Source organism: Sinohyriopsis cumingii, chromosome 1 (assembly GCF_028554795.1).
Source record: "Sinohyriopsis cumingii isolate HCF-2022 chromosome 1, ASM2855479v2, whole genome shotgun sequence".
NCBI classification, from domain to species: domain Eukaryota; kingdom Metazoa; phylum Mollusca; class Bivalvia; order Unionida; family Unionidae; genus Sinohyriopsis; species Sinohyriopsis cumingii.
This window is the reverse complement of record NC_142961.1, coordinates 101325594-101392522: the sequence shown is the minus strand read 5'-3', so window position 1 is coordinate 101392522 and position 66929 is coordinate 101325594. Positions and strand designations below refer to the sequence as shown.

Sequence of the window (66929 nt, the reverse complement as noted above, 5' to 3'; positions counted from 1 at the left end):
ATCTATATCTAAAGTTTTCAGGCGAAGGTCCAGCTCAGATTGATAGTTTTTCAAGATATCAGCGTTTAATTTATTCCAGGCTATGTTGTTTCTCTTCATAGACTGTCTGAAGTCTCTCCCACAGGTCACTGTACGAAGGGAAGTAAGGATAGGGAGGTGGTCAGATATCGCGTGCTCTTCGTGATCTGAAACAATGTGCACACTTCGTAATCTACCTATGCATTGATCCGACAGTACAAAATGATCAATCATCGTTCTTGCTGGGGTGAACGTATAGCGGGAACCAGTGCATATTATTAAATGTCCAGCACTCACTAGATTATTATATAGCAAGAACTCATGAAATACTCTATCTTTGTAATCTCTGAAAGTGGCTGGTTCAGCTACTGCATTGAAATCACCAGTAAAATACACGTCCCCCAGCTGTGAGTACTGATCATAGAGATTTTGAATCAACTCAATTTGCGCTTTGTAACAATCTATGCCATATAATAGGGTCGGCATATATACACAAAAAATATATACATTTTGCATATCAGGAAATTTGAATTCTATGCCAACAACTCTGTCACTATTAACTTCATCTATAAAGTTAGCATATCTCATGAGAGAAGTTTTGCAGAAGATTGCAACTCCTCCTTTACCACATTTTATTAACATACAATTAGAGGAAATATCCTCTGCCTTAGCAGTGCATTTATAATCAGAACGAATAGTATCGCAAAATGGAAGTATGTGCTGTAATAGTTTATGTTCAGTTACGCAAGCTACGTCAACATTATATTTATCCAGCATTGCACTAAAGCTAAGAGCAGAGGACATAATTCCTCTAACATTCCAGGTCAGTATATTAAGATTCATATTAACTTGCAATATAGGCATATTAATACTTATGCATCGTGAAAGCAGGACTAAAATGACAAAGATGACAAAACACATTAACTTACGACAGAACATAATGGCAAATTTATGAACAATTAACTGTCACCCTAGTCACAGAATATCGCATCCTGCACCTTCATTTGCCTCCTGATCGCGATTGCTAAACCTGTCTCGCCAAGATTGATTCCCATACCACCTTCTTACATAAACACCTTTTGGCCATGTTACATCATTTTCAACAGTGTCGCAGTCTGAATTATATACAGTCAGCTTGGCCGATAGACAATTACGTCTACTGTGGATAAACTTTATGGATAACGGATCTATATCGTATTCTTTCAAGAATTTACCGAGGCCTTCAGCAGTAGATTTGACGCCAATGCCACCCACATAAAAGCGCCTTGTTCTACGTCTAACTACACCTTCAAATACAACATTCTCATTTTTGTCATCAACATCCTCATGTCCAAATTTTATGCTTGAAATCAGTAGTATTAGCATCGAAGTATGTTGTAACCCCTCCCCTTAGTACGCTACTGCAAGCAGACTTTGTCAAATGCTAAGAGACACTAACTTGCTGGAAAATTATAATTTTAATAATTTTGTGGACTCGTATATTATAACCTTATAATGCGCCTTCATTTTCCATCAGGTAGGTCTCCAGGTCGAGTTGTCATGAAAAACAGGAACCAGTATCGTACATTCTTTTCTAAGCGACTTCTCCGATGGTGCAATGTGTCTATAGAGCGTCCGCCTCGGATGCGAGTGGTCGCGTATTCAAACCCCGGCCGAATCATACTAAAGACATAAAAAATGGTACTAGCAGCTGCCACTTTTGGTGCCGATCATTAAGAGGTTAGTGTTCGGATTAGCCGGCCTGTTGTCAGGATAGTGTGACTGGGTGGGACAAGTTTGTCTTGTGTCCGCTAAAATGCAAAAGCCTACTGAACCAAGTCGAACAGGATACGTATTATACAACTTATTTTCGACGTTTCAGCGCCCCCCCCCCTTAAATGCGTACATTTATTATCAGCATACCTCCATACGCAAGCCTATGCATTTGGGTTACCCCCCTCCCCCCTCTATGCGTACATACTAAATGGACGGCCCCTAACCATTCATGAGATGGTATTGATTCAAATTTATGAGTGCGATTGTGATGTACGCATTGTCCTACACAAACACGGGATGGTATTATTCAACCATACATGTCCACAAAACTATATATATTTATAGATATATGTATACAACCATGGTACAACAATTAGGTATCTAATTACATAATGACAGTGTAGTGGTTAGCAAATTTGAGAAATATACTTTTTTATTCAGACACCATGCCAAAAGGAAAGAACTAACTTACAGTTTACTCTAAACTAAATTAAATTTACTATTTTTGTTTCCAGCATGGTCGGAATATGTTTAAATGTTTCATATTATGAAACAATTTGCATTATGGCTAAGTATATCTTAGAAGGAAATAAGATGTTCTTACGAACTCTTATTTTGTTGGTGTATTGGTTACCTCTCAACATATGAACCATTCTTTGCCATCTCACGATTATAATCCGTATGTACTTATGTGTTGTCTCATTTGTAGTATTAATTTTTAAATGTATACTTTGCTTGTAAAATGATCCCACTTTATATAAATGTACAAACACCGCAATCGTGATGTGCTTACAGGAATACATTCTTCTGAGTTCTACTGAAGTCAATTATTCAGTATAATTTGTAAAACGATATGGACTGATTGATAAAAGTGACTGTTTTCTTTACTTTGGTTTGTCGCAATATTTTTCTAACACAATACTAATATACACTGGTCACACATGACGCCCCAAAGAAGCAGTTGTAGTTAATTCTTTTTTCCCTGTAGTAATGGGATTTTTACAATATATGGCAGTGGCAGATGTACGTCGATTATCAGACAATGGTCGGCTTTTGCATTATTCACTTATTTTCCTACTGCGAGTGCGGACTGATTGACCGTTAAGCAAAATCTCAGTTAATCTCTGCGATTTATGTGTTATCATTTTGATGCAACGTACGATATTGTCCCCAGTGTTTATTTAATTCCATCATCGTTTAACAAGACTTCTTTTCTTATCCACTCTAAATCAACTTTTGTTGACCAAAGACAATACATTTTATAAGCAAGGCAGAACGCAAAATCACATTGCCCATTCACGAGTACAATGAAAATATATAAACAAAAATAGTTAATAAAATTCCAAAGTATGTATAATATTGTAATATATTTTGGAGTATGCGCATTTGTTTACAGCTCTCCATTTTAAGGATTCATTATATACTTGCTTGAATATGAGAAGTCGGTGCTGGGATTATAGTCTTTAGACCGAAATAATTAGCCAGTTACTAGGGGCAAACGTTACGGAGTGAAGTGTAAGTGAGTTTCAAGATGACATGGTTTACTTTTGGTGAATTCAGGTCAGAGCCGCATGAGTGTCCCTGTCACTCAGTAGTCCCTATTCAAATCTAGTTGCGTGAATTGATCGTGTGACTCCAGGTGCAGTATTTATGACTGGAGATTGCTAAATTATACAATGGAATCAACAGGAAAGGACTGTTCCGCCGTCGGCAGGCGCCATTTATTGTTGCTATGGTGGTAAATATATTACAAAGTTACAGGCGTAATTAAGCAAAAAAATCATGATTTAAATGGCCTAAGGTGGCGTAGTAAAAACGGTTCCCTGTATTAGGTTGTTGAGTTGTATAGTTTCACGGCGTGAAATACTGGTGGTAAGTTACGGAAAGTTAACGAAGAGAAGCTTTGCAGTTGTGACCTTGACATTCAATTGGGAAATTGGGATTTGTGGTCATGTATTAATTAGAGTAACATTATTGATAGAATGGACGCGTTGGACTTTCCAGTTTGCAGAAGTAGTTGTACAGGATTCCTTTGAATCAGGGGAAACTTATGACTCGTAGCGGGATTCGCGCAAGGGCTTGACATCGCTCGGTCAAGAAACCCCTTTGGTTGATACAATATTTCTTGCGTGAGCATAATGCAAATATGTATACTGGCTTGCACTGTTTTCAGCTATGATGTACGATGTTGAGATCTCAGTCGGTCAGAACATTCTTTAACAATGGTATCTTTTATCCTAACACGTCTTTCAATACGGTTCCATTTCAATAGGGTACCATTTACCCCTTGCAATAAAGTATATCAGTTGGAGGTTGAGGATGAACTAATCGATATTGAGTTTCTCTAAGTACTGTTTGGTCAATGTTCGGATCTCATTATCTTGTTATTGCAAAAAATATATATTGGTTATAATCAATTACACCTTTAGTTTTATGATCATTTAGACATTCTATTTAAATCCAGCATGGTATTAGTTAATATTTCGACGATATTATTATATGTGACCAGTACATTTGAACAGGTATGATTATAAACAGTAAATATAGGCATTTAAACTGTAGGATAAAAAATTCTACTGAAAAATGTTTCATCAGCATAAAAAAATAAGGATTGTCAAATCCGAGACTAGACAACATTTTATAGTACCTATATTTGCTCTTTTCAGGCCAAGTTCTCACATAATGGCTTGTTTTAGTAGATGTTTGCATTCACTTGCTTGTTTTTGTGTGGGGTTTTTTGTGCTCCCACACAAAATGCGCATGCGCGGAATTTAATTTCCGTTGCCATGACGAATAAAAGTTACCGGCCATGCACCAACATTTTTCTTTTTGCATCAGATTTGCATAACATGATTAAAAGTAGTTATACTTGAACAAAAAGAACCAAAAAAAAAACTATCAAGTGTACAGAAAAAATAATTTAATTTCTCGAAATAAAAGTATACATCACTGTTACTTAGCTACGATTTTCCACCTATAGAGGACGCCAGCAGGAAATGACGTACATTTATCCCCACAAGACGAAGTACTGGGGTGGGTGGGGGGTGAGGGGCACCAGACAGATCCCCCCCCACTTTTCCAAAAAATTATGGTGTTTTATGTGTATTTATTCCCCCCCCCATGTGTTGTATGTTTTATATTATGCAAAAGAATTTAGGTAAAAAACATTTAATTCTAATTTTTAACGGGGTATTTTTTTTTAAACTTAGTTTTATCTATAGGGTTGTTTTTCCGAGTAGGTTTCCATCTTTCCATCACCTGACTTGAAATCCCTTCCCTATACTCTTGGTTGACCTTGGCTAGAGGTCGCCTATATCCCGTGTGTGCTATATGTATATATGCTATAGTTTGTGTATGCTATATTTTGCTTCCATGTTGGGATATCCTATATTTTTTTTTCCCAAATCTCCCCAGTAATCTTAGGACCTTATAATCGGATCAAGAAAAGGTTTATTTTTATTTATTTAATATATTTTGGAATTTTGGCGAAGTAACGGTGTATTATAATTTAATTAAGAAAAAAAAACCTTAATGTGTTCTGTGTGCAAATATATTGTGTCATTATTCACATATTGAATTTGTAAATTGAAATCCGCTGTACTCGAGTTGGAGTCCATACACGTTTTTATTTGCTTGTATTTCTCCCACCTAGAGTTAGGCCGTCTCAAATTATTCATTGGATTTCTGCCAAAATCTCTAAAAATGGTTGTTCTTCCCCCCCCCCCGCACACACACACAGTGGGGATTTACCGTGCAGTGCGAGAGCTGCACATTTAGAGCGAATAGAATTAGAAGAGAGACTTATTAGATCCTTTGTTTTCGTGTTTGTATGTAAAGTTTCCTATATGGGGTGTTTTCCCCGACTCTTTCATAGCCCATGACGTCATTATCTCGTACTTTTCCCATATAGTTTCTCTGTCCCGATAATTAAGATTTGTGATAGGTTGCGTAATATAATTAAAGTCTATTTAATTATTTAATTTTAATTTTAATGGATAATAAAAAGAAACTGAAGCTTTTTAGGAAAATTTATAAGAAATTAAAAGGGTGGCGGCTACAGCAGATTCCAATCCGGGGTGGGGGTATGGGGGCAAGGGTTCACTTTGTGGTGGTCCCCTTTAAGGGGAGACTATCCATTGCCCCATCTCCCTCCCCTTCTTTTCACCCTTTGCAGCCCCGTCCCTCCCATTCACAAATCTTCCTAGAAGGTCTTTTTTCTAATTAATTTGAAAGGATTACAAAAAAATTGGCCTATTCATTTTTTTATGTTTATGACTTGGTCACATGCCATCATGGTTTTAGTTATGTAATCTGTTATTTTTCCTATTAAATTTTTGTTAAAGTTGCCATCTTGATATAAAATTTGGTTTCTTCTGTATTCTTATTTCTTGGATATCTCCATAATAATTGTATCCTGTCTTGTTTCCTAAACTCGCACTGTGCTATCGCATGATATTTTGTGGAGTTCGCACATTTGCACATGAGATATTTTACATGTATGCGTATCATTCTCCTTCGGAGTGCCACTTTACCAGTCAGCCATATGTCGTGTAGATATTTGAATATCAAGCTTTGTATTTTTGGAGAGCCGATGTTGGTCCAGTACCTCCAAGGTCTGTCCCAATTAACCGAGATATTTCCTCCTCTACTTTATTTTTAATTTTAGAGGTTAAGTTTTCCCTTATCCAATTATATGTTTCCTTAGTTTCAATTCCCCAAAGTTCCTCATTTTCCCTATATTTACATAAAAGTTCCTTTATACTTCTAAAGGTCCTTGGTTTTTCTAGTCTTTTTACCAGTTTATTATTTTTGTAGATGTCACTTACGTTTTTCATGCTAAAACCAAACCCGTAAATGTATAAAGCTTCCTAAGGGGTTTTGGGTTGGATATTTACTTCTTTTACATTATAAATGAAATACTAGAGAGGAGGCCTAACTCGAATTGGGAGAAACACAAATAATTAAAGAAAGTGCGGACCCTGACTCGAATACAACCTGCCTCATTTTGAAAATAGACTTTAATGTGAGAAACGCCACACCATAGTCACTCACATAAAACAATTGGTTTTATTTTAATTTCAACTGGTAGTATACCGTTCATCTCGCCGGAATTCTAAATTGAAATTAATTCAAAAGCAACTAAATTTATACCAGGACAAACAAATAAATTTGAAAAGTCCATAGAAAAATATATATTAAGACAACAGGGACAAATATGACATAGTATTGCTGTCCCTATACACAGACTATGTAGCATACACACACCATAGCATTGATACACATAGCATACACGGAACATAGGAAATCCTTGGCAAAGATCACTAAAAATCAAGGATATGAAATCTGAAAATGGGAATAAGACCCATGTTTCAGACTACTACCCTTTAGAAAACACTGGGACTAATTATAAACTAAACGTTTGATCAAAATTCCTTTTTTAAAACTTTAAACAAGCACACACATCTTGGGGTATACAAGAGTACATGAAAACACTTTATTTTTTGTGGTGGGGGGTGCATCTGTCTGGTGCGTCCCCCCCCCAAAAAAAAAAAATAAATAAATAATAATACTTTCGTAACCCATACTAGCGAAAGATTATCATTTGCAGTCACATTGTATGTTCTTTAAAATAATGATTTTTTTTTTATTTGCGAGATATCGTCGTATAGTTAACCTGGATACAATACAATCTTGGTCCGTTTGCACCTTGTAACTTATCATGCGTGAATGGCAGGCGCCTTCAAGCAATCTGGTGATATTTTCGTTTCTTTTGCGATATTTTTTTTTTTATTTGACATTAGCGATACACACACAGTAAGGATGCATACGCATGCCGGCATCCGCTACATTTACGGAGTTCGTTGATATATTTTGTTCTCTAAATTTCGCATGATGAAAAAAGAAGGAATACATTATAACAATGCAAGGTTAGTTTCTTTTATTTTATTTTCAATCAAGTGTTTGTTTATTGTACCGTGCCGGGGTGGGGTGGGGGTTGGGGGCACAAATTCAACACAAAATTAGTTCCTTTCTTATCTGCATGGAATAATGGAGCAAATATGATTGACGATATTGACTAGTAATAACAAGCTTTCAATTTACACACACGAAGACAACTTGAAAAATAGAAACAAACAATAAAATTAACTGGTAACTTCGCACTTGTTCAAGGTTTTGTAGTTACAATGGGGGGGGGGGATTTTCTTTGCTATTCTTTGGTTAGGCATGACTATTTCGCAGAAATACAAACAAATCTTTTGAGATGAGCATAAAAGACAATTTCTTTTCCTCCATACATTTACGATGCTCTCAAAGGACCCACATATTTAGGTAAAATTATGACCGTTACCAGGCGTTACTGAGTTGAAAAGATGCCGAGTAAACTTACGAATTACGCCACGTACAATGTATAAACAACACTTGGCAACTTTTAATGATAAAAGTTGGTGTTTTTATTTATCTACTTTTTTATTTAGTTATCAGAACTCTTTCAGAATAACAATGTAATTGCCGATTATACAGCTCGCCTCTAAGAAGATTTTCGTAGTTTCCAACTGCCATGCATAAAATAAGTTTATGCCAAAGTGATCGTGACCTGCATAATGTTGGCCATTGTCACAGGGCATAACATTCATAAAACAATAAAGAGCATTCCTTTTTGTTCTATCAAAGCAGCGGAACCATAATGAGTTGATAAAACACAAGGATATTTGTTGTTGTTTTGCAAACCATTGCTAATAAAATCAGCTTCAGAAACTATTATTATTGTCCGCCCTAGAGGAAAGATTTTACAAGGTGGAAATCACTGACTGTCAGTATCCCTGGAATGACAACAAGTATGACAACTCTAACTAGTTTGTGCATCAGTAAATAATCTTGAGTAGCCACTGCACCTGAAATGCATGCAGTCCATTCATCGAATACCTCCTATTCATTTATTGTATAATACACATTTTACTTACTAAGAATACCCTATCACAGTATAAATGTTTAGTCATAAATCGGGAAAGTTTACAACTGGATATGCATATTTATTTCTATTTTAACCGTACTGTCATAAAAGTACTTCTGTGGAGGCTAGTGTGTATATGTCATGATGAAAGGTTATGTCATCAATAGTTTTCTTTCTTTGCTCTTTACAAAAAATCAAAATAATAAGACTTTCGTTCATCTTTTGTTAGATTTCATATTTTCTTGAGAAATTTTTTTAAAATGTATCTGGAAAGTAAACATAAAAAAATACGATAATTTAAAAAATGAAATTTGGGTCTCCATCTAAAGAATTTATATATTCTTAGTTACTACTCAGTAATTTTTAATTATTCATAAATGATTGTAAGAGAAATTAGTTTTACAATGTAAAAGTGCGAGTTTGCTCCGTTTACAGAAGGGTTTACTTGCTTTTCTCTTTGTATAATTCTCCCAGCTTTAAACTGCAGAGACAGAACATTACATAAGACAACGAATTTCAGTCTTAACCTAAAGCTCGATGCTGGAGAAGAGGTCACTAAATTACCGTTTCCATAGTTACACACTGATCAGATAGAGCAGTCTCCCGCAGGTATCATTCCCTATAGATGAATTAGAGGCCAAGTAAACTGCCTTCATTTCATGAGCTATACTAGTGTAGTATAGATGAAATAAGTTTTAAATTGCAAAAGTTGTCTCTTTTGTAACAAAGTTGTCTCTTTTGTATAACCAAAGTGCAAATCAATAAAGGAATATAATGACATGTAAAATTACATGAACAACAATGAAGGATCTTTTACGAGAGTCGCAAAAGATTGAAACTATTTAATGAATTTCATAAATTTCATTTTAAATAATCTTAAATGTAAGATTATGTTATGTGTATCACATGACAGAAATGATATTCAATAAAAAGCATAAAAATAGGTTACATAATTGACTTTAAATTACATTCGTCATTACACCTTCAATTCATATGTCGTCATGCCGGCATTTGCTGAGTTATTGGGTGTTATTAAACGTATCATATAGTTACGTATGATACTGGAAAATATCATATGGGTATATTAATCTTAAGAGGAGCCACATTGGCTCAGTGGTTAGCGTCTCAGACCTGCGACCGAAAGGATGCAGGTTCAACCCCTGCCATCGGATCAAATCCTCGACCTTATTGGAAAATAATGAGATAACAAGTACATTCTACAAAGACATGGAACCTATTACTTCCACTGAAACGTACGAAATGATCATCTAAATTTGCAAAAAGTGATCAGGAGAAGTGCGATCTGTTGAACTCGCAAGTTTGATATGTTACACGTTTAAAAAATTATGATAAACAGTTACCGCATTTTGAAGTTAGAAATCAAACTTTTATTTCTGCCATCATTATATATAAACAAGAAATTATTGATGTAATAACTAGTCTTGACCTAAACAAAACCGCTGGAACCAATCCAATAAGTAATAAACTTGTACAAGTATAGTTGAAGAAATGTATGTTCCATTGCAAATACTTTTAAATAAATCACTCCCAGCCAGCGTGTTCCTAACATAGTGCAAGCTAGCGTATGACATACCGATGTATAAGAAAGGAGATAAAACACTACCGTCTAAATACAGACTAATTGTTGACTTCGGCTAAATTATATACACTATTCATAAGTCCAACCTTAGAATATACTTCTGGAGTCTGGGATAATTGCTCTATTGAAGATTCGGAAAGATCAGAATAAAGGGGGGAAAATCAGATGGAAGATGCACGGATCGTTCCAGATCTATAACCATTAATTCTTCTAGATAGTCTCTTTATGCGGAAACTCTTTGGTTTGTACAACGAAGGAAAAGGAAGAGATTATGCATTATGTATTCGATTATAAATACTCAAGTACCTAACTATTTAAGCGAACTTCTTCCACAAAGGAGATATGAGGCATCTAATTATCGTCTACGTTACTCTCAAAGTATCACACCAATCTCTACCAAACTTTATATTTTCACACGACCTTTTACCATATACGATTCGTCTTTAGAACTCTCTCCCTGATGCTATCCGAAATCCTCCAAATCTTTCTATTTTTAAGAAACGTTTCTCTAATTTAACTAACGGATCATCACACAAGCAGAAAGACATCTTATTGTAGCTGGGTAGTCACGTCACTTTTCAATGATAAATCTAGACTTAACCAAGAAGTGTGTTGAAAGGTAGAGCGAAAGAGCTGGGATCTTTGGCATTAGGTAAGGGGCAATAGACAAAGTGCTCAACTTCTTCATTATCATAAGCACATGCACACGTGAAAGAGTTAACTAAATTCACCATGTAAAGGTCGGAATTCAGGAGACTACCTGCTTATCTAAGTTTAGTATGTAGGATATTAAGATGACATTTGTCAGTAGCATAATTTTAGCGTGATGACCCGTTAGTTGAATTAGAAAAACGTTTCTTAAAAACAGAAAGATTTGGAGGATGAGAAACCTATAAATTGATATCAAATGTGTTAACATCGGTGGTTCTTTACAATTGGCATGACTTATTTGATTATATACAAACCATCAAAAAACGGCAAGGGTAGAAGCGAGTGGCAAAGATATGAAGATCGGTAAGTCTCAAGCAATACCGAGACAAAAAAGGCAACTTTCAAGGTAGCATTTTCACACATTTATATTGACACGGGTCGTTTTAGACTAATGAGAAACCAATAAATGGATATCAAATATGTCCAAATCTTTGGGGGTTTTTTACGATTAACATGACATATTTAGCCTTATAGAAAACGATCATGTTGCAAGGATATAGGCGCACGGACAGAGAAATGAAGATGTACTTAAGATACATACACATAACTTTTACTGTTTTATTGCTTAAGTATATGCTTCATATCATTAGTATCAGCATCGAGATATGTGATACCATCGCAAAACATCAATGGTAGAGGCACGTAACAAGAATATAAGATTGGTAATAGTAAAGTCGCAAAGGATAATGGGTAAAATATATTAACTTTTCTAGGTTGCATTTTCACACATTTCTGTAGGCATATATCAATTTAGACTGATGAGAAACCTATCAAATAATACCAGATTTGTCAAAATCTTTGTGTGCTTACGATTGGTATGACTTATTCGACTCTAAGATAAACGTTCGTGTTGTAAAGATCTAGGAGCACTAACATTCAAATGATTATCATCGAATTATATGGTACCATCTCAAAGCGGCAAGGGTAGAGGCACGTAGGTAGAATATGATGATCCGTTGATGATCCGTAATATCGCAAGCGACACCGAGTAAAAAATATCAACTTTTTTACTTGCATTTTCACACATTTATATATTTCACAGATCAATTTAGATTGATGAGAAACTTATCAATTGATATCAAATTCGTCTAAATCGCGTTTTTAAAAAAATTACTAATGTTGTAACTTATTTGCTTATATGGACAACGCACATTGAGAAAGACATTGAGCTGACATACAGACACATAAAGATGTACTTTATAAGATGCATACACATATTATATACTGTTGTATAGCTTTCCCTATATGCTTCAAATCTATACTATTAACATTGAAGTAGGTGGTACCGTGGCAAACGGCAATGGTTGATGGACGTATCAAGGATATGAAGATGGTTGAAGTCGCAACCGATACCGAGCCAAAAATATAAACTTTTTTATTTTGCATTTTCGCACATTTATGTTGGCACAAATCGATTTAGACTGATGAGAAAATATCAACTGATATCAGATTTGTCTAAATCCGGGTTTATTTACTATTGTTATGACTTATTCACCTATATGGAAAACGATCATATAGGAAGAGAGGGCGAAAGGACAGACAAATGAAGACGTACTTAATAAGATACATGCACATATTATTTACTGTTGTACAGCTGTAATTACATGCTTCAAATATATAGTATTAGCAACGAAATATGTGGTACGATCGCAAAACGGCAATGGTAGATTCACGTACCAAGGATATGAAGATCGGTAATGTCGCATCCAATATTCAGTAAAAAGAACAAAACGATTGATTTTGCATTTTCACACATGTCTATTGGCAGATCGACTTAGTCTCATGAGAAACCTATCAATTGATATCAAACTTGTCAACATCGTTGGTTGTTTGCGATTGGTATGACTTATTCACCTATATGGAAAATATTTGGTTAGGAAGGCACTAAACGCAAGGACGTACAAATCAAGACGTACTTCATAAGATGCATACACACATATTATTTACCGTTGTGCAGCTTTTATTATATGTTTCAGATTTATAGAATTAGCATCGTAAAAATGTGATACGATCGCAAAACGGGAATGGCAGATGGACGTAGCAAGGAATCGATGATCGGTAACGTTGCAAGCGATACTGAGTGAAAAATATTAGCTTTTCTATTTTGCATTTTCACCCATTTATATTGGCACAGATCTATTTAGACTCATGAAAAACTTGTCAACTGATATCAAACGTATTAAAATCGTTCTTTCTTTGCGATTGGTATGACTTATTCGCCCATATGGAAAACGTTCGTATAGGTCAGATGTAGGCACACGGAAAGGCAGATAAAGACGTGCTTAATAAGATACATACACATATTTTATAATTATGTACAGCTTTAATTCTATGCTTCAGATCTATAGTATTAGCATGGAAGTATGTGCGACCATCGCAGAACGGGAACGCTGTATGAACGTAGCAAGGATATGAAGATCAGTAAAGTCGAACCCAATATTCAGTAAAAAGTACACTTTTTTGTATTTTGCATGTTAACACATGTCTATTGGCACAGATAGAGTTAGACTGATGAGAAACCTATATAATAATATGAAAATTGTCAAAATTGGTGTTTGTTTACTATTGGTATAACTTATTCGTTTATATCGAAACCGTTCGTATAGGAAGGCATTGGGCGCACGAACATATATATGAAGACTTACTTAATAAGATACATACACATATTATTTACTGTTATACAGCTTTAATTATATGCTTCAAATCTATAGTATTAGCATCCAATTATGTGCTACCATCCTAAACGGCAAGGATGGAAGCATCAAGGATACGAAGATCGGTAAAGTCGCAAGCGACAATGAGTCACAAATAGCAACTTTTTATTATTCATTTTCGCCATATTTTTTTATTGTGTGTGTGTGTGTGTGTGTGTGTGTGTGGCATAGATCGATTTAAACTGATGAGAAACCTATAAATTGATATCAAATATGTCGAAATCGGTGGTCGTTTACGATTGGTACAACTTATTTACCTATGTGGAACATGTTCGTGTAGGAAGGCATTTGGCGCACGGTAAGACAAATGAAGACGTACTTAATAAAATATATTAACATGTTATGCTGTTGTTTAGCTTTAATTTTATGCTTGAAATCAGTAGTGTCAGCATCGAAGTATGTTGTAAACTCCCCCTCCCCTTAGTACGCTACTGCAAGCACACTTTGTCAAATTCTAACAGGCACTAACTTTCTTGAAAATTATAATTATCAAAAAAATTCTGGATTCGTATATTATAACCTTATAATGCGCCTTCATTTTCCCTCAGGTAGGTCTCCAGGTCGAGTTGTCAAGAACAACAGGAACCAATATCGTACATTCTTTGTTAAGCGATCGTTTCGGTGGTGCAGTGTCTCTACAGAGCGTCCGCCTTGGATGCGAGAGGTCGCGGATTTAAACCCCGGCCGAATCATACTAAAGACTTGTAAAAATGGCACTAGCAGCTGCCTCTTTTGGCGCCCATCATTAAGAGGTTAGTGTTCGGATTGGTCGGACAGGTGTCAGGATAATGGGATTGGGTGGGACAAAATGCTGTATGTTTGTGGCATGATGCCACATTGCTACACATCATTATAAACTGTCACAATGCAGACATGGTAGCGATATGATTGCATTTTTTTAAAGCTACGTAAAAAATTACACACACACACACTTTACTAGGGTATTTGCTATTTAAAGAGATGGAATCTTGTTCATATTTCAACCGCTTTTTATTAATGATCATAGCTGTGACCAACATATACGATAATAATAATCCCGATGATGATGATGATGGTTGCTGTTCATGATTTGTTTTATTACTACTGCTCCATGGTTTTATTATATATCGAACTTGAAAACAGAAGCACTACCAGCAATAAAGTAACTTTGAAAACAAATCGCACTTAGTCGATATAAATAATATTGACATCAAAATGAACGTCAAATGCTCTTGTGCAAATGTATCGAAATGAACTATCACAAGCCGGGTTTTTATTTTATTTTTATAATTTTTTTTTTTTTTTTTTTTTTTTTTTTAATTTACATTTCTAAACCGAAATAAGTAGTACTTCAAGGCTCTGTCTATGGTATAAATATGTTCATGTACACTTTTCCATTGTAACTTTAAGTGTATAGACTGCAAATACGATGAAGCACAAATCGAGGACGTCGAGTGGTAACATTGGAACAATATTACTACTTCGGTCCAGAAGGATAGCGACCTATATATATATTCCTGCCCACTACCATGTAGGATGTATCAAACTGTATATTACTCAAGCGCTCTTTGTCGAGCGTGCTGGTGTGTGTGTAAATATAATAACTTTAACTGAAATATATACAATTAAATTATATTTAAAAGTGATGCGGCACCTGGGAGTAAAGCAAAAATGGAAGAAACAAACTTCCGGATCGCTACTATCAACAGCAAGGGGATATACAAAGCGAAAGCAGACAAAATAGCCAAAGAAACAAACTTTGAGATAATAATGATACAAGAAACACACTATGGAATTAAGCCAGAATTCAAAATTTTAGTAGAAGACAAACTTAACGCAATAAAGATATGCAACAATTTTACAAACAATGATATTAGAGTGGGTTGCAACAATAATATTTTTTAATAAAACAGGCAGTAAGCTAGTAAAGGTTTGAGGTGGGGGAATTTTTTTAAGGGACGGTTGCTACATGTTAAAATGTTGAATTGCCATATTATAAATGTGTACATGCCAGCTAATAAAAATAAGAAACTAATTTTAAAGAAAACTTACATACCTACCTACAACAATATTCGATGGAAAATCTAATCATAGGGGAAGATTTCAACTGGGTAGGGGACGAAATTGACAGAACGGCTGATCTAACAAGTAACAAAATATACCGAACTGAAATGGTAAATTTATTAAATAAACACAATTTACATGACATTCATAGAAAACTGAACATTTTAAGAAGAGAATTTACCTTTAACTATACATAAAACCAGTCTAGCAGGTTTTATAAATTTTACGGGAATTTTTATGATCCATTAATATATATTAATGCTGCAATAACCAACCAAAAACTATCAGACCATTTCATGTTCACTATTGACCTAAAAATGAAAAAAAAAATAATAGAAAAATATGGGCCAAATAATAAAATAAAAAAAGAAATTGAAACCTTCAAAAATGAAGAAAATATTAATATAATAATTGATTGGGATGTTTTTGAAAAACATAATGAAAAGAATATATATTCAGTACTCAAATAGAGGGCGGAAAAACAGAAAAAAGACAAACACGAACTCAAATTTGAACTAAGCAAAACAACAAACGACGATGGAGAAAAAAAACGATTGACAGACAAAATTATTATCGTTGAAGAAGACGAAAATCAGGGGGGAATAATAAGGGCGGGAAAATTTATAGAGATCTATAACAAGGCAAAAAACGTATATAAACGAGAAGAATTTAGAAAAGGGGGTGATACAATTTTAAACAAAATCAAAATAAACAATGTAACCCATACTGTAAAAGAAGATATCCTAAATAATATTTCCCAATATTATAAAGAACTATACACCACACAGAACATATGCTTCAGCACAATCGACAGCTACTTAAAAAATGTCGACTGTGAGATGACATCAACAGAACATAGAGACCAATGTGATGACGTCATCTCAGATCAAGAAATCACAAAAAGTATATCTACACTCACAACAATCGCCAGGGAACGATGGACTCACCGTGGAATTCTATCAAAAGTTCCACGGTGAACTGACCCCGATCTTAAACGCTTTGTATAACAATATATTTTTAAGTAAAAATAAAATGACTAAATCTATGAGGGAGGGAGTTATCACACTTATTTACAAAGGGAAAGGGGATAGAGACGAGATTAAAAACTGGAGGCCCATATCACTTTTAAACACGGACTATAAGATTTTAAGTAGTATTTTAACAAATAGAGTAACGGGTAGGATAAACAAAATAATTATTGTAAATCAAACTTGTGGGGGAGGGATATACAAAACAAAATTTTAAACATTAAAACTATAATTAACTACATAAATGAAACATGTATGATGAGTGTTATGGTACTCTTCGACCAGGAGAAAGCTTTCGACCGATTTGAACAAAACTATATAAAGAATGTTTTTAAAAAATTTGGTTTCAGACCCAGTTTCTGAAATGGACCAAAATCCTACAAACTGGGATAATTTCATGTGTACAATTAAACGGGAAATGCACGAAATAATTTGAAATAAAACGATCAGTGAGACAAGGATGTCCACTATCAATGCTACAATACGTAATGGCAATAGAAATCCTAAGTCACACGATAAGAAACAACCCAGAAATACAAGCAGGGGCGTATTAACCATTAGGCAGACTAAGCACTTGCTTAGGGCACCAGGGCCAAAGGAGGCACCACAAAGTTGAGAAAAGGGTGAAAAGAAAAAAAAAAGCGAATGAAGATTTGTAAAAACAAATTGATAAAACTAGTGCCAATTGATCATAATGTTCTGTTTCTTGATCATGGTACACCCTAGGGTTATCTTCCCAGGTGTACGTTGAAAGGAGGGGGTCACCAAGATTTGTCAGTGCTTAGGGCACCAGTGAGCCTTAATCCGCCCCTGAATGCAAGGCATACAAATACCAAACCTAAAAAAGAATAAAAAATGCTCTAACATGCATATGATTGCACCAACTTTATAAGAGAGGGGAAATGCTATATGCATCTAGTAGAAGAATTTGAAAAATTTGGTAAAGCGTCGGGTTCCAAAATAAACCACAACAAGCACGAAATCTTAAAAATAGTTAACTGGAGGGGCAACCACCCTGGATTGCCCCCCCCCCCCCCAACACACACACACACACCTACTGAGAGACACGGTAAAGGCTCTAAGGGTTTACTTTGGTAAAAAAGAAAAGAAGCTGTAGAAAACTATGAACATATTATCAACAAAATAAGAGAAAATATGAAAATCTGGCCATGGCGCCATTACGTATCATGGAGCGGGCCCAAGTGGCCAAGACTTATTTATACTCAAATATTAACTACATAATTAAATCCATATATACGGATAATACTATTTTAAACAAAACAGACAAGGAAATAATAGATTATATATGGAATCATAAAATGCATTATGTAAAAAAAGAGACATTATATAGGGCCAAAAGTAAAGGGGGCTTGGGGTTGCCGAGCCCCCTACTACTATAATTAACTAACATAATCAATAGATTAAAAAATTGCAATCAGACCCGGCTACAGCGTGGGAAGCACTGTACATCTACTGGTTCGGCTTCACCTTGAGAAACCGACCAGAGATATACAAAAATAACAAATTAATATAAAAAATTGAAGTGCCACGCAAATTTAAATATATAAGAGAACTAATTTTAAAATATAGAGACAAAACAGATTTATGGAAAATAGAAATAAGTAAAAGTGACGCTTGGATTAGAGAGGAGGTAACCAAAAATATAAAATGTAGATTAGAGCAGGACAACTGGGGGGTAAATTGGACAAACACTTGGAAAAATTGGTGAAAATAAGATCTGTCAAACACAAAGTATAATTTTTTAAATACCTGCACAACACCTGGCTAACAGACGAAGAAGCAATCAAACGTCGTATGCTCAGGATAATGCCGAAATGCCCTTTATGTAAAACAGCGAACTTCACCAAACTACATACGATTGCCCAATGTAAAAAAACTAAACATAATAGGATAAAGTTAATAATGGAAATTTGCCAAAAAAATATAAGTATAACAAAAATAACATTTTATTCATAGATGTAGACTACGAAAACAAAATCGTTCTAAAAATGTATAGACTATATAGTAACTACGATGATATCCTGTGAACAGGTGATAAAGATTTTTAAATAGGATACGCCGTAAAAATAAGAATATTAACCACAATACGAACTCAGTACGTCTTACGACGAACAGATACTTACCGTCAGGCTGATATAACGCAATTTATGTTGGAATTGGGGGAGAGAGGAATAGGTATGACAGACCGAAGGGTCGCGTAGCGCAATTGCGAGCTGATGCCATACCCATACCCCCTCCTCGCACCCCACAACAGCCATATTTTAAAGAAAATTTCAAATTATATTTCAAATATTTCAAAGAAACCCATATAACTTTTTTTTTAAAAGAGAAAAGGGAAGAAAGGAAGAAAGAAAACAATAAAAGAATTTTGTAATTTATTTTTTTTTTTCTTTCTATGAAAAAAAAATTCTAAAGACATATATAGTAAGGGATACAGGGAAAATATAAGGGGGAAGTAAATAGCGATGACATCATGGGGCTAAGTCACATGGCGCTAAGCGAAGTGGACAGGCCCATCAAAAGTCTTTGAAAACACGCCATGTAGAACATAAACAGACAAAACAGAGACACAAATACATACTGTATAACACTTAGTTTAAAACCCTACTAACTTCTATATCTTAAAATCCATACAGCTCCCGCACTGCATGGTTGACCACTGCACAATAATGTGGTCTCATACATACGTTTGGATCTTTCAATAAAGCATAATCAGATAAACTAAATGAAGGAAGCCTAATGCGACCCAGGAGAAACACATAAAGAATAAAGAAGCGTGAACCTTGGATCGAGCGTAACCTACCTATCAACATCTTTAAAACCTATTATGAGGAACGATCATATTATCACTCGAATAATAAAATGAGAAATTATTTTTTTTTTAAACAAAATCTAAATAGTACACCATTCCATCGTCAAAATTAGAAAACCATAAAACAAATTAAAAGATACAATATAACATCATAAAGGAAGAAATACAACTGGGAAAGATAGTTGATCTATACTTGCTGTCTCAAACATAAAGAAAATATAGCATACATACAATATAGCACCATTACATATAGCAAACACTGAGACCTAGGCGACATATAGCAAAGGTCACAAAATATTTCAAGGGAAGGAACTTCGAGCAAGGTGAGGGAAACCAGACTCGGACGAACAACCCTTTAGATAACACTATGGAAACATAAATACCCCATCAAAATATCTACAAACTAAATTTTTTTATATAAAATTTTGTTTTAAATAAAACATACAACACATCTGAGGGGGAAAGACACAAACATAAAATACTTTTTAATTTTTTGGAAATGGGGGGGGGGCATATTTCCGGCGCCCCCCCCAAAAAAAAAGTGTGTTTGTGTGTGCGTGTGTGTGTTACTATACCCATTACATTACTTGCAAAATATATATGGTGCTGACATTTTCGGCAAGAGGGAGACATACCGATATTCTGCATATAATTATTTTAATGTTTGTCAGAGCGAGAGTATTGGGGCCTGATCAGTTCAATATATTTCTCAACTGATATAGCGGGTATAATAGAGCCCCCCCCCCCCCCCCCCCCGCCGAGTTCGCCACAGAGCGCTCGTGTAATATACGGTTTAATACAAAATACATGATCGTGGGCAGGAATATACAAATTTTGGTCGATATACATGATCGTTGTTATCTATTCAAACGAGGGCCATGAAATACATTAGCAAATCCCTACAGTATTTAAGGCAGGCGATTACGAATTATTTAAACCACATTCTTCATCTGTCACAGATTTTATAATCATTTTGAATTTACTGCTTTATCTCGAGGAAAACGAGCGGTAAGTGTTATATAAAACAAAATCTTAATAGCAATTTGATCACTTTTGCGTCATTTTACAGTAAGAATAGTAACAAATAGAGGATAATTTCTTTTCCTACGTTAGGCCTAATACCTGGTATGTTTCTTAGTGTGATACACACACACAAAAACCAAAACAACACCAACAACATTTTAAAAAACCCACAAAAACGAGTGGCGCGCCGAAGCCACGGGCTAAAATGTTTTTTTTAAATATTTATTTATAGTATCAATCACAAATTGAAATATATCCAGTATTAGCGTTGGAAAAGAAAGTTTTATTTTTGATATATTTTTTTTAAAATTATCTCATCCTAGCGAAACACTTTCTGCAAATGACCTTAATAAAGGAAAATAATAAATTAACCTAAACCACTTTGAATGTCGACCGTAACTTGTATTTACACGGCATCATGCGCGGAAGAAAATACCAACTGAACCGGGATTTCAGACAGCAGATGAACTTGATTCATTGAACTTCATGAGCACAATCAAACAAATGCAACAGTGAAAAAGTGGAACTATGAAAAATCGAGAATGTTAGATTTGCGGAGGATTTATTCCGAATTATTGTCTGCTAATAAAGGATTCATGTCAGTTGCTGTGTCAGGGATGCCCACACAGCACGCCGTCCAAATGTGAAGTTGCGTCGTGCTGAAAGACATAACACTGTGCCATAATTTATCTTATGTCATGTAAAGAAGCTGCTTAAATTATAGTATTTAAAATTTTCTTCATTTTGTAAGAGCTCAAGAAATTAATTCTGGTTTGAAAGACAAGATGACGGTAAAACTCAGAAGACGTAGCTGTACAGTACCGTTGGTGTTTGAGACATCATAAAAAAGGTAACTGCGTTAACTTCGCTTTTTGTTTGGTAATATGTTGGAGATCATCTTTTGCAGATCTTCTTTGAGCCTGGAGTAACTTTTACATTCTAAACATTTTTATTTGCACTTATCTGCTTAACATGTATTGCTGGGATATCATATAGAATATGAAGTCAGTATAATGGTACTATATTTTAAATATTTGAATGATAAATTACTGATAAATGATATAATGATAAACTACAAAATAAATAATTTGCCCATTATCCAAAATATGTTAATTAAAACAAACATTGAATGTAAATTCAGATATAATGAGCAGTTGTAAGAAGTCAGAAATAACATTTTATCAATTGAACCAGTTATGTGTTATCATCATCAATTGTAAAATAAACACATGGAGACAAGTATGCTTAAATTCTAAAATGAACACACACACACACACACACACACACACACACACACACATATGGTATTTTAATTTAATACAGAAAAGGTGACATTGATATATGCAGACCAATAATTTTTTTCTTTTTCAGATACAAATTAAAAAGCCTAATTCTGAGAGTTTCACCTACAACATTCATGATGGAAAAGGGCCACTAATTAAGAGCTGACATATGTGGAAGAAAAATACCATCCATGTTGAAAAGGGCTAGAGGTAATGTGAGAAAACATAATTTATCAATCTGAATTAACATTATTGTTGCTATTTTATCTCAACTGGTCAAAAGGCTAAGTGGGTTTATGTAATGGTCCAGAGTGTGTTATTTATTTCACATCCCTTCTGTCTTTCAACAGTAAGACATTAGCTACTTTGGAGTCCATAGTTCTGATCAATTTGTTTATATAAAACTTGGTTTTGGGCTTAAATCAACATCTTGGATAAATCTAATAATGAGCAAAATCCAAGTTTTTTTTTTTTTTTTTTTTTTTTTTTTTTATTAACCCCGTAATAGGTTGACCACTGGGTCGGGGAACCATCCCAGGATCACCTTACAATCAAACATTTCTGGTTATCAGATAATCTAGGGATAATAAATATAATCTACAGAGAAAGTAAAAAAGAAAAACACACACACACACACACGCATATACACATGCATATGGCCAAAATCTAGGTGACATGGCTTTTGTGATATTACAGTATTTTGTTCCTGTTTACCCTCAAGTCAGAGACAAGTTAAATGTTCATTGTTGAGGTCCATTTTTGAAGAAATTGGTCCTCTTTTTTATTTACCTTGGCAGTGTAATTTTCAATGTTCTTATGCATTGCAACTATTTGCTTAAAAGCAAAAATAGAAGGATTTTTCATATTGAATCTGCAAGTATAAATATAATATTTTGCCAAAATAAGCAGAAAATTATCCAAACTGTCCAGTTGTTCACTTCCTAAAAATGTTTCTTTTTTGGACAGATGTACAATATTTGGGCAAAAAGGTGCAAAAACTTCATTAAAACGGTACCAAAACTGTGAAGTAATACTGCAGTCATAAAAGAGATGCTCAATACTTTCAGTTTCACTCTTACAGAAAGTACATTTGTTGTCATCAAATATGTTAATTCTTTTAAGAATATCATTAGTAGCGATTATTCTATGGATTAATTTAAAGTTAAAAGAGATCAACTTGGTATCCTTGGTACAGCATTTTGCCCGGCTATATATATCATACCACTCCTCACTACTTATATTTTTATTTAATACTTGCATCCAAGTTTCTTGCTTCGCAGTGTGTTGCCTTTTAGCTTCCTGTCAAAGATCTTTGTAAATAAACTTGAGTGAATCTTGTTTTCGCAAGTTCGTTATTTTATCATCCTGCTTATCAAAATTATTATGTACTAGGTGGTTTTTTATGGCATCTTTCCATGCTTTAGGAATTCAGCAAAATCCAAGTATATACACGAGGTGATCATGTATAAGATTAGTTGAGTTCTTTTAACCAACCTAAAAGCCATACTTCCACAATATAGACTAAAATCATTAAGTTGTCCTCGAAGTTTGATGAGTGTTAACCATTAATAATAATAAAGTGATCTTTCACCTGACTGAGCATGTTACCACCGCATGCAGTATTTATGCATATAGTGCAGTTTTTACTAAATTTAGAATACATGCTTATATAAATGAGATCTAGATTGAAGAAGTGAAGATGCATACAAATACACGAGGTTATAACCACTACTGCTGATTCAAGTTTGATCATACTTGGCCATTGGGCTTCTATAGTCAAGCTTCACAATGATGCTTATTATGAGTGTGATAAAGGTATGTTAATGAAGTGACCTTGCATCTGATTGGCAGAGTTTCTTACGACTTGCACAACAGTGTTTATGGTCAAATTTAGATCTGACTTGTTTAATTATTTGCTTGTATGTCTGAGGCTGTAAGCAAATTCTATGCAAATAATGTGGTGGTTCTACATCTCACTCGCCATTCTTGCTACTGCTCTTAAAACTATTTCTCATTAATTTTATCAGACTAGGTAAATAGATTTATCTCATCAAGATATAGCAAAGGAGCAATTTTGTAAAAAAAATATTCATTCATATTAAACTCAAATTCTGCATCTGATTGGTTGACCTTGCAAATACTATAAGGGCTCTATTTCTGACAAAAAGATTATTTTGATCTAATGTAGCAGAAATGCTTATATGATCAAAACATCTAACATATTTGATAACAAATAAGAAATAGTTTTTCATGTAAATTTGATAAACATTGATAAATCGGTTCATATCATTAAAAGCTTGGAAGAGTTTGATTACATGCGAGACCTTCACATATTAATCATGCTTTATTTAGAGAATTATTTTTGTCAGGATTTAGTAAAATAGGTAAAATCAATATGGACTGGTTTTGTTATGTACATCAACACTAGTTGTTTACTGAGTACTGAGGGAATTGGAATAAGGCAAGGGTACATTGTAGTAGGTAACCTGGTTGACTTGATAACAGGATTGTAACACAAACATTTTTATCAGGAGTCTATCATACATACCATTGATTCACTGCAGATCCTGCCCCCATTAGTTACCTTTTAATACATAAAGCATTTGGGTTTTTTATGTCACAAATCCCATAGGGATTAAAATTAACATCATAGGTCTCACTGGATAATTTTGTATTTTGACATACACCTAATTTTTAAGGTAGAAGGCATGAACCTAATTATCACAAGCCTAGCATTTCTAAATTCACACATAAGCTAAATCTATAATGTGGTTTAGATTTACTTTGAGTTAGGCATGGAAATAGGTTGGCTTGTTAGTGACTGCCTGTCACAGTTAGATGAGCATTGGAGATCAAATGCTTGATCTGCAAATGAGCTGCTGACCTTGATGTGTGTCTGCTACAGAGGCAAATATAAAAAAATCTAGATGGTTGAGGGTTGATGAAAAAAGTATGCTAATTTGTTATAGTACTAGTGAACTTTATTCATGCATAAGCCACATACTGATTCTTTTAGCTGCCTTGTCACAGAAAAATATTGAAAATAGCTATTTCTTGTCAAAAATGAATGTAAAATTTAGGAGATGGTGGCAGTGATGGTTCAGTATAGAAATCAATAGCTGCATCAGGAATTAACCTGATTACTGCAGTCAAAATCTCACATGTATGCTTTCTACAAAAATCATTAGTTTGTTTTTGTTAGTATCTTCAGTGTAAAATTATTCTCATTTTTCTGTAATTGGTCATTGTCGGATGAAAATTCACCAGATAAACTGTCCAGTGAGACCATAAAATACACAATTAGAAAATAAAATAAATTTATTCTAGAAAGAAATATTGCATGCAACTCTGTGACACAAATGAAATTAATGAGAAAACACTTAAACAAATGGCTAACATTACTCATCTGGCTTATATAACTTAACAGTTGGCCATTTCACTGTGGAGTAGTCAGGTATATCTAGTATTGTAAGAACAGAGCCTAAACAGTAATCTCAAAACTTTTATCAGATCAATTGCATACTTAGGTTTGGAAAGTATTACATGGGAATTATGTTAATTTTTAAAGATCAAAATGTACCTGCATGTTTTGACCCTACCAGAACCAAACTAAAAGCTCAAATGTGTACAGTGCTTTTTGCTCGTCACAACATAATTGGGATTATAACTGCTAACCCTACCCTCTAGCACACATTTAAGATCTTTAGAGTTTTTAAATACAGCCTTCTAATTATATAAGTTTCATTACATTGGTTAATAATTAGTCACATGTGATGATACTTGTAACTAATCAAACCACAGCCACTGAGAGCAGACTAAGCACTGATATTTATGTGGTCCAGTGGCAATATACAGTCCGTCTGCTGCACATTTAGTTACCTGCCCATTAAACTGACAACACATGAAACAAACTGGACAATTCTGAAAGCCTTGAATTTGACTTTATTTATCTGTATGGTAGAACAGAACATGAGTTGAAAAGCTTTTAATGAAAGACCTTGATATCAAACCTAATAATAACTGCAGGAGTTATATTATGGATAATTAACCATTCTCTCAGTTTCAAACTGGGCATTCCATCCCATGGGGTTCTAAATGTAAACCAAGTGTAACTGATATCCTAATGAACTGTAAAGACCATAGCAGCACAACAGCAGGGGGCCAGATATGTCCAGATCCAGGAATCATAGACCAGTTTCAAACTGATAATGAGCCACATAAAAATGACACATCTGCTAGAACTTATGTGATGAAGATAACTTAAACTGCATTATTATTAATCCTCCTCCTCCACATCATCATAATTGAGATGCATCATATATGTTTTATTGTAAAATAGTTTATGCAACATAATTCAGTGAAGACCTTTACTGCCAATTTACCAGTGAACCATTTGTTTCAATGAACATATTTTATGTTGTAACAAGGAGCATCATTTAAACATTATGATACACTTATCATACCTGTATATGAAATCTTAATACTAACACTTATACTTGCAATACTACTACTAATAAAAACACCTGCACTGATAATTTGATTATGTTCAATTGGACTTGTATCTAAATGATCACCAGCTGTATGAAAAGACATATTTTAATATATAGATATTGGATGGAATACTAGTTACCACAATTGAATAGTCATATGATAAATGATATATTATTATTTTAAACAATTTATATTTGCAGTGAAACATACTTTTACATTATCTTCCCATAAATTTCATTTATAGAGCAGTATACTCTGCATTCATTAAATTACTGAAATGGTTAATAATACAACAACAAATACTGCAACTTCCAGAACCACAAAAATCAAAAGATATAAACAAAAACTTCCCTACATGTATCAACAGTTGTCACTTTATAGACAGAACCATGAAGATTTAGGACAGGATGTTAACAAATTAGGTATTCAAGTTAAAAAGAAAAAAATACCAAGTAAGCTTACTACCAAAAAAATCAAACATTAACAGTGAATTTTAGTACATTCCCAGGAAACAGAATATATAATTTTTCTTAACTTGATCTGATACATCTTAAATCTATAGAAAATGATTCATATTGTATGACTAAAATATTATGTAAACAAAAATTCCATCACTTTTTTCAGAGGCAACATGCATACCCCAACCCATCCTTCTTGATCATAAAGTATACCAGCATTCCACTATAAGATGGGGAGCTGTAGTTGCTCAGTGGTTAGCTTTCTGGACCTGTGAAATAAGGTAGGTTCAAATTCTACCATCGGACCAACCTGGGTTAGCTACCATGGTGCGTCCTTGGGCAAGGCACTATACTTAAAGTGCCTTGGCACTAAATAACTTACTTGTGTTGCTTTACCATAAAAAGCCAAACCAAACACAAAACAACAACTTTAAAATATGAGTTGTGTCACTACTAAGTAAAGGAAAATCATACTGAAGAAATGTTTTTGTTAATACAATTTAATGGATCTAAAAATCTCTTTCTTCTGCAGGAGTTTAAAATGTTAAATTAAAAAGGTCATGGTACACATTGCTTTGTTCGTACACATCAGGCTCCGTATCCCATATCCAGCTAAAATTTTCAGTAGAGTCTGAATAAAAAATATTTTAATCTGGATGATAATATTCTTTCTCCATTCATATATTACACCAGCAAGATTGATCCAGATAAGATTACATTTTACTATAACACTGATGATGAGTATGCCTCATAACAACTGACAAATGTGGAGAGAATGGAGTTAAAATGAACTCTGATTTCTTTTCAGCCATAACACAAGATGATCATTTATTATGAAAAAACCTGAATAAAGTTGGAGTTCATAACCATGACAGTCTTGATATAATATAAATTCAATATATTATTGTTGTCTTGAGGTATAGTTCTGTATATTACAATCTCACACAAGATCAGGGTATATTTTAGTACCATACACTTAGTTCAGGATTGTATTAATACCTATTCTGGTGAATGAAAACTGAATAAGTTTTACTATTTTGGAACCAGTTGCAATAAAGTTCACTACACAAGAGAAAATATGACTTTACTGTAATATCTAAAATGTAAAATCTGCAAACAGAATACTCGCTTGACTTTACACTTCAACTATATCATAATATTTATTTGAAATGAATTTATACAAATGGCATTAAATTGGGTTTCAGGCTGGTAATGACAATGGTCACACTGACTTAGACCCAGGGTGGGCAACCTTGTGACCAATTGCCACAAGTGGCAAATTGGCCATGTATGTTTGGCTCAGTTGTGGCATCGTATGATGTTTTTCACTTCTCATTCGCCACACCTGTGGCTACATTGAAAAATAGTTTGCCCACCTCAGACTTAGACAACTAGTAAATTATGAAAGAAAAATGTCATTAAATTATGCTTTTCTGGATTGCTAGATTAATAAGTTATTGTTGACTTGAAGTTAGAATATTATGTCAGTGAAGATAACACTCACAGTGACTTTGACATTTTGAGCTTTTTGTGAAGACATTGGAATTATGTGTGTGAAGTGCTAGATTAAGTGTGTGTGTGTGATTTGGATTTGTTACATTACAAAAAAATGTAATGTAATTTAAAAAATGACTAGTTTAAAAAACCTCAATCATATCATGGATTAAGTAATGATTAAATTGTATTGCAAAGATCAAATCAGCAAGGATAACACTCACAATGACTTGGGTATTCTATATCCCTAAGAACATTTTTGGACCTATACTGTATAAGAAATTGAATCATGTATTGCAGCATAAGAAAAATTTCTCAGGCATGGAATTAGAGTCTTAAATACAGAAAATCAGTACATACACGTGTTGGTATGTGAAGATAACACTCACTTGACAATATAGCCAAGTTCTTATAACAAATGATATAACTATATGTAGTTTGCTTGTAAAATAAGTTAGGAATGAATATTAATTATATAATTTAGAATAGAGAAAAGCACATTAAATTCCATCAATAAATATTTTGTGCTTAAATAAAATCTTAAACAAAAATGTACAAGTCCAAAATATTTTGTTTTAGTGCTATGTCTTACTACCCAAATAACGGCCATGTATATGTGTTCCAATGTCAATTGTCATCGGAATGAGTAGTCCAAGTTTCAGGAATAGCTCACACACTTGGCAGCCTATATCGACACTCTTCCACTAATTTATGTGTAATTAATATACTTACAGTGCTGTCTTTATCCTGGTGGAGTGAAAATATGACACTAGCAAATGGACACATTTTCATGTTCCATTGACATACATTTGAATTTGTTGCAATGCAATGGTAGTCGAGGTACGCCAAAGTTTGTTTAAGTAGGTTCATGTGAGGAATATGTTTCTTGAATGAAACAAAACTTTGCTTACAGTTTCAATAGGCAAAACATATTTTTATTTGTTTCCTTAAAGAATAATGTTTCAGCTTAACCCGATTTTGGCATTCCTGACTTTCATCGCTTTCCAGCCAACTGAAATGTGGGCCAACAAAACTTGAAAACAGGTCCGGTTCTTTTGTGAGAATTTGAATTTATTAGAGAAAAGACATCAGGATAAGTGAAGTCTGACAAAAACATTATAACTTTACTTTGTAGAAATGCATTGTTATTGGTTACCAGTTGTGTGTGATATTTCAGAAAATTTGACTTTCATTACACTGTTAGTCGACATCAAAACGCTCCACACAGCACCCTTCGTTAGGCAGTAAGACCCACCAGCCCCCCAACAAATATATTGGGTGATGTGTCTTATGTTATCGGACTAGTCCAAAATATTGCTTAAAGTTTCTAAACTATATACAGAACAGTAAGAAACAACTTAAAAAAAATAAATAACTTTTAAAAAAGCTCATAGTAATTGCAATATTAGTTAGAAAGCTGCTGAGCTGTCTTCATACATGCAGCCCACAACACCTTATATACTTATGACATATTGCATAAAAACCCCAGCTTGTTAGAACCTTTAAACAAACATGGGACTTAGTATCGCAAAAGTACATTTAGTAAATCTGCACAATAATTATATTTAAAAAATTACCAACTTAATAGTTTACACATTAGTACCTAATGATTTTATAGCCAAGAAGAAAAAAAGTTGATTTCTAGTGGTACATGCCATGTTTACTGCTGCTGCTCATAGCAAGAGTTCGAAACCTGTGTTAAGCTATGCACTTTTACAGTATGATCGAGATACACCACATGACAAGATTAGTCAGCATGTGTTTGTATCAAGTGAAATAAAACAGAGAAAATCAAAACTTAAACACAGTGACATACAGAAACTTAATATTGGTATAAACACATTGAGAGTAGTGAAGTGGGACGATATAGCGTCAATGGGACTTACCATTAAAAACCACCCTGGGACGATATAGCGTCAATGGGAAATTTAACATTGTGGAAACCCCTGGGATGATATAGCATCAAGGGGAATTTAACATGGGAATATGGGACTGTTTAGCGTCAAGGGGAATTGAACAGGGTGGGACTGTATAGCGTCAAGGGGAATTTAACATGGGCAAAAAAAAAAAAAAAATCTTGGGCCTGTTGAGCGTCAAGGGGAAATGGAGCAAGGTTGGGACCCTATTTTAATAAGGTCCCGACCTGATGGGTCTATGGAAATGGAACAGGCGAAAATTGAAACAGGGAGGGGTCTCTATTTTTTATTTTTTTTAAAACAAAAAAAAAAATAAAAAAAGGGTAGGCAGTGAAAGTGAAGATCTTTTCGAGACCTATGAGTGGCCCTGAAAAGGGCCTTTGGGTTTATGTTAATATGCCCTTAACATAAAGGGCATCTGTGACTTCTTCTTGTCCTTAGGCTTCGCCTGACTGCAGGACCATAGACTAAAACTCTTTTGAGACATCCTTGCCTCTCCACATAGATCCTATGTATCCATAGGCTGGTATCTGTCCTATGGACAACTGTCCACTTGGATCGGACGTACATCGGTATGTCTGTCCTGAACATCATCGAAGACACAAGCATAGAAGATTGAACGTTGGTCCACATGTTGAGGCGCCGAGAACAGGTGAAGGAATGCAGTGAACTACACTTATTTATAGGGAGAGGAAGGATTGAAACGGAGTTCACTGACCAATCCAAACACGCCCACATCCAATCCGAAGAGAGCGGTCTGTGACGTCATGTGGTCTATATAGATTTGCTAGCACCTGTGTGCAGTCAATTCATGCGACAGTTTTTCAACATGACGGAAACTCAGAAAACGATAAATTGGGGTGCACCAGCTGTGGAGACTACCCAAGGGAAACCGGACTTACTTTCAGAAGAGGTGAATTGGGATTTTGTGGATTTTCTTACCTCGCAAGAATTTGTTCCGGAACCTTCGTCACCTTCTCCTTCATTACCACACGTGGAGAAATTTAGACAGAGACAGAAAGAAGAATTGGAGAAATTTATACAACAGCAAAAGGAAGCGGAACAAGCTTTTCTCCTACAGCAACAGCAGCAAAAAGAAGAGGTAAGAAAAAAACAAGAAGAAGAAGAAGCAGCAGCAAAGAAACAAGGGTGTGAAAATCAAATGGTCACGGTACTGTTAGACATTTTAGCGGAGTTAAGAAGTCTGAAACAAATGTTATCAGACTTCTTTATTACGACCAAAGAGAATACGACCTTCCCGAGCTAAACACTCCAACCCTGTGACTAAGCCTCCCGTGCCACCCTTAGTGATTTCAACCAAATCATCATCATCAACACTACGCAGTCCAGAAGTAGGCCTTGGCCGTGGCAAAGGCTTAAGGCAGTTAAAGTTGATTGCTTAAACTCACCCCTACACCAAAAAAGGCCCTTTTCAGGGCCACCCACGTCTGTCGAAAAGAGATAGACTTTCAATTGCCAACATCCATTCAAACTATAAAAAAAAAAAACATTTTACCTCTGTAGTACGTGTGTATGAGTGTGTGAGTGTAGGTTCTTATTTTAAAATCAAAACCCAAAGACACTTACCTTTTAATACCAAATTTATTCTTTTATAAATATTTACAATCCAATTCACAATTCACAACAGAGCACTTTAAAAAGTTCATAAACTTCTTCTGTCTCATTGTTCACTCTCTGAGTTTTTTGAATTTCTTCACCACCACAGTCTTTTCCTCCTATTCCTCCTCACTTTCTTCTCTTCTTCTTTTCTTCTCCTGTTTCTTTTTCTTCACCTGTTTTCTTCCTCTTCTTCCTCTGAAGAATCCCTCTCTTCTTCTGACTCCTTGTTTCTTTTTTGGGCAATCTGGAGACCAGTGTCCTTTTTCTTGACAACAATAACAGGTATCTTGACTTTTGTCTTTTCTAGCCCCTTTTTTTCTTTTTTGACGGTCTGGACACTCTGAAGACCAATGCCCTTTCTTCTGACAGATATAGCAAGTATCTTGACTTTTATCTTGAAAGGAAGGAGAGTAGTCCCTCGGCTGGTCTGAAGAGAATTTTTGGATGACCCCTCGCAAAGCTCTGATGAAACGTTCGATCTGGGTAGTCTCTTCCATCGTTGTGCTCGGTTTGAGAGTGAAATGAATAGTGAAAGGACAAGACACATACCCTTTTATATACGCTGGTCTGCTATGACTATAAATTAGTCCATGGTGTTTAAACTTTAGTCATTTGACTTTTTGCTATCAAGATGAAACGATCCAATTCATTTGAGAAGAAGGAAGAAGAAAGTAAGAGGCAGAAACGTGCTTTATCGCCTCGTACCAGGGCTGAAGTCTTGGCACAAATTCATGCCAGTGATTTTGAAGAGGACATGAGTGAACCAGAATCCAAACCCTCTAAACAAAGTTCACCACCCTTAGTCAACCGTGAAAAGTACTATTCCATTCAAGAGACGGAAGAGCATCCCTCTAGAAAATTTAGAACTACAGCTTACAAATACACGGTGAAGTTTAAAGATTTCAAGTCCGAAGTACTGTTAGAGAAAGCAGAAGGGTTCATCACCGAGATGTGGATTGAAATGCTCAGCATGTTTGGCCTCTCCACCCTGTCTGAGCGAAGGACAAGAACGAGTGCATTGTTCAACTGGTCTGCGCACGTTTGTCAGCCCTGCCTGTTACCAACAACATTTGAAGATGCAAGGTTCACAGAAGAAATGTGCTTGTCAGCTGCTGAGATTGTGCCCTACCTGTGGACAAGGCATACTTACCAATAATGCCAAGGCACACCTGTGTCGAGGAAAGAAAAAATGTCACATTTGCTGCCACATCGTGGACTTGGAACACGAATGCTATGTGCAAAAATACCAACCCCAACCAGAGAAAGAGATCGGTCACAAGAAGAAAGGCAATTTCATCTTTTTCGATTTTGAATGCATGCAAGAGACTGGTATTCACATTCCTAATTTCTGCGTGGCTCATCGAGCGTGCGAGAAGTGCATTCAAGAACCTATTTTCAGTCATTGCCTTCACTGCAGCAAGATTTCTGGAGGACGTGAAAAAATCTTTCGAGGACCGAACACGCTAGCTGATTTTGCTCGATGGGTCTTACACCCCATCGACAAGACGTGGATCCAAGAGGACATCGAACGTTACGGAGATTGTCATCGTCATGCCACAGTGATGGCTCACAATTTCTCCGGATACGATGGACAGTTTCTTCACAGATACTATACAGAACATGGCATCGAACGTCCTAAAGTCACTTTGAATGGAGCCAAAATCATTTTCATGCAAGTGGGACAAGTACAGTTTAAAGATTCGATGAGTTACTTAGCCATGCCTTTGAGTCGAATGCCTAAAACGTTTGGAATGACAGAAATGGCTAAAGGGTGCTTTCCACACTTTTTCAATACGGAAGCCAATCAACACACCGTTCTACCCCATTTGCCTGAGGCTCACTATTACGACCCTGACAACATGCGTACCGAACAACGAGAAGCTTTCTACGCTTGGTACCAGGCTCACGCCTCTGACCCTTTCGACTTTCAGGAAGAAATGCTAAAGTATTGTCGTTCCGACGTGGACATTTTACGGTGTTGCTGTGGAAAATTTCGAGAACTGTTCATGGAACACGGAGGGGTCGATCCTTTCAAAGAAGCTTGCACCATTGCCAAAGCATGTTCCTTAGTGTACCGGCAATGATTCATGCCTGAAAACACCGTGGCTGTCATCAGTCCTCAAATGACCAACTATGTCAAACGTCAATACTCGGTCAAAGCCCTACGCTGGTTACATTACTTGTGTGACAAGGAAGACAAATGGATTCAGCATGCCCGCAACGGAGGGGGTGAAAAGACCATCAGAATGCATTCGGTCGATGGTTGGGACTTAGAAAACCCCAAGATTGTGTACGAGTTTAAAGGTTGCTTATTTCACGGATGTCCCGTCTGTTACCCTGACCGTGGCACTAAAAATCAGTTTTTACAATGAACCATGGAAGACTTGTACCAGGCCACATGTCAGCAACGCCTAAAGTTAGAACAGGAAGGATACTAAGTGGTGGAAATGTGGGAACACGAGTACCATCACCGTTTGAAAACCGATCCAGAGTTTAAACACCTCGTGGAAAGTTACCAGTTCATGGACCCCCTGAACACGAGGGATAGTTTGTACGGAGGAAGGACCAATGCCACCAGTTTGCTGTACCAAGCCGACGAAGAGAAAGGAGAAGAAATCAAATACTTGGACGTGTGTTCACTGTATCCCTACGTGTGCAAATATTGTCGCTTTCCTGCAGGGCACCCACAATTGTTGACGGAACACATCGATTTGAAAAACATTCGACAATATGAAGGCTTGATCAAATGTAAAGTTTTGGCTCCCACTGACTTGTACCATCCCGTTCTACCTCACCATTGTCAAGACAAACTGATGTTTCCTTTGTGCCGTACTTGTGCTGAAACGTGCAACCAAGACCAGCCTTGTCAGCACACCCAGGAAGAACGGGCCTTGACGGGGACGTGGGTCAGCGTAGAATTGTTCAAAGCTCTGGACATGGGATACCAACTGTTAGAAGTGTATGAAATTTGTCACTTTCCCAAGACAGAACAATACAACAAGGGTGACCCCACTCAGAAAGGCATTTTGGCAGACTACGTGGATGCCTTTTTGAAACTAAAGCAAGAAGCCAGTGGTTATCCGTCCTGGTATCACACTCCCGAAGACCAAAAGACATTCAAAGAGAAATACTGGGCACAAGAAGGCATTACTTTAGATCACATCGAGAAAAACAAAGGCAGGCGATCGTTTGCCAAAGTGATGTTAAATTGCTTGTGGGGTAAAATGGCACAACGACCGTGTTTACCCAAGAATATTTGACAGAACCTTCCTGCTACTTCCAGATGATTCACAACAAAACTAAATTCATCAAACACGTGGACGTCGTTCGCGAAGATTTGATCTTAGTCAATTACGAAGAAGATCTGGACTTTGTAGAAGCCGATCCTTTTGGAAATGTCATCATTGCAGCTTACGTGACAGCTCATGCTCGCTTAAAACTGTACGAAGCTTTAGAACTGTTAGGGGAACGCGTCCTGTACTTTGACACGGATAGTTGCATCTACATCGATCACCCGAGTCAACAGCACTCTAACATCGAAGGAGACCGTTTAGGAGCCTGGACAGACGAGCATTCTGACGACAAGATTCTAAGTTTCGCCAGTGGCGGTCTTAAAAATTACGGCTACGAATACTGGGACAAACAAGGAGAAGTGCACACGAAGTGTAAAGTGAAAGGATTGACTCTGAATTATCGTACCAGTCGAGTGGTGAACTTTGGCGTATTGAAAGAAGCTTTGCAGTCTAGAGAAGATGAACACTTTAAAGTGACCACCTATCAACCGAACAAGATTGTACGTTTACCCACTCACCACATCGTCAGTCGACCCTTGGAAAAAGTCTGTCAAATCGTGTATCAGAAGCGAGTGCGGCTTCCCAATCACTTTATATTGCCATATGGACATGTCGGTATAAAACATTGGTTGTAAGTGGATAGCCACTCACCAGAAGCATGACTACGCCACAGCAAGAATCAAGTGAGAAACCTGATGAGAACTCCAAGTTCAAACCCTACCATTTTCCAGTCTTCTTACCTGACTATTGTGATTGTGCCCGTCGATTGGACACATTTCAGAAATAGTTTACGGATAGGGAAGGATTACCTTCTTCGCATGTTTTAGCTAGAACAGGATTTGTCTACTTGGGACCTGAGTCAGGATTGGGATACGAAGTACAGTGTTTCGCTTGTGGACTGAAGTTACGAATGGATCTATGTATCTATAAAGGTTCAGCTATTCTGGAACACACTCGATGGTCTTTGCACTGCCCTTACCTTTCTATGGCCTTTCCACCCATTACACTACGGTACAATTATGACGGTACCTTAGAGACAGTACCTTCAAAAACTAGATATAAAAAAGGAACGATGTACAAGCTTGAGACTGCATTGTGACTAGTATAAAAAGGGGCTATGGTCAAGATCGATAGTTCATTGTGACTACCAAGACCAAGCGAACAAGATGAATACTTTCAGAGAAACACAAAACAAGTTCAGAAAGGCACAATTCAAGTTTGGGGCTTCTGAAGTGGAATGTGATTGTGAGCCTTGCGATGGGAACGATGCTGTATGCTGTGACCTTAGCGATGCCGTAAAGCATCATGAGAACTTTGTTCTCACTACCCCTCTCATGGAAAGTGATGCTGTGCGTGTCAAACCTGAGGGATGCGAAAGCGATGCTGCTCGTCCTCTTGGACACTTTACTGGGTTTCATTTTAAATGTGGATGTTCACCTTCACGTCTACCCCCCTACGGATGTCATCCAGACTTGAGCAAACTCCTGTCCATGTCACCCAGCCCTCATCGAAACGAACCTGTGAAAGACGAATATTCGTTCCCTGTGTGTTTGTCGGAATACTGCGACTTTGAAAATCGTCTTCAATCATTCAAAGGAAAATGGCCTAAGTATCTGGGAGGACCGATCCCCAAAGAATTAGCCAGAGCCAGATTTTTCTACTTGCACGAAGGGGATAAAGTCAAGTGCTTCAGTTGCGGTGTGTCACTTCACCACTGGGAACCACAAGATTCGGCCTATCTAGAACATGCTCGTTGGTCACCGAATTGTCATTACTTACCCTTAGTGGGACCGAGAAATTGAAGTAACTTACCATGTCGTTAAAGAAGAAACCAGATTGGTTAGGAGTCAAATGTTGGACATCATCGAGACCAGTATTTAAACTTCATTTCAAAAACGATATTGAATCATTACCTAAAGAACTGCAAGAGAAGATTTACAAGGAAGTTTGGCAGGGGCTTGCCAGAGTGAAATCTCAATGGATAACTGTAGAACTTTTATTCCGAGAAATTCACAAGAGATAAGTGAAAAAAGTCAACCAGTGTGTTAGATTTCTCTGGGTCAAGGGTGCATTCATACTATTATATCGCTTTAGACCGTTTACATCAAAAGAGTTCAATGAGATTCTTGAACGTTACCCTGAATGGCAGTGGTCTGAAATTACTTACTATGTGGATTACTTTTGCTCTAGGAGAAGATTGTGAATTGTACGTTTTAAGTGATGATCTTGGTAATATAAGATTTTAGTCTTAGGGGAATGTTTTCCTTCAGGTCTGCGCTTTAACTATAAGAACCTACAGTATTCGTCATTCAGACCGTGTGATCGACGAGAGAATCTAATCCAAAACCGGCTAAGCAATGAAATTATCTAAATTACACTAATAAATACTTACATAAAATATATATATATCAAATTTGGACCAATGGCGAAGACAAGGATTCAGTCTCCCCGAACTCTCCATTTATGAGAGGCGAGTGTGATCGACGAGGGAATCTAATCCGAATCTAGCCAAAAGTATTACAAAATAAATACACTCACAAAACAAGTACCAAATTCTGAACAATAGAAAAACTCATTTTATCAAAACTAGCCCACTGACTGATAAAACTCTACAAACAAATATCATTAAATTAAAAAACACCTAGTTCAAATACCAGGAAGAAATATACAGGGGGTGGGTGGTGGGAAAAACAAAACAAACCTTCTCCACTTCTCCTAACTTAATACTCGCTTAACACCCTAACTAACAGCTCCAAAAGTCTATCTTCTACATAGGTGACAGCTAAGACAAAAACTAGGTATAACCATATAGTCCCAAAATAGAACGTAAAAGGTGGTCGCAAGAATAGACCATCAGGGATCCCCCGTATTAAGACCCTAAACTTACACATATAAGGTAGTCAAAAAAAACCAACGACTATCGGGCCCGGCGGCACAATGCTGCAAATATAACAAATATATAGAATACCACCCCAAAAATTACTTGTATAAGGTAGTCAAAAAAAACCAGTGACTATAGGGCCAGCAGCACAAGGCTGCAACCAAAATTTACAACTAGATAATTAGGACCCAAAAACAATTACTCAGTAAGATGGAAAAAACACCAACTCCATCCAGGGCCAGCAGCACAAGGCTGCAAAACCAATCGACAAATACTGTCACCTAAAAGCTAACATCGACCTCAATAGACTCTATCTCTCTTAAAAACAGCACAGAGTTTTTATGATTCAAAATTCCAAAGACGGAAATTTAGAACAAAAATACCCTGGATCGGAAAAACCCTGCTAACCTGTGGCAAGACAACTCCGCCCGAGCCTGACCACTTTCGCCCTTTGCGACGGACAGACATCAAAACACATACGTGCAGTGCACGCATCATAAATTAAAAATACGGACTAGATCGGGTCCAATCCCACTAGTCGCTAATCAATGCAAATGAATGACAGAGTGTGTGCTGGGTCCAATCCCACTCAAACAAAACATAGGCCTTACAATCAGATCGATGTGTACACAAAAGTACCTTGACCTGACGGCCCAATCAATTAGTGTTCTGTGAACACAGATATGCCTGGAGGAAGTGGCTCCATTCCTTCCTCCAAGGAGTAATCAGTTAGGTGCCTGTGGCATCATAAACCAGTGGTACATGCTCAATGCAAAGCGCACGCCACTATAATTCAACTCAACAACAACAACAATCGCTCAGACCATTCCACGGAATAAACAAAGAAGATGGAGGTGACAAAATTATTCAATCTATTAAGAGATATCTATTTTTGGATAATGGATGTTGAATATGTTGTAGGAAGAATAGAAAAGGAATGGAGTGATGGAAATAGGCAAGACTTGTTAACTATTCAAGTCAAAGGACTAAAGGTGGCCGGAGATCTCATCGCAGGGATGATAGAAGAAGAAGTCAACAAGTCAAGCGGATTTACTGACCCACCTTATGTCAGAGTGGGAAGTTTGAAGGAAGCACTGGACCATGTCATCCAAGTCGGGTGCTTCCTGGAAAAAGTATTGTATTGGATGGAGTGGTGATACGTAAAATGGGGGTTCGACCAGTTGACAAAAATGGAAGAAGTAATGAGGAAAGTGCTGACGGAAGAGGTAAAGAACATCAAAGAAAAGTGGTCTAAGGAAAGAAAAGAAGAAGAAAATAGAAAGAGAAAAAAAAGCTTTGAGAAACTCAACAATAACTGGATAAGAATACAGGAGAAATTCCGAGTGATAGGTCATCCTGACTGGATGCCTGAGTCAGAAATAAAGAAGAAGATGACAGGAATATTGGTAAAAGTTAGAAGATGGTTGAAGAAGTGGAAGAGTTAGAAGAAGAAGAAACCCAAAGGCCCTTTTCAGGGCCACTCATAGGTCTCGAAAAGATCTTGACTTTCATTGCCTACCCTTTTTTTTTTCTTTTTCTTTTTGTTTTAAAAAAAATAAAAAATAGAGACCCCTCCCTGTTTCAATATTCGCCTGTTCCATTTCCATAGACCCATCAGGTCGGGACCTTATTAAAATAGGGTCCTGACCCTGTTCCATTTCCCCTTGATGCTCAACAGGCCCAAGATTTTTTTTTTTTTTTTTTTTTTGCCCATGTTAAATTCCCCTTGACGCTGTACAGTCCCACCCTGTTCAATTCCCCTTGACGCTAAACAGTCCCATATTCCCATGTTAAATTCCCCTTGACGCTATATCGTCCCAAGGGTTTCCATAATGTTAAATTTCCCATTGACGCTATATCGTCCCAGGGTGGTTTTTAATGGTAAGTCCCATTGATGCTATATCATCCCACTTCACTACTATTGAGTATATATTTATAAATCTGAAATGGTTAATTAAAAATAGTTATTAGTCAAATTAACAAGGATGCCAGTTACTAGCTTTGATACTCTGTTTTTGTTAACTGAAAACATGTAGACTCAAGCCACATCTATAATGATAATTTCTGGCACTTTCAAGGCTGATATAGCCCTTTCATTAAAACCTGCAAACATTTTTGACAATTTTATCTGCACACATTGCTGTACATTTTATACACATCTGACTTGCCAGTATTTCTCCCAGCCATTGAGCTACCATTGGCAGAAGAGATCTTTTTGCGAAAAATATTTCCAAATCAAATCCTGTTTGGTTACTTGTAAATCGACATGGAATAGCACAACCCTAGCACAAATATTACTATCCCTACTTCGTGGAGACATTGAGGCTATGACATTGTAGCTACTCAACCTTCTGTCCTATGACCATTTTGAATTTTGCGCTAGATATGGCTGTTACCAAATACCGGTGTCTAAACAGTAAATAGGTGCTTTCTGGAAAGATTTGCATGCAGTAAGATTGCACATCAGATCCACAATATTTCCATCAATATCAACACAGATTGGAGGGGGGCCTTTGAAATTGTTTCTACATATTTAAACAGGTTTTCAATGAATTGTTGCTTTTTGTTTTATTAGCAGGTATTTATACATTTATAAAATGAGTGTCCTGTATCACAATATGTATCAATCTTCCTGCAAAAAAGTTTCCCTTGTTTTTTTGCTCCCAAGTTACTCCCATTTTATTCTTGATAAAAGTAGCTACCCCTCCCCTTACATCTCCTTATAATCATTCACAATTATAACCCCATTTAATTTTTCCTCATATGAAGTTATTAGTTCTTTAGTCAACTTATTATGTGTTTCTTGTATGAAAATCATATCATAATTTGTCTTGTTGTTTAGTTTAATTATTTTTTCCCTATTTATTCAGTTTAAATTTGCTGAGGCTATATGGAAGTTTTTTATATCCATTTTCGCCTCTCCACCAGGTTGTCGCATTTTTGGTTATACATTAAGTATTATTAGTTTTAATTTAGAATTGAAATATCACCTAGGGGATCAAATAGTAATTTATTAGTCAACATGTAGACCCACTCCATGACCTTCTTGAATCTGTAACCCAGAAATTCCGATTAACTATGCATCTTTTAGAATCATACAATACATTATATAAAATATGCTAATGTATACCTTAAAACAATACTGCATTTTAATCCAAGTTTCCAATTTTGCAAGAAGTTGTCCCGCACATGCAAAATCATCTGCTACCCAATATGTAAACTTGTCGCCAGAACATAAATTCTCAAAAAATTCCCCAGCGTATAGTCTGTTTCTAAATTCTTTAGTAATTTTCCCCCATCAACAAGACGCAAACACATTGCATCCTATTTCATTGTTGTTTCTCTTCCACATAATAGCTTATTTTTTATAAAATGTTAAACTTTACTAATCTTTTTTCAAGATCACTTTAGTTTGCAAAAATATATCTTGTCATTTATTGGCATTCTACATTGAATTTTGTAAACTAGCTATAAACCTGACCTAATTACTCAACTTAACTGCTGACAGAAACAGTCTACAGTAAATGTATTTCATTTCTATAGCTCGATGGATAAACATTACATCTTTTAAAGCTGTGCACAGAATAGGCCGACATATCACGAGTCAGGAAAACATGGGGGTGGTATCCCCTGTGTCCAAAATTAATATCATTTTGAATAGAATATTCTAGTGACAATTGCCTCTTTTCAAATGGTAAGCATTGCTTTTTTTTATTTTCGTCAATCTGTCAAATTTGGTATGCATTTTGCTTTAATATTTGAGATGGAAACCTTAGGTGCATAGAAATGTCAGACAGCATTGTACATCATGGATGGTGTCCAACATACTTTTATGATCATAAAACAAAATCCCATTGTTTTAGTTATGGCCACTGATTTAAAAAATATTCATCCAAGCTAAATATAATAATAATAATAATGAGGACTTTGTATAGCGCCTAATCTTTAGAAGCTCTAAGCGCTTTGCAACATTAGACAACATAAAAACATACACAATGATATGATTACAAAAACAAACACCATGAAATTAGAAAACATAAAAAACATGCTGAGAATATTTAAGGTAGTTAACATTATTAAGTCATTAAGTTTGTTTTTGCAGTCAGAATAAGTAGTTTTGAGAGCACTCTTGAATGGGATCACTGCGTCTTTGTGTCTAAGTTCAGTGGGCAATTCATTCCATGTTGCTGGGCCCTGGTATGCAAAAGAATGCTGTCCATGTGACTCTGTTTTCATAGTGAGAATAATGAGTATATGATTGTCGGAAGAGGAGTGTAAGTATCTTGCTTGTGTGTACACATAGGTGAGGTCGGATAGGTATGTTGGACTAGAGTCTGTCAGTGAAACGTAGCACAGAGAACTAATGTTGTGTTTGATTCTGGATCGAATGGATAGCCAGTGTTGGGTACAGAGCAGCGGGGAGGTGTGCTCTGATTGTGGTACTCTGAGTATGATCCAAGCAGCTATGTTTTGAACTTTTTGAAGTCTCTGCAGTAGATATTAAGATGAACCAGACAGAATTGAGTTACCATAGTCCAGTCTTGAAAGTAGTAATGAACACACAAGTGTTTTAGTGGCATCAACTGAAAGATATCTGAGAATGGAGCTGATGCGTCTCAGCTCAAGATATGCAGCCTTGCATTTGTTCATGACATGTTGGTGCAATGTGAGAGTACTGTCCAGAGTAACACCTAGGTTTTGTACTGATTGTGTGAATTTAACGTTGGTGTTGCTGATATTTATTGTGTGAGGTAAAGGACGTGAATGAGAAAGTCTTTGTGTTGTAATCAGAATGGCCTCAGTTTTATCATCATTCATCTGCAGCTTGTTACAAGTCATCCATGATTTCACATCAGAAATGCACATCTCTACACCTTGGATGGTAGCATCAACTTCAGTTGGGTGGCTAGATTTGTATATTTGGGTGTCATCAGTGTACAACTGGTGAGACACTGGATGATGATCTATGACACTTGAGAGCAGCTGAGTGTATAGAGTGTAGAGAACAGGTCCAAGAACAGACCCCTGTGCAACACCACAACATAGATCAACTGGGCTGGAGTGTAATCTATTTGCAGACACAATTTGTGTCCTGTGGCAAGGGCGATATGCAGATTGTACATTGCTAAAAAGACTGTTTGAATTCAGACAAGATGCAAGCTGGGATTGAACAACCTTTTGTAAGATTTTTTATATGAATTGGAGATTAGAAACCGGGCAGTAGTTCTTTAAATCCTTATGGTGTAGTGTTAGTTTCTTCAGCAGAGGTTTTACAATGGGAGTTTTGAAAAATGATGGAAATTATGCTGATGAGAGAGAGGTATTAATAACATCAGTTAGTGAAGGCAATACTGGATCTAAGCACTCAAGCAGCAGTAATGTTGGAATTGGATCAAGTTCACATGACTTTGGTGCACTCTAGGATGATTACTTAAAAATGCATTTATTGGTGGTGAGAGACTAAATACATGACTTGATACTTGTGTTTAGCATTAATTGGAAAGCTGAAGATTAGTAATCTTTTGACATACATATCTTAATTGTACCATTTAATTTACAAAATTCAATGTAATTTGCATTGGTAAAATGTGTAGCACAAGAAAAGTCATTATGAATCAGAGATAAATCATATCTTTGTTTTGTCTGGAGCTTGACTAATTTATTGCACATTTCTGTACACTATTTTGTCTTTAATCCAGGATTATTCACTGCATTCGGATGCATTTCATGGTGAAAATTCACCAGCTGGATTTAAAAGTGGTGAATATTGCTAGCGATTGTTCTGCAAACCCTGTATGTCACAAGGAGTCAGTGTATTCAAGGACTCATACAGTATTTACAAGTTCTCATTGACATTTCAGATGAAAATGAAGAACTGAAAAAAGATGAAAATCTCAAGTGGAAACCTTTCTGGTCAGCCATCTCATCCAAAACCTCCTGAAATGGAGAGTATTTTGCAGACTCCAAGATTTCCTCTTATCCTGCTGGTATGTTCTATTTAGTTTATCTGGTCTCTTTTTATTTTTTATCAATTGCTTTTATACCATGCCACAATTGGAAATTCTTTATCAAAAGTATGTATAAATTTCATCATTTTTCTGTCTGTTTAATAAGATGTGTTTAAGAGTACTTACTTACTCATGATGCTGTATATATGAGATTAGATGTTTTGTTAAAAAAGAATGCATTTTGTGATATATTGTATCACTGCTTTATATACAGTGGTCATTGCAACCAGTATGCATTTTGTTTACATGCCAAAAAATCCAGTCTGATTTCTTTGTTTCTTTTTTACTGCAATTAAGGAGTAGTGATAATCTTTATACTCTTAGCTGCATCCAGAAGGACAACACCATCACCATCCCCATCCACTCTGGAGTGGAGAATATAAAGATTTCTCTCTGCCAGTTCCTCTGCAAGTAGTAAGTATTGAGGATGGAAAAAAAATGTACATTATAGAATAATGAAACAAATACTACAGGTGTTGACTTTTATATAATCTCTTATTTCATTTACAGCTCTCTAAATACGAGTAGGTCAATTATACACTGTATTTATGAATTTAATTCTCATCTAAGGTAGTAGAACTGTTTTATGTTTGACAAAATGTTGGGTAATTTGTGGCCATACACTAAAAACACATTTTATAGCATTTAAAAATGCTTATGTTCAATGCACGTAAAACTCATTGGTTTGTTGTCACTTCAGTTGATAATAGTCTTGTCATCTTGTAGACATTTTGAATGTTAGTGTTCAATGCTAAGGTCATATACATTGATTCAACATCAAAATTTGTTTGCAAAATGGAAGATTATGACATGAAAGCACAAGCTCTTGTAGCTTAGATACTGTTATTTCAGAACATTGTGAGATGTTAATTAATTAAATTATAGGTCATAAAACATACTGTTCAAGACTTATTTGTGCAAATAAACAATGAATTGTTTTTCATTGATGTGTCGACTGTTCATCATTCCATTGGTTTTTTTTATTTTTCTTTCTGATGTATACCATTGTCTTGTGTAAGTCAGACGCCTAAACCATCTACATTGAATGCAGACTTTACAGACACCAGCAGTGAAACAACATATCCAGGGAATAAAAAAGTAAAGGATTATGGGAAAAGTTTTCATATAAACTGTACAAAAACCATGTATTTCATTCCATAAATATATTTCATTGTTAAACCCATGTTCACTGTACAGATCTTTTTAAGGAGTTTATAATAATGATCTTGATCTTTCAAAACTAATTTCATCACAAATCTGTTACAGATTTCCAGTTCAATGTACTTATGAAACTGGACACAAATATTGAGAATTTGTTGGAGCAGCTGGCCCTCCAAGTTCATACACAAGGCCCAGACACAGAATATAGAGAAGAAATTCTTGCAAAGCCATGTGATTCAGTGGAGGAACTAGAGGGCCTTTGCCAGAGGTTGGAGGAGAATCCCAAACTCTCCAAGAAGATGGTAAATTGGGGCTTTATTTTCTATTTAAAAAAACTGTTATAACCTTTATTTGCTGTTGTGAACCTCAAAATAATTTATGCAAGTTCTGCAGTGCCTGTATAATTATTTTTGGGGGTGGGGTGAACATGTAGTGGTCGGCTGTTTTGTCTTACGGATGTAGGCCAAAACATGTTTAGAGATGAACATGTAACAGGTATTTTACTACATATACACTATTACATATTATGTGGCTACTTTAATTCAATCCTTGAGTGAATGTCATTTATGAAGTTAATAGATTCACGGTGGTTAATTTGGTTTATAATTGCTATTAGTACATTGTGTTGCATAGTTAATGTTATCAAATTTTTTTCAAGTTAGAGAAATTAAATTTGCTTGCAAAACCATGGCAAAAAATAACTATATACAAGCATATTTTGTCACATCGATCATGAAATACTACTACTAATAATAATATCAAAATCAAAAAATAGTAATATTATTATTATTATTATTTTCAGATATGCTACTTGAGCTCCCTTGGCAGGTTTACAATTGGGGATAGTGTCTGCAGGATGATGAAAAAGCTTAAAACAAAAAGACTGGCCAGAGTATAGTCCAAAGGGACGTAAAGGGAAAAAAGCATTTCAAGAGCTTGTGATATGTCAGGTTTTGATAAGTAAGTATGGCTTGATTTAAATTGTGTTTTTCATGTGACTTGCCAGAGATTTTTAAATGAATTCATAAAGTAACTTGAGACCACATTTCAAAGTACATGTTTTAAAAATATTCCATTGATTATTGCTGGCATTTAGAAAAATGCAATGCATCCTTTGTTGTGAAACTTTTTTAAAACATTGTATTACTCTTGCAGAAGCCTGCTTGAAAACTAATGGCAAAGCAAAGGCAAATGGAATGGAAGAGACCATATCAGAGACCCTCAAATATGCACCCAACCAACGCAGAATGATAAAAAACAAGGTAATCCAAATGACTCTTATTTCATCAATATTGGATTCAGTTTCGTCTTTTAAAGCATAGTATTTGCAAAGCGGATGCATTTCTAAACTGATAACAAAATCAGCTTATCCTATTGCCCAGGACTATCAAAGCTAGAGTCCAGCTAACTACAATATGCATATATCTTGTCTGATCGGACAAGTGCCTCCATTTGGAATTTTTATTCACATGAAATATTTGGATGAAATAAATTCATCTTTGTGCAAATCGATTGCACCATCCACTTGCCAGAAATGATAAGTAAGTGCAAAGTTATCTTGTATCATGGCTTAACGATAGTAAGGGAAGCACAAGTGCAGTGAAGAAAATTTCATACATTTTTATAATGCTGATTAACATGACTTCTGCATATGTAACTAGTGCTGAGATGATATGACTTTATTTAAGCATTACAATTTTGTTTTAATTTGCAGGTGCCTGAGCAGAAGAAGTAATAGATAAACTTTACAGTGGAGTTGGAGACTGATTCTGATTCATAATCTTAATTAAATCTAGAAAATAAACATTAAAGTCATATTAAAATATCTGTTGTATTGTTTCCTTCTTTCATTTTTCTCTTAAAACAAATGTCTGAACCTTTAGTCTGTAAATTCAGTGGATTCCTTATCAGCCCATCTACTTTTACTTTACACCATGCTACTTTAAAAAAAAAATGAATTATCCCCATTGGGGTAGGTCCCCCCAACCCCCCACCCTACTTTGTCAACTTACCTGCCACATTTAAATCTAATGGAAGGCCCTGCTGTAAAGCCTGTTAGTAAAACTACCCAACAAGAGGATTTCATACATTTGCAACTCCTAGGTGGATGGTAATGTTTTCATTTTTGTAATGTAGATTTGGACATTCTTGCCACCAGTATGGAATATGTGTTTCAGAAACACAAGCAGCTTTCATCAGATTTGCATAAAGGTTTTATATGTTGTGAGTATGTTGTAGGAAGTTTTTTTAAATAACATCATATGAGATGATGCCAGTGGAAATGGCAGAAAAGTGTCTGTATTGTTCACCAACTACACCTTGTTCTTACAAAATGTGGCTGTTACACATTCCCATGATGATGTCACTGACAGCCATCAGTGAGGAATGCCCCAACAAGCATAATACAAATTGCTTCCATTGTAATTGTTACAATTCCATTCTGACCACTCCAGTGTCCTAGTGGTTAGAGTGTCCGCCTCAGAAGCGGGAGGTCATGGGTTCAAACCCCAGCCAAGTCATACCAAAGACTTACAAAAATGGTATTAACAGCTACCTCGCTAGACGCTCAGCATTAAGAGGTTAGTGTTAGGACTGATCGGCCTGGTGTCAGGATAATGTGACTGGGTGCAACATCATACTACATGTTTGCAGCATGATGCCCCAGTGCTATACATCACTATAAACTGCCACACTGCAGACATCGTAGCAATATGACTGAAAAATTATTCAAGCTACGTTAAAAATCCAATCACACACACACAATTCCATTCTACGATCCAGAACCAACACTAATTCCGTACTACAGTTCTTGCATTTCAATCCAATTTTGCTTTTGAAATGTAGTGCCACTCAATTCATAATGAACCCATTCATTTCAAACACTCGCAAATACATATTATTCCTGTCTACAACTGAAAAATATCTATATAAAAAAACGTGTAACTGTGTTTTATGCAAGGGCATGGAGATGCACAAAAACTTGCACCTGAAGCTTGAATAAATCCCCAACTGTGGATAAGACTTTACCCATCGATTACCCCAGCTTGGGGATAAATTCCGACCGTGGCGATTTATTATATATCCTATGACTGCTCCAGCTTGAGGGCAAAATCCAAGCACATCCCTAAAAAGATAACAAGTATAGCGGCTCTTTACCTTCTGTAAATGCCACTTGAGCTTCCTGATGCTGTTGTATCTGCCATTTGACAGAATCACGAATGTGGATATATTTCTTAATTGCCTCTAGTTGTTGAGTTAGTTTAGCTGTATGAAATTCCTTTGTGCAGACTCGCTCATTATTAATATTACAACAGTGATTTAATTACACATTACCTGTCAGCACACCGATGATAAGTCAGTTATTTTATAACACACCAACAAGCTTGCCCCTTGCACCCCCCCCCTTTTTTTTTATTTGGGCACCTGTGGACATGAATCTGCAAGGTTCAAATTGTCATTTTTAATATAAGATCTCAACATTTTTAAGGCCTTAATTTTAAAGACATCCTTAAAACCCCCAAAAGGTTATCAACTGGATCACCAGCCTTCGTTTAGAGTAACAGCAAGTATATATATATATTTAGGTCTAAGGAAACACAATAAAAATGTTTGATTTAACAATGACATATTTGCCTCAGGTCTGTGATCCTGAAGTGAATATTAACTGTCCATTTATTTTCTTGGCTTTTCTTTACTAGGAAATTGATTATAGAGATTTCTGCGATGGTGAAGGCAATGTAAAAATTGGCTACTATAACATACTTTTTACGCCATGTTTGAAAAAATAAATCCAATGGAAAGGTTATAGTCTGAACATCTTCATTAAATTAAGTTAATATAGGGGAAAAAACTTTAAGAGTTCATAAATATTTTTCAGTGCTGAATAAAGATATAACATAACACTTTCTGCTGTGATTTTAATAGTTTCTGAGAGCATGAAAAATTTCTAGAACTATAATGTATAAATGTTTTCAAAAGATTATATTAATATGAGGGAAAAATCTGTTATGAAATAAACCGACAAGATCTTGTATGAATTCATGTTATCTTTAACTATGATATTTGTGTGAAAATATCTGGAAGAAAAAACAAGATGGTGCCACTCACACATACAATGTGGTTGCCACAGTAGCCATATTAAGAAACTTTTTATCGCTACTTCTGAATGGATAATTGTGTCAGCGTGTCAACATGTGTACAAAATACTTATGTTGATGTCTAGCAGGTCCTGAATGAGAATTATGGTGTTGTACAGACATCCTATAAGGCCACCAATGTGGCCATCCTGAAAATCCTGTTATAACTACTTCTCCTGAATGAATCGTCATATCAGTGAAAGACTTCTTATGTCTAGTTGGACGTAAATGAAAATAGTGCCAATCTAACCTCCAATATGGCTGTTTTAATGGGCATCTGGAAAACCCCTTCCTTGCTACTTCTCCTAAATGGCTGGTCATTTTGACATTGTGCTTTCACTAGATGACCTATTTGATGTCTGGTTGGCCGTAAATGGAACTATGCATATGGTTTTGATGTCTAGTTGGTCCTAAATGTGGTTTTTGCTGCTCATAAACTTCTAATGGTATTATAGTTGGTTCCTTAATGAAACTGCTGTACAAAATTAAAAGGCCTTCTGACTTTCTATCAAGTTGGATACAATTATCTTTACTAGCTAGGATTTCTTGATCCTCTTTTTTATACATCAACCCTTCGCATATGTAGTTAGCTAAAACAGTATTTTGAACAATTAATTGCTCTCTTGCAAATAAAATCCCAACTGCATGCTTTTACCAGTGTGAGAGCTCCTTATATAAGTAGCTAAGTATTCAGTAACTGAATTTCCACATCCACATGCATCAACTCAGAATTAAAAGTTGCAAAACATATACAAATTTGAAAATCTTGAGACGTGTCACTTTGCATGGTGGGTGTTATGATTTAAATGCAACAAGGAAATTGAATTAGGGTTAATTTCTTTAAGCTGTATTCAATCATGGGGCCCTGGATTATAGAATGGTCTAGGCATACACATCACTAATCAACTCTCTCTAGTCCAACCAATGTGTGTATATGGGAAAGTTTGCCAGTAGCGTTATGTGTGTTCATTTCTTCCAATAAATATGTTGGCTGCCATGTAAAGTCTATGATGTCCTGAAAAATGGTGTTAAGCTCCATACAAGCAAGCTAAACAATCAATGATATAATGGAACAGTATACACCATTTTAGCTAAATATGCCAAGAATTGATTTAGAGACTTGGTTAGTGATGATGACTTAAAATTGGCAAGGGATTAAAAAGATAAAAGAAATGACCTTTCATGGCACTGTAATATAACAAATGAGGAAAAACAAAAGTTTATTGCATTTGAACCTTTTGTTTTTTCACAGTTTCAATTTAAGTCATAAGGCCCCTTATTTTGCCTTACCAAACATATAGCAAGTTATTACCTCAAACCCTAGCACTAATAATGCCTCACAAGTAAGCAGTCTTTTATGAAGTCTCAGGTCTGAGTATATGTCTAGCAATACTTATGTCCAGTTTCTTTATAAAATTCTTTCTCACATGGTACAGTTTTCAGAGAGACACGATAAATTCAACAAGTGTGGTAATGAAGGAACAGGCATTCTTTATTTATGCACACATCCCAAAGGGACATTGCTATGTTTGAATCAACACTGAACTGAAGAATGGAGCATCAGTTGCATCAATTAAAATATTGTGGCCCATACAAAATACTGCAAGGACTATAATCAATTTATGAGTGCAATGGGCATGAATTACTGTAGCAGACTGGAGGAAGTAATCCGAATTTATTAATATCTTGAAGCTAAATATAGTAAAGTTTTCATCTATAATCTGTGGAATCGTTTTTGCACACAGTTTGCAGGATTTGTCTTTGGGTCATCGTTTTTCTTTTTCTTCATCTTTCTAGCTTATGGTATCTTGATAAGTCTTATGGTGCCGTGCAACTGCACTTGATGATTACCACAACCAGTGACATTGTATCAGATCTTCTGGGATCAGATGATTCAATGCAAATTCCACATAACCTATCACCATCCTCATGTTTGCCATCTGACTTACTAAGTTATTTTGCCTAAATAATAATAAAAACAATCTGGTCTGATGTATTGATAGCGTTCTGAATGACCATAATATATTCTCTGTATCTACCCTAGAAAATCCTGAGTGGATCGCTGTTTGGTTTTAATAAACCAAAGTAATCCAATGAAAGGCATTTTACAGACACAAGTGTCTGTTTCCTGTATGCAGTGATTAAATGATAGTATTATGTCTTTATTTTTTTTAAACTGATGATACATATGATCACCTTCAATGTGCAATATTAGTTATGTTAATTAACGAGTGGGCAATATTTGAATTTCAAAGATAAAAGTGTATGCCATGATCACTTTAGTAGGATGATTTGTCAAGTGAGGTTATCTTTTCTGTTTGAATAAATATTGTTAACTAAACTATTTTCGCAAGTTATGACATAAGAATGATTCAAAGAAAGAAAATTCATTAAATTGAACATATAAAATGTAATACTACAACACAGTCTAGATGAACTATTTCTTCAGAGACACAATCCAGACTCTGTGGCAGCAAAATTATCAAATAGGACACAACTAAGAGACAATCACATTTTCAGTCACAATGGTTTGACAATTATCAATGGCTTGAATTCATTGACTGTGAAGGCAAAGTGATTTGCAGTTACTGCAAAAAAAGTTCCCAAACTGTCACAGATTTTAAATTCTACCAGTGGACTTGTAAGTGTAACTGACAAATTCAGGATTTAATCAAGCAAGTCTCATGATAGTATTATACCTAATAAAGCAAAATGTAGCACAGTATATTCATGACACTTAGGCCAGCATGTACAAAATATTCCTCAAGTTACAGTTGCTAGCACTCCACTAAGAAATGTCATTTTATAATAAATAAAAATGTAATGGAAAAAAAAATCGATAAAGTGATTGCACTCTTTAACATAGCCTACTACCTAACTCAATAATGAAAATGATTTGGTTCATTATATCTTTGTGTTTTATGGAATAAATGCATACATCTGATTGAATTTTAGGCAAGAGACTGAACTTTTGGGTTAAGTTAAAATGTATGTGGAACAAATGCATTTTCTAAAACTACTTGTATCAGTGTGCATTGTGACTTTTCTTTAAGATAACTCTAAATGGTACTGGGTATATATCATTTTCTTCAACTGCACACTGTTGTCTTCCATTTGATTTGATGACTTACAGCTATACTGTCTACACAGTAGGCCTCAGTATCAGGAAAAATTCTGTATACTTCAGTTACAGCTGAAATAAGTTTTGCATTAGTACCTGAATCAGACAAAAAAGGTTGTGTTCTGGTGTGTGAATAGAAATGGCTAAAAGTAATATAGACAAAAGCCATAAGAGTACACAAGTTACATATGAAAACCACCAATTCACTTGCATGTGTGGCATACAAGTTCAAAGATTTGCTTTATGTTTATTTGTGTACACACATTGTTCAACTCCTAAGATATTTTAAGAGCTATTTCTCTATTGTATGCATAATTCATTTACAAATGTGATTAGTGGGCCCACACCGAAGGCCATACTATTAGTTCACTTGGCACTATGGTAACGTCAGCTGAAAAGCATAATCATCCATTAAAAGAGCATTATGATATGAACATTAGGTATTTAGAACATATAGATTTTACTTTTCCAAATGGAGTCCAAGTAATTATTGCCCAATCCAGGTATAATTTTGTACACAAGTAAAGAACAAAATAAGATAAATCTTCATTTATTTGCAATTGACAATACACTTCTTAATGAATATACACTTTTACATTTATTTTGTATCACTTGAATAAACAATATTTCTTTCAGTTCATTTTAAACTTTTATTTTATATCACTTGAGTAAACAATATCTCTTTCATTTCATTTAACACTTAGAAACAGGTTCTTCAAGTTACAATAATCAACTCTGGAAACAATAAACAAACTGGAACTTTTGACCTAATTATATTACATTTACTAGGGTTAAAACAATAAATTCCTTAACATAATAAATTAACAGTTCCAGTTAATCAAACACAAAATCATCTTTTATACAGGGTGTGAACTGTTAATATTTACAGGATGAAGCTTATAGTTTCCAAATTGATTGAAGCTTACATGTTGCAGTTGCTGGCACATATCTATTTCCAGCATGGTTTGCATACATTCCACCTTTAATAATTTTGTTACTTCCCTACCCCACCCCATTCAGTAACAAGTATCAAAAATCAGGCTCATTCTAAGGCAAAGTCTGTAACTTGTGTACCACAGTCATCAGAGTGACAAAGATGCAAAACTTTATGATGCCTGTCAAAGGAAGAAAACAGTTTGTTGTTTACCCAAGTTTTGAACCAGTTAACTTGAATTCTCAGACCATCAATTGCTACAGCCCCACTAATTACAATTGTTAGGGAATAATGAGAACTCACCTTCAGTTATCTGTGTATATATATAATTTTAATAACCAAGAATACCGGATGTCTGGGAACATTATAGCATTCAATGGTAACGTCAGAACTGAGATGAGAGAATTAAACAAGCATAGTACATGACATAATATATCCATAAACTATTGACTGGGAAAAATACTACAGAACACCATTTCTGCTGGCAGTAAGATGTTGAACCTATATGTCATAAATATCAGGTTGGACATCTAGGACCAGTAATATTCATAATGGGCAGTACCCACCCCCCACCCCCCAAGTGAGAAGGGCCTGATTTGTAATCTAAGCCACCCAACCTATCACAGCCTTTATAGTACTTGAAACAAATATTGATTAATAGTAAAACAAACTCTGAAAGTTATTAAAACCAATTTGTTATATTTCCATAACTCTGCATAGTTAACTGTACAAGCAGACTTAAACATATCAGTGTATGACAGTTAAATTGAGCTATAACATCGATTAACAGAAGCTACGAATTCATCAACAAGCAGTGAACAATCATCTTCACAATAAATGTCAAACATTAGCATCCATAAGCTGTCAAGACAAGTTGTTACACTGGATATATAATCATCCATTTATTTCAAACAAGCTGTGAAAAACGAACCTCACGTCCGCTATATGTACGCTGGCCATTGCAAAGGATGCTTTAATAGATTAATGTTTATCGTCGTGTCTTGACAACCATTTTGCGCGCGCACACCGGAAAGTCATGCTATATATTTGTTACTTGTGAACGTATTCGTGGGCAGTACGCTATATATTGTTCCCGGGGCCGTATTCGCGGGCAGAATGCTATATGTTTGTTCTTCGTGAACGTATTTTTGGGCAGTTACTTTGTCATCTTCAACCTAAAGGTCAAAACTGCCCATGAAATTTATATATCTGCCCACGAACCGAAAACATGAATAGGACTATAACATAAGTGTATATACTTTTTTTCAACATATACATAATTACTATGTAAGAAATACAACCTATGTATATGTATTTTGATTTGAAATGTAAACTATATCATGTCCTTCCCGTAAACCCACTTTCGGGATGACTGCCCACAACGCACCTAAAACGTGTATATATATATATATATATATATATATATATATATATATATATATATATATATATATATAGTAGTGAAGTTCCTGTGTGTTTTTAGGAGTGGGTGTCTTTGTACATAACCCGTGGGTAAAGGGGCTAATGGTGCTCATGTATATATGTGGTTACATACATGGTTCTATCTTGTCATGTTATAGCATTTCAATCTAATGGCACCTGTGTACATAATTTCTCCATTCCAATCATGCCACACGTATACCAACTTCATGGGTAACCGCTTTGGTAGCCTAAGTTGTTAGAGCTTCCGCCTTCGATGCGGGGCTTGTGCGTTCGAACCCAACCCAAGTTTTACAAAGAGTTATACAAATTGTACTAGGAAATACTTCGTTTTGGTGCTCATCATGAAGAGGTTAGTGTTACGGATGGTCATCCAGATTCAGTTTAATTTAACGTAACTCGGTGTGACGTGATGCTAAATGTATGCGGCAAGATGTCCCAGTGCTAGACACCACCACAAACTGACACAGTTTACAGACATGGTAGCGATATGACTGAAATCATTTAAAATCTACGTTAACAGCTAAATTACACATATACGTTTTGTACATAGAATCAAGACCCCTGTGTAAAAGCGTTTTGTAACCTAAATCCATTTTTACATGTATTTACATATTTTCTAATTTTGGTTAATTGTGATGCTTTGAAGTTCATTTCTCATGTACTGCTCATAATAGATTAGTGACATGTTATGCTTGTACGTGTTCTCCACTAATTCTACACCATTATAAGAAAAGGTCACTTTAACCCATCTTTTGATGTCTTGCGACTTTCAGTTGATTATATTTGTTTCAGCTCATGACCAAAAAGGTATTTTGTATGTTATGTACAAAATATTCAGCTTGTATTAACAAAACATAATGAGGTGGTGCAGCTGTTAGCGCAGAATCTGCAGTACGCCGTATTGTCTTTATCAGAGTTGTGGGCTAGCAAAATCTCAAACTCTGAGTTGACACAGACGATACAAAACAACAACATTATACACTCACAATGCCTTTCATTAGGTCTCAAAATAGGTCTTGACAAACAGGACCACACCATTGTTTGCAAACGTAGGTCACTGACCCATGATTCAAGTTTTACTGACTTTGGATATATTTTGTATTTATGTTCATTTCTCTGATGGCTTTTATGCTGGACTCAAGCAACCTGATCATCACATGCATGTTAGTTAGCAATTTTGATGAACGATCTCACACCGATCACAAATGTGAATGCTATTTTACTCATCAAGATTCCTTAAATTGTACAGTAGAAGTTCCTTTCTCAGACACTATGTATTCTTGAATCATTTAACATGTGGTAAATTTATCTCAGCTAGCACACACAATTAAAAATTTTAACTTTATTTTAATGGCATTTTTATTAAACGTTTGCATCAGCTCTTGACCACATAGAACGTTTGATTGTTCAATGTTTTGATCTGGTACAATATTAACACAAGCAGGTCTGTCTTGGATACACAGTATACTCATCATGTTTTACGATTATCCATTCAATCCGGTAAAGGTGGACAGAAGGACAGTGGATTAAGTGCCCATCATGAGTATTGAAAGACTGAGTTTGGTGGATTTTGCACCCAGTATAGTTAATATCCACTCCGTTTGGCGGAAGTCCATCACAGATTTTATTTGCAGTAGTATTGGGTGTTGTGTCACTCCTCAGTGACTCTATTGTACTTACTTCGTATGTCAGCACACTGAACAAACCAATGGCTGTAACCATGAAATTGTACGCCCGGCCCTGGCAAATGTCTATTTCATACCTTGACCATATACCCACTTTATACAAATATATTGAACGCTGCAATGGATATAAAATTCAAAAGGATATTACCAAAAAAATGCCTTACTCTTTTCATCAGATATGTATCATCGGAACACCAAAACTTTATGACATGCACGTTAGAATTCTTTCTAAACATTATTCTAGAAGCCTAATTTGGCATCGCATATTAAAAATGGATACTTGAGCTATCCATACCTTTACCCTGAGTACGACAATATTTTTAAATGCATATCATTCGGCACACTCTATTGACTCTTAAGTTCTATCAGCAGCCATTCATATCACGAACAAATTGATTTCAAGATTTTTTAAAAAGATCTTGACGATTTTTAAAGAATGTGCTTGCATCACCAGGCACTGTTTAAGGAGTGATTGTCTTACTCTGAAGTCAGCCACTACGATTGCTAATGCAGGTTGTTGTCTCAAGGCAACAACAGTCCGTCAGGACTATAACTACATGTACCAACTACTGTCGAATGTCCTGCTGTTATGTTTCAATTTGGATATTAAACTGTTTGATTAACATATCTGAATACAGCACCCCTTAAAGCTAAAAAGATGTTTTCGAAAACCAAAATTTGGCCAACAAGCATGTTTGATGTCAAGTACTCATAGTATCATGCAAAACTTTCATCTGGCATTGATCTTAAATTTAGAAAAAAAATGTATGGTATTGATGCACGTCTAAACTTTGTTATTTCTTTTCTAGAAATCAGAACAGGTACATGTGTTCAGCCTGTATCTCATCCTCTCCTTCTGTCGTTGCCTCTCAGCCTTAAACCACATCTCCACTCTTAAAAATATTAAGCGAATAAAGTATAATCTTAAATTACCTAAATTATGGAAGTTCCAATCAGCTATAGGTCAGTGATAAGGGTTTTAAAAATCACTGTTGAATTAAAATAATGTTGTCACAAAATCAAATGCTTTAAAACTACGAAGATTAGAGCAATACATTTTTAATTTGGCTAATTCGTCTACATATTATTCAAGGCTGCTCTCAAGTGGTCGCTGTTCATGACAAAAACCAAGTGATATGTATGAAAAATGTTTGTCTCTTTGACACTTTTGAATCTTGAAACACCAGGCGAGGTGTGACATTTTTACGAGAAAGTCAGGCAATAACTAACACTTGTCAACAATAGCTAATAGCTAATTAGCACCAGTGTTTCAAAAGAAACATTATTTTCTGAATGAAACTGGTTTTTTTTTGTTGTTTGTGGAAAAATATTTTTTGACTAGCAATGTGGACCGAGAAATGCAAGTTGGTTTCGTTGTGATATTTGCAATGATATATCAAACTATATATATATATATATATATATATATATAATGCGTATTATCTCCATAATCAGTTATCACAGAGCATACAATATATTCATATCCCAGCAGCTCAGATGTAACATGTTTCCGAAAGCTAACACGCAAGAAGGCATTGATAATTAAAGAATTTGCAGTTTTGAAACGTGCTACATTTATCGTCATATCAAATTTTTTATTCTGATCCTTGTTTCAAATAAGTAAATATATAAATTGCTGCTTAGCTTTCCTTTTGTATTTAACAAGAATGTATCAAACTAATTGAGCTGTTAACCTGCTATCAGTGTGCATTCGTATTTTCTTATGACCTATTGTCAAATCCACCATTATTAACATATATCAACCTAAATGTTCATATATTTAATAGATTGCAAGGATGAATATTACCACAATGAACAATGTGAACATGGCTACTTTAGACTTAATATGAAGGGTTCAATATGAACAAGAAAGAATTGGGATTTGAAACCTAAAAAGCAAGACATTATACCCATCCATTTAGGAGTTGTTAAGTTCTACCAGGGATAGCTGTTCAAAGCAGTGCAAAATATAAATCCACATATTTAGATTAGTCCGCAAAATTAGAGATAGATTTTATAGCATTGACATACGTGTGGCTTAGCCAGTTTGGCCGATCTGAAAGGCGTCATTGATAGATATAATGTGTTCAGCTGATGCGCACAATGTGGAGTGGGGAGGGAGAGCAGTATAACCAATAAGTAATTCCACTTAGTTAAGCGAAACCCAAACCAACGTACAAATCTAGAGGCTATTTACTGCATGACTACGTTTGGATAATGATATACAATAGATGATGATACCATGTATGCACTGGAGGAATTTATATCTCCCGAATCATGAACATAAACAAATCTCCCCTCCCCCGTAATTATTATTTTAATAAAATACTTTCACTGCTCGTAGAGATTTAGAAATGGATGTGATCTCAAACTGAGTTCACTCAACAAAATGTATGTTTAAAATAAGCTGCATAAGAAAAACTATAAGATCACAGACATGATAAAGACAAATTAATGAATTAATGACTGATTGCTTCAAGATAAAAATTACTCTGGCATTGAAATCATATTTCAAAATTTCCTTGACCCCAAATATTAATCTAGAGAGTGTAAGTAAGCATTATCAATGGTACAGGTGGGGCAATTTTAGTGTATACAATGAAGAGTAATTACAGTAAAAATATCCTCCTTCTTGATGCTGTTAAGCCCACATGCCTCGGTCTAAGTCAGGAAAATTCAAGAACATAACTGGAAGTTGCAGCATCAGCAACTGCAGAAATTGATTACCTTTTGGTTATTTATAATATTGTTACTGGATGGACATAAAGACGGTAGACATAAGATACAGGCTTACAACTACTACATGTTGTCTCTATAAGCACATTATATTAGTAAATCCTTCTGAAATCTGTATAAAGGTACATTTCAAATATAAACAAAATCCGTATTTTTTATGCTTAGCAACATTTGAAATTCTATCATATCTAACTTAAATGTTTACAATATTTATTATTTCCTATTTTGTATACTTTGGTGATGAAGACATGATCATTGATATATTATTATATTGTTTCAGAGCAAGTAAGATGTAATCAACAGAGTGTATATGAATTGTATATTTCGATGCAAGCAAGAAAAAGTCAATACAGTGCACATGAATAATTGAACATATGAATGCAGTTATGAAATAATAAAATAATATTTCACTCTTGATTATCATCGATATATATATATATATATATATATATATATATATATATATATATATATATATATATATATAAGAAGTCTTGTATATTCATACATTTGGAAAACTTGTCCGCTCACGTAACAAGACACACTTTGTTTAACATTTTTGAACACGGGAACCCACAATTAAAATCGGATAACAGGAGCATCGCTTCAAAAGCATAAAAAGCCAAAAGCAAAGCACCCATAAAAAGACTGAGACGTCATGCATGATTTATAATCAGATACTATTTCATGAATCCATTGATCTTAATTCAAGAAAACACCTTCACTTGTATAATGTAAAATGCACTGTAGTGCAGTATCAAGGGATTTACCTAAAAGCCACTTTATGAGAACTTTTACCATAACGGCATAATAGCAAATAATCATTACTTATATGATATGAATGATGCAATGAATGTAAAACAATGAACAGAGAAATGAACAAAATTCGTATAACATGTTATGATTAGTTTAATATTTCCTCTTGCCATCACTGAATGGAACAGCCTTTGGTACAGCAGTCAAATACGCACATGCTCATTAAGAGCATTTGGCGGAGTATTCATACGACACACAGACTTGAATTCTTACATGTTCGTGTTTGCGTGCTTTGCAATTTCAATAGCTGGAAGTTGAGGCTTATCATTAGTGAATGCAAGGATCTTTACCACAGCATACACGAGACCAATTATCTCTTGGATGTCAAAACCACTTTCTGCCTCCACATGGTCACCAGGTAGCAAGTTAGAAATTAAACAAGTTTTCTTTAATGAATTTCTAACTGACACGTCCACCAGACCATTTTGACAGAAAACTATAGCCCAAAATTATGTGCCCATGTTTATAATAGGAATATGTCTCAGCCTTTGTATTCAAGTTTGAAGGTCTTTCGGTTTACATCTCAGAGCAGTCAATAATGGTTTTCTACAAGTTTTTCAAATGTCTTGACCAGTTCAGTGGGCATAGTCTTTTACAAGCATTCCCGTTCTGGTTATTGAACAAATGGATTTAAACGCATATAGATGACTAGATGGTCTTTGCCACTGTAGACTAGACACACAAGACAATTCAGCTATTACGCTCTGTTGCAAGTTTAGTCTTAGTTTAATCAATGCCACTAGTAGCTGCCAGAACTTTGAGAGATTGCTATTGTTGTTACTGTTGTTGTTGTTGTTGTGGGGTTTAACGCCATTTTTCAACACACGATAGGCTATACATGGCGGCATTAAACCAAATGACCAGACGGAGAGTTCATCAATCCTATGCTATGTATTCATTCGGAAATTTATGCCATCCCCAATCTTCCACAGAAAATTCAAGAACATAACAGGAAGCTGTTGCTCATTGGCCAATCACCACAAAGACGAGAAAGGAATCTCAAGAGAATATGATCTTTTGTGGTTGCTGCGTTTTTGAACTGGACCAGTATCACAAACTGATCATGTAATTTAATGAGTACATTATCTTTGTGAGGGTCACAAGAATGGGGATTAGGGAAAGACTTGTGCGTTGATTATCGATGTATCATCACAAATCTTCTTCGTAAGATCATTGGAAACCTTGGTCAAAGCCTAACGTTTGTGCACTTCATACAATGGCCTGGATACAACGGTGAAAGTATCAACGGCCTGATCCATGTATCCCTTCTCAAAGACAATTCCAAAGTACACTGTGATCTGCATGACAACATAACTGTCTTGTCATATCTACATTATACATTCAACAAAATACTTTTTATGATGTCTAGTTGATACTAAATTGATATGGCGTTAATTTGACAGCATTTTTTAATCTAAATATTGTTAGTATTATTCTTTCAAAAGGCTATGTCATATATATAGGAGTTTCCTCTGGAAGTCTTGTTGGTGTTTGTAACAGGTAATGTGAGTCCGTTCAAAGGACTGTTTTCATCATGAACAAATACATTATATCCCATCTGCCTCAAGATATGGGACATTTTAATATTTGAAACTGACATATAAGTCACCTGTCTCTATATCTATGTATTTAAAAATGCAAACCAGAATTTTAATAGCTGTAATAGTTTACCCATATATTTTGTTTGTCCTTCTTATTCCATGCCAAAGAATGCACTGTACATTTGATGTGCATATATCCTCCCACAGAGTGAAGAACTGTCAGTGTGATACACTTCATCGCAAAAATACATATATAGTTCATCCTTATGAAGGGCATTGATTTCATGAGACGTGCCATAAATTCACCAGAGAAAGTTTGCCTGTAGCTGTTTGTTTTTAAACACGATTGCAACATGGACTCAAACTGTATTTATATCATCCGTTCATTTTTCGAAATCTTTACATAATAACCTTTCCATCCGGTTATTTTGTTCCTTCTTTAAATTGGCGTTAATACATTTACTCCCGCAGGGTTCATATACACTTCCTATCTAAATCATTGTATATCTAAATACCGATAAGTCATTGCATGCAACGAATAACGACAGCTTGCTAACTGTTTGATATGTGTTCTTCGATCTAGAGTGACACTAAAGGAATCTGTGGTATCTACACGATGTATCTTATTCAACGTCTCTAACATTTAACATTGCTATGTATGTATGTATGTATGTATGTATGCTATATTGTATGTATGACCTAAATAAAATTTCCCAGTAAATAATTCAAATATTATAAAGGTTAACACACCGATACATTTATTAAATTCGGGTAGGAAACCATGCATGTTTGCTTTAAACTCCGGCTACATATGAAACATATGACCATACCTGATTGTAAAGTAAGGTGTTAATCACGTGATAGATGGATATAAAAGATAATGTAAGATGTTATTCTTTACACTTGACTATTCTGAGGAATACCTATTCCTTTAAATTTTTTGTCTGAAATGGCACTGTTGTTAATCTTGGGACATGGTATAATTACGCACCTTTTTACATTTTGCATGAATAAGGATGGGATATGTCCAAAAAATATAGCGTGTGTAGAAACATAATTGTGTGGTTTCAATGGTGGCACTACAGACACCATTCTGCGGTTTTTAAAGTCACCAATCGCACCAAACCAACTATTCAGTATGTGTGCTTGCAGATAGGAGGAAACGATTTACGGAATGCTGTATCTTGTATCGACGTAGCCAATAAGATTGAGAGAATCTGCACTTAATTGATACAAAAAGGTATCAGTAAAGTACAGCTTGGAAATATTCTACCCCGAGGGGATGCGAAGGGTATAACCATATCCGAATATTGCAATAAGATAACAATCTTACACAAAATATTGGCTACAAGATTCAAAGATCACGACCGGATCGTCTTGTGCACATACCAATATTTTAGGCCAAAATATTGGGCACGAGACAAAACTCATTTAAACGAAAAAGGGAGTGGGCGGTTCTATGGCATTAATCATTTTATTTTCTTCTGAAAAAGCACATTTTAAATGCATACAATCTGTTTCAAACGCTATTGAACAAATAGGCTTTTTAAGGGCCATACGAAAGCGACGATACCCAACCCATTCGTGAGTTTTGGAAACAGCAATGTTAACATAAACATCAACATTTATGTTAGTGTTGCTGGCTAACGTCGTTGCAATCAAAACATTACTATGTAAAATTGTAGCTACAGAGATCTCAATTAATTACAATTTATCCACACTGGTTATTAAATTACAGATGGACAAAAAGCCTTGCTGGCTTAGATAGGACGGATTTGGGCATAGAACCGTAAAGGAGTACTTTAGAAAGTGAAAGCAAATTGAGTAATGAGTGAGTAATGTCAAGCTGAATTTTCAGTATAAAGCTGTAATTCAGGCATTTTGATGCTTTTAATAGCTATGCTAATGACTGTTGATGCAGCTTAAAATAAGGCTGCTAATGGCCGTTGACAAGGTCAGTGGGACCCAAAAGTGTAACCTCCGTTATAAGTGAGTGATTGTTAAATTGTTGTTGTTATTGTAGGGTTTAACGCCATTTTTCAGCACACTATAGGCTATACATGGCGGACAGTATTAATGGTGGCGAAAGAACCCGGAAAGAACCACGACCCACGAGATGCTCTTGGCAAGATTTCTCACATACCCACATTAGCCTAATCCGAGACTCCAACCCAAGCAGACAGAGGTGAGATGGCAGTGATCCGTAACGGAGAGCGCGTTAGACCACTCGGCCACTCGGGGCCCCAGAGGGATTGTTATACCGAGAGATGTTCCATTATATATGATTCACAGTAGACACATAAAGTGCCAACAACCTATCTAGAATTTTGGCTGCAACACATAACCATTATTGTGACCAAGAACACGTAGCTTTGACACATAACATAATGATTTAATTTACCATTTATAAAGTAAAGGGCACTTAATGAGGTTCTCATGAAAGCACCTGCAGGCATCACAACGCTATTTGATTGACTCCTTTGAACAACTAAATAGTAGAGGGCAGATAATAAATAGTACGTTTACAATGAAACGAAATTGAAATATATAAATTAAGCATAAAATTCACTTGGAAATTAACACGAGTGAAGTGTGGTTTGAATATATTAACGCCATGTTGTGAACGTATATGTGCATGTGCTTTCATCTAACAATTGCCGTCTCGTAATGACTGTTTCACACACAGCTATGTAATCTTTTGGTCTTTGTCAGTTTTTGTGAAATTTCAGAAACTAGAAAGATGGTTTGTAAGCTGTATGTGCCACCTTTGGTGATTAAGCCATTATTTTTTGCAAAAGCAGATCAGAAACTATACACTCTAACTAACTGGAACATGCATGAGTACTTTTATTACATTATTGTAATCACAACTGTGTGTAAATAGCTCCGATCGAATGCCACTACATCAAGCACTTTTACTAAATGTCAAAACTTCACCAACACTGTATGAAGTCCTATAGATATACTTAGAGGTTTGAGATATTCTCCTAAACATGGGTTAATTTCAGCTAGAAAGTCTGGTGGCAGAAGATCTAATTGCAGTTCCTATGTCATTTTTTTATATAATACCAGAGATTATGTAAAGTTAAGAATCGTGCAGGATGCCATCGAGTTTTATTTTTTTTTTCTACTTCAGTTTCTGAAGGTTATTCTGGTACAAGTGTACTTTACAAGCATTTTAGTTGAAAATGTCAACCTAATTAATGAGAAATTCTTGGGGGGGGGGGGCTGGTCTGAAATATAATATATTCTTATTTATAGCTTACTGAGAACATAGTTTTAACTTAAAAGGAAAACCTAACAAAACTTGATATTTTAAGTTGTGAATTGTGTGATGTTTTTTCCAACATTTGCTTACGAACAGCCATTATAGACAGTAAAATAAGCAATATTTTGTGCTTTCATTTGCCAATTGCTATTGTTATTGTATTCCAGTCGATGTTTCTGTATGAAATAATTCATTAAGCACCTGCTGTTTTATTATGGCTAGTTCATCAGTTATCTGGATATTTTTTCAAATGAGAGTTGTATATATATTTTTATATCATCATTAAAAAGTGTGTTGAGGTTAATATTGTAAGTTTTCCTTCACCTTTCCTTACCGCATTGTAACTTAAAGGCTGTTTGAGATCAAAAGATACAATGTAACATACTTATAAATTATCAATTGAAGGTGTTGCATTCAGGGTATACAAAAGTCAATTAATTGAATTGAGTATCATAGTATTGAACTGCCGCTGCTTTCCTTGTATTTCAGAAAGATTACTACCATACATGCTCCGTCAAACAACACCAAAACAAATTATCTCCCCGGAATCACATTTTCCTATAGACAGAACATCAGTATTATGTTTTGTGTGCACAGGGAAATTTATACCACCACCTGATTTTCATAGGCTTATTGGTGCATGTTTGACACGCTAGCCCATATCCAAACGAAAATCAGATAATCTGATATACTGTAGTTGCTGTGTCTATAATCTTGGCCTTCATCACAGGATGACCCTTTACTTGAGCCATTATTCCGTCTGTGCTCGTGTGACAAGAATGGGCGTCACAGATATGAGTTGGTCTTCAAAGAATGGCAATGAAGCAAGAAGGTTCATTAGTGAGAACCAGTCAAATATAATCGGAAGCATATGTGAGGGCCTACAGACTGAGCTACATATACAATGCCCTGATTCTGACCCAGATGATTTGGAGGGCCTGATCGTTGTTCCACTGCTACAGAAGAATGTAAATGTACAATGACATTCCCACAACAAATGTCATGTACTTGAGTCACAAAAACTTTTTCAATTCTAGTTTAAGGAAGAGGTGAGTATGAGCAAATAATCCTGTAAAATCTAATGTACACTCCACCAAAAGTAACGTGTCCATAACATATCACCTTTTAAAACTGGAGTACCCAGTTGAATGTACTATAGCTCTGATCGTACAATAAATACGAATATCAGCCATAAACACGAGTGTTGTAAACTCCAGCGAACACCTTAGTGAAATTCTTTGTTTTATATCAGGTCTAATCGATATAAAAAGTTTCACAATAAAAAATATTTCAAATAAAAACAATAAAATCATCAAAATGCTGGTCGACAAGGTTGAATAATATAGGGATTCAGTAATTTCTGGCAAATACATTATCATATTAACCTTATAAATAATTGTGTCAGATACCATATCACTTTAATGTTAGGATTACTATTTAAAACACCTAACCCTATTAATGTCATGTTAGGAAATTCACTGTCAAATACACGGTCATATTATCATTAAGAATTACTCTGTCAAATGCCAAATCACAGTAATGTTAGGAATGACACTGTCAAAGACCCAATCACAGTAATGTTAGGAATGACACTGTCAAAAACCAAAAACCCAATCAATTTTGGCGTTAGGATTTAGTTCTGCTACTACTTCCTTAATCCAGCCCTTCAAAAGACTTGATAAAGTATATCTATTCTTGTATAGACAAGGGGAAATAACTCTTGCAGATTACCTACTCTTACTATGTTAATGTGAATCTATTCATTCATTATTTTTTTCACCATCATTACTACTGCCATCATCAGCATGTTTATTGTAGTCTAACTAAGAAAGTATTTTGCATCATATTTTCATTTTCAAGACAAAAGGAAAAGTAAAAGATCAAGATTTGACTTCAGATAGTTGGTTTTTGCATTACGTCATTTCATACAGTGAAACCACGGACATAACTAATAGATAAAAAGTGGA

At 35.4% G+C, this 66929-nt stretch overlaps 1 long non-coding RNA gene across 6 annotated transcripts; it reads left to right on the top strand.

Annotated features, from left to right (window-relative positions):
- Positions 1 to 20656: 20656 nt before the first annotated feature.
- Positions 20657 to 47098, top strand: LOC149807444 (uncharacterized). 6 transcript variants are annotated; one of them, XR_016422642.1, is made up of 8 exons: positions 20657 to 21527; positions 22049 to 22170; positions 27076 to 27190; positions 43975 to 44535; positions 45388 to 45584; positions 46085 to 46242; positions 46438 to 46544; positions 46997 to 47098. It is a non-coding gene; the product is annotated as an uncharacterized LOC149807444 (long non-coding RNA). The 6 variants fall into 6 exon arrangements; XR_016422643.1 differs by lacking the exon at positions 46997 to 47098 and having other exon boundaries at positions 43975 to 44100; positions 44446 to 44535; positions 46438 to 46851; XR_016422646.1 differs by lacking the exon at positions 46997 to 47098 and having other exon boundaries at positions 43975 to 44100; positions 44419 to 44535; positions 46438 to 46851.
- The last annotated feature ends 19831 nt before the right edge of the window (positions 47099 to 66929 follow it).